Source organism: Medicago sativa, chromosome 2, assembly GCF_051527215.1.
Source record: "Medicago sativa cultivar Bolivia chromosome 2, Bolivia_mono, whole genome shotgun sequence".
NCBI classification, from domain to species: Eukaryota; Viridiplantae; Streptophyta; class Magnoliopsida; order Fabales; family Fabaceae; genus Medicago; species Medicago sativa.
This window is the reverse complement of record NC_140750.1, coordinates 39,234,410-39,306,498: the sequence shown is the minus strand read 5'-3', so window position 1 is coordinate 39,306,498 and position 72,089 is coordinate 39,234,410. Positions and strand designations below refer to the sequence as shown.

The 72,089-nt window shown below is 34.3% G+C and overlaps 3 protein-coding genes and 2 pseudogenes across 4 annotated transcripts in view; 4 read left to right on the top strand and 1 right to left on the bottom strand.

Moving 5' to 3' along the window:
* Positions 1–4,397: 4,397 nt before the first annotated feature.
* On the bottom strand, positions 4,398–6,198 carry LOC146946809 (uncharacterized; annotated as a pseudogene).
* A 1,392-nt stretch (positions 6,199–7,590) lies between these two features.
* On the top strand, positions 7,591–8,840 carry LOC146946808 (uncharacterized). The gene is made up of 2 exons (XM_085748314.1): positions 7,591–8,184; positions 8,238–8,840. Exons 1-2 carry the CDS (start codon positions 7,591–7,593, stop codon positions 8,838–8,840), a joined length of 1,197 nt encoding a protein of 398 aa, XP_085604440.1.
* A 33,225-nt stretch (positions 8,841–42,065) lies between these two features.
* On the top strand, positions 42,066–47,866 carry LOC146946807 (nucleoid-associated protein At4g30620, chloroplastic-like). The gene is made up of 7 exons (XM_085744686.1): positions 42,066–42,194; positions 42,381–42,535; positions 42,998–43,098; positions 43,999–44,038; positions 44,415–44,486; positions 47,172–47,228; positions 47,403–47,866. The coding sequence occupies exons 1-7, from the start codon at positions 42,128–42,130 to the stop codon at positions 47,475–47,477; spliced, it is 567 nt and encodes a 188-aa protein (XP_085600812.1). The 5' UTR covers positions 42,066–42,127; the 3' UTR covers positions 47,478–47,866.
* Positions 47,867–65,527: 17,661 nt separating this feature from the next.
* Positions 65,528–67,253, top strand: LOC146946806 (uncharacterized; annotated as a pseudogene).
* Positions 67,254–71,280: 4,027 nt separating this feature from the next.
* Positions 71,281–72,089, top strand: part of CNGC17 (cyclic nucleotide-gated channel 17) — a 6,100-nt gene continuing 5,291 nt past the window's right edge. For both annotated transcript variants that reach the window (XM_085744685.1, XM_085744684.1), the window contains exons 1-2: positions 71,281–71,490; positions 71,580–72,089. The exon at positions 71,580–72,089 is cut by the window's right edge. In XM_085744685.1, the coding sequence (XP_085600811.1) occupies positions 71,462–71,490; positions 71,580–72,089 (539 nt within the window). In that variant the 5' untranslated portion in view covers positions 71,281–71,461. The remainder of the gene's footprint in view (positions 71,491–71,579) is intronic.

Sequence of the window (72,089 nt, the reverse complement as noted above, 5' to 3'; positions counted from 1 at the left end):
AATCAAAAACACACCGCACAAAGACGGGAAATCAAAACAAACAGAGTCGTTCAGAGACGACGAAATCACAAACACAAACGAAAGAAAATAGAAAATATGTTAAATCACTTATTCAATTAGGATAGAAGGATAAACAATTCGGAGGGGTGATTTTTGGGTCAAAATTGACCCTAAATCACCCCTCTGAAAAGAAGAAGAATAAAGGGGTGACGACTAAGGTTTGAGAAGGAGAGAAGAGAGAGGAAGAAAGGGGAGGAGAAGAAGTTAATTGGTTAAGTTCTTGAAACAACTACTCCCTCTCCTTTCCTCCCCACACCACTTCTTCTCTTTGACCAATATTTCATTTCATTTTGAATGAAAGAATTCCTAATCAATGTCCTTTATAAGTGTGTCTGAAGCCATTAGTTTGGTTGTCTAGAGTTTAATGAATTGTCTAAAGAGAATTAAAGTCAATAATCTCCTTACCATGAATTGTTTAAAGACAATTAATCCTTGGCATGCATACAATTTATTGGGTTGACCCTTAATGATCATTACAAGATGTTAGTCCATTTTCAATCCTGTTGGAATATTGGTGTGAAGATGGAAAGAAATTGGAAGGTTGGAAGATTAAACGCCAAGTAACTAAACTTTGATCTGGTGTTGTGTGAATTGAAAAAATAGAGTGTGGGGGTCCCATATAAAATAGAACACACACATTAGTAGTGTTTAAATAGTGGTATTAAATTTTAAATACCTGATAATGATGAAAATAATAATTATTATTATTCTTTATTCATAGATATCACTTCCCATAATTTTAGGTTATGTTTGTTGTGATAAGATTGAGAATCCAACTGAATTTCTTATCTTTCCTTCATTAGTTTGTTTCAGCTAATCTTGTGGGTTTGTTTCTTTTTGAACTTATCCGATTAGTTTGTTACTTAAGCTGATCTGTGGGTTGCTTAATTTTTAAGTTTACTTAATTCTGAAGTTTCTCCAAATTAGTTACAAACTCTCCCTATAAAAGGAGAGCTCACCTAGTTCAAAAATCGCACCAAAGAGTTTCATTGAGTTGTCGAAAACTCTTTCTCTCTTCTCCCTTTCTTGACTTGTGTTGACTGAAGGTGAGAAAAACACAAGAAGGGGGAGTTGAATTGTGTTAGCTTTTTCTTCGTTTTCTCCTAAGCTGAAAGCACTGATCAGAAGCATATATAGTTCTACTTCTGAAGTGATGTTCAGGACTAACTTGCAGCAGATATAAACAGAGAGAGAGAAAGAAGAAAGACACAAAGCAATTATACAGGTTCCTTCCACAAACCGAAAGTAGTCCTGTCCCCTTTGCACTTCCAAGGAGAGTTCACTAAAATGTAATATCTGATTACAACTGCTCACTGCTAAACTTAGCAAGAGACTTCAAACTGCTCAAGCACAACTGCAAGAGACTTCCTATGCTCCTGAACACAATCAAGAGACTTCTAATGCTCAAGCACAACTGCAAGAGACTTCTATTCAAACAGAATTACAAAGAAAAATGTTTGAGGTTGAACACTTGATATACAATCAGTGGTGTTCACAATACAAATCAGATACAGACTCTTAAGACTCTAGAATTTCTAAGATATGAAAGTTGTTAAGAAATTCTAAGTGAACTTTTTGAATGCAAAACAATTTCAGCAGAGTTTTGGCATTTGTAAATTGTTGTTGAGTCCTTGCCAATCTCTAAGTCTTCACTCATTTATATAGAGGTGTGAAAGAGACGTCGTGAATTGCCAGCACATCAAAATAGAGTCGTTTGAATCTTTGATCAATCACCAATGATCTTTTGCCTGATATGGTTATTGTAATATGAAGGATCAATTTCAAATCCATTTCAATTGAGAGGAAACATCATTGTAGGCAGAGCTGTTTTTCTTGTCCTGTAGCTGAGACAAAAAGTAGAGTAGTGGAGGTAGTGGTTGTACACTTCGTACAATTGTACTTTGTCAACGCTCTTTAAAGAACAAGCATCCAATGACTTCAAATCCTATCAAAATAGTCACTGCTTCACTCTTCTGGTCTTCTGCAATGCTTAGACGAGATTAAATCCTTTGAACAGCCTTTGAAGCTTTAAGTCTTGCATCTCCTGATGAACTTCAGCTTCTGTTGATCTTCAGCTTCTGATGAGATGCTTGTGATGAACTTGCTTCTGATGACGTCATCACTTCAGGAGCACTATACTTCAGGAGCACTTCTCTTCAAATGCTTTAAGCTTCCTTTTTGTTGATTCCTTAGCTCTCTTTTGTTCTTCCAGAACCTATTTAAGAAATCAAATTTTTGCCTATGGTCCTGTACACTTGAACAAATATTAGCATATCCAATTGACAATTTTTAATACCTTGTTATCATCAAAACTCTCAAAGGGTAATGTTAAACACATTTTGTTCCAACAATCTCCCCCTTTTTGATGATGACAAACATTAGTATTTAAAATGTACAATTGTTGTTAATCTAATTAACAAGTTGACTATAAGGGTTTGAGGTTTTTAAGCTCCCCCTGAGTCTAATAGTACTTTAAGGTGAGGTTTGTAAGCTCCCCCTGAGTTCTATCCATGTTAATTAAATTTATCATTAAAAACGAAATAACACTCAGAATATTCTCACATTAATAGACTAAGAAATAAGAAGAAGTTCCTATTAATTTAACTTGATTAAAAATTAAATTAATGAGGCTCAGAGCCTATAAATACTATACATCTACTCCCCCTTTTGTCATCAACAAAAAGTATAAAAACTAAAGACAAGAAAAAAGAGTTAAGAAAAAGATAGTGAGAAAACATTAGTTCAGAAGCATAATAAATGATCAGTAGCGCAAAAACTTGTTCAGAAGCAAAATTAGATCAGATGCAAAATTAATTCAGAAGCACAATTTGTTCAGAACTAGTTAAACAAAGAAACTTAAGAGGAAACTAAACAAGCTAAAATAAGGTGTGCAACTAAGGGTTGGCTTATTTCTGAAGCAACTCTTGAATTAACTTGTTTGTAAGCTCAGGTTGCCTTCTCATTTCTTCCTTGAACTCATTGTTGCTTTTAATCAAGTTCTCTTCTCTAATTCTGGCTTCTTCATGCTTAGCTTCTGAAGCTGCCTTGTACTCAAGCACCAGCAATTTCTGATTAAGAAGCTCATTCTTCAGCTTCTTGTTTTCACTTTCTAATTCAGCATTCCTTTGCAGCAAGGCTAGTTCTGTAGAGACTGGATTGACATTCATCTTTGACAACCAGTTGATGTTCAGCTCTCTTGGGTGAATTCCTGTTGGAATGAAATCAGTAGCATTTCTTCCTCTTAAGCATAAAGGAGTTTGCACCCAAGTTCTCAGAACTTTCACTTCTTGCAACTTGCTTTCAACCCCTTTCAGCCACTCTTGAAGCTTATTTTGAACAGAGTCTTGAGCATCAAAGCATGATCTCTGAAGTTCTGTTAAGACAAAATCTACTCTCTCTTTCAATCTCTTCCACTGCTTCTCATAGCTGTCTTTATGCACCAGACTGTTCCTTGCTTGAACTAACTTGTTCAGCTCCTGAAATATGTTCTCACGCACATCTGCTAATATAGAAGATTCTAGAAACATGGTGGGTGGAGAAAGGACATATGTTTTAGCAGGGGCTCAAGGTTGAATGGCCAGGTTTGAAGATGAGGGTATATCTGTTGTATCAGTTGTTGTGGAAGTTGATGTGATTGTTTCAACAGCAGGAGTAGAGATGAAAACAAAAGGTGGATCATCAACACGTTATAATACAAATGGTAAGGCTAGATTAAGAGTTTCTCCAATATGAGTTGAGCTTGGTTCAGCTACCATTGTAATTTTTGGTTCAGGAACATGTTGAGTTTGATCCTCTGACACTTGAGTGATAGCATCAGATTCAGGTTGAATAGACTCTAGCTAAGTTTGGTTTGGAGATTGTGGCCTTTGTGTAGGTTGTTGTTGAGGGGGTTCTTCTAAAATAACTTCCATAGAAGCTATTTCAGAGGCCTTTTCTGAGTTAGGTTCAACACCTGGTAGTTCACCTGAATAGCGACTGACCAGATTCTCCAAAATAGATGGTTCTGTAGTAGGATGAGATGATGAGGACACATTATGGTTTGCAGACTCAGAACCTACTTGTTCACCTATTACATCTGCATCAGCAGGAACAAAGCTTAGAGGTTCAATCATAGGTGGTTGGAAAGGATGGTTAGCATGCAGTCTTTCACAAACTTTGAATCTCATTTGAGCCATATCATGTATTTTATCATCAATACTGGGATACATAGGCTCATAAGTCTCAACATTGGGCTTTTTATGATGCTTGGTAGATGATGATGGGGATAAGGATTTATGTAGTTTTTCATAGATTTTGTTCAAAGGAACATCATCCATGTATGAAGAGGTTGAGGAGTTTCACACAGAGGTTGAGTGGGAGTCTAAGGTAGTACTAGAATCTATTTCTATAACATTAGCAGTGTGTAGAGAAATAGTATTACCTTGATTACCTCCTGAAGCATCAGCTTCTGAACTAGTAGCTCTCTCCTCCTGGACTTCTTCAGTAGCATCCAACAGCTCACCAGCCACCATCAACTGTTGAAGATTTTCAGTGAGCTTAATTCCTATCTGAGCAGCTTCAACATTTGAATCCTTCAGGAGTTGTTCAGCAGGAACACGCATCTCTTGAGCAAGCTCATCAGCCTTCTGCAGTGAAGCTTGTTCTGCAGCTTTCTTGCTCTTGACTTCTCTTGTAACAAGTTTAGTTGCAGCTTCAATCTGCTCTTCATCCTCAGACACATACTCTGCTATCTTTAGCTTCGTGATAGTAGGTTTCTTCTTCTTTTGAGGTAATGATGGTTGAGGAGGTTGAGTTTGAGAAGTGTCAAATCTACTTCTTTTGTTTAGGACCGTATCAGCATCAAGGTCCTGAACTTCTTCTTGGATAGTTGGTATAGCAGGACCAACTATTTTATCCTGAACTGTATCTTTCTCCTTCTTAGCCTTCTTGGCCTTCTTCTTCTAAGGTTCTTCAGAAGCATCATCAAGATACTCTTCCTTTGTGAGAGCTTTCCTCTTGGTCTTTCTGCTTTTGGCCTAAGGCAAGGCACCACCATACATGGTGTCTAGAACATCACACAGCTTGATTGTCTCACCAGTATTTTCAAAATGATCCATAATGCAGTTCAACTGAACATCAAGAGGGTCTTGTTTGTATATTGGAGGAAACTCATCCATTAGAGTAGATACAACATTTGATTCTTTTAGATCTGTGCTAAGCTTCTTAAAAGCTCCCTTCTCTATCAGCTTCATCTTTCTGAGGGTCTGTCCATTGATCACTTTGCCTGTTTCAGTGCCAAGCTGATCATTAGTGAATATGTTGAGCTCCTTAAGTACTTTCAGAATTCCTCCTTGATGAAGAATCTCTGAAATTAACCTTCCAAAAGGAATCCAGCAGCTCCTGTTATCTTGACTTTCCCTGAGCTCTTTGATCATGTGCTTGAAGATATACTTAGGCACATTTGCACTCTCCTTCATGATGAAGTAATGAAGGAATACTCTGTGCTCCAGAGAAGGTTGATCTCCACCACCACCCATTGGTAGGAGATTTTCATTTTGTATCTTCAGGAGCAGCTTGTTTTCCATTTTCAAATCACAGTAAGCCCCTTTCTTCCTGCTATTGAACATTGACATGTTCACAACTTCATTCCAGGGACTATTCTTGCTATTGTCTATACCATCTGTGAAACTTCCTCCTGATGGTCTTTTGATTACAAACGCAATCACTTCCTAAGAGATGAAGACAATCACTTCCTGACCTAATTTCTATGACTGTGAAAGGTTCCAAACCCATTTCTTTCATTAATTTCCCAGCAAGAGTAGGATCAATCAGAAGTTTCTCTGTTTCTTCCAACTTAGCAGCTTTTTGGTCGTAAACTTGTGCTCTAACCCAGAAGTGCCTCACTAGGTTCTTGTAAGTTGGACCATTCAACATAGTGAAGTAATCCATCAGACCTTGAGCTTCATAGTAGTATCTGATGTCACAACCATGATATGCCAAGGAGATGAAATCTAATGGATTCTCAGTCTGAACGTTGAGTTCCCATTCCTCTTGGGACATAGTTCTTCCTCTGATTTCATACGCAGGAGTTTCTTGAGTAGTTGATTCTTGAACTACTTCTTGCATGTTTGATTCTGGAACGGAGCTTGAGGATGCCATTGTTGAGATTGAAAGTTTAGGGTTCTAGAGATTTGTTTGGAGAGGACGAGCTTACTTCGCAGAGAATCAGTGTGAAAAGAGGAAAGTGTAGGTTGTGAAGTGAGTAGTGTGTGATTTGTCTAAGTGTTTTGAGTAAAAACGTTTGCAATTCAGAAGGGGACAAACAAACACAGCATTAATGACATAGGGGGCGCGAGATAGTACATTCAAAGCTTAAAATCATCATTGCCCTCTTACGTTATACACCAGTACATATAAGCCACGTCAAAGTTTCTCAGAGTAACTGCCAAGTTAGTGGGACAGATGTTGTTGGATATTTGTATGTTGGCTTCACTTTTGCCTAAAACAAATATTCACTTCAAATGTGGAACACAATGTTCCAACATCCAGACCTGGTCTGTACGTTCTGTGCTTTGCCTATGTTTACGCACGCGCTTGCTTGATTGAAGGAATCCACACCAGCTTGAGTTGGTCTGAACCGTGTGGAATTATGAGGAGATCAGAACTTATGTGATTTCTTAAGGAAATGTTAAAATGACTTAGGAAAGTTTTTTAAGGAGATGATAATGTGACTTTTAATGAGCCTACTTTCTAGGAGTTTCCTTATCCAGCTATGTTGATTAAGCATTAAGTCACTGATCCGATCTAAAGCATGATTGAAGGAATGACACGCCTTGCTTCAGTATATAAAGGAGGCTGCAAGACCTGAAGAATTATTCAAGACATTTTTTTTACAAAATAGAGTTTTTGTTTAGGTTTTGAGTCTTATATCTTGTGAGCCTTTCGTGTATCATCTTGATGCATGTTTTGGACTGTACTTTGAGTTGTAATATTGTGCACTACTCCGAAGCTTTTAAGCAAGGAGTTAGGTAGATTGTGAACTGCTTCTAAGCTTTTAAGCAAGATTGCATGTTGTTATTTTTTAGGGTAACCTCATTTGATTTGAGTCTGTAATTTGGGAATCACAGGGGTTTTTGATCAGTTGTAAGGGAGTGAGATGGGATCTCATATCTAGGAGTTCCTAGGTTGAAGTCTAGTTGGGGTAGGTCCTAGGTCATAAGTGCAAACGTGGTTTGTTGTGAGCTTTTGAATACGGACTGCACTAGTGGATTTCCTTCCTGGCTTGGTAGCCCCCAGATGTAGGTGACGTTGCACCGAATTGGGTTAACAATTTCTCTGTGCCTCTTATTTTCTTTCTTGTCTGTTATCTTTGTCTTATTATGTTTGTTAGCTTAATGTTCTAAACATCGTTCACAACATCTGTTATCTGTGTTTCGTGTTGAAACATTTCTTAGAACATCGTAACACTAACGTGCCAGGATTTCAATTGGCATCAGAGCAGGCACCCTGCCTGTTATTGGGTGAGAACCAGAGGAGATCTATTCTGGCAATATGGAGAAAGAAGGAGGTTTTGTCAACAGACCACCGTTGCTGGACGGAACGAATTATGACTACTGGAAATCACGTATGAGTGCCTATCTCAAGTCTATTGACAGCAAGACTTGGAAGGTTGTGATGAAAGGTTGGGAACATCCAGTTGTTCTTGACAAAGATGGCAACAAAACCACGGTTTTGAAGCCAGAAGATGAGTGGACACTGCCAGAAGATGAACTATCTCTTGCAAACTCCAAGGCCCTAAATGCTCTTTTCAATGGAGTGGACAAAAATTTGTTCAGACTCATCAAAAAGTGTGATGTTGCCAAAGATGCTTGGGACATCCTGAAGACAGCTCATGAAGGTACCTCCAAGGTGAAGAGTTCAAGGATTCAACTCTTGACGACCAAGTTTAAAAGTCTGAGAATGCAGGAGGATGAGTCTATACAGGATTACTATATGAATGTCCTTGACATTGCTAATTCATTTGATTCTCTTGGAGAAAAACTGTCAGATGAGAAAGTGGCAAAGAAAATTCTCAGATCTCTGCCAAAGAGGTTTGACATGAAGGTCACAGCCATTGAGGAAGCCCAAGATGTATCCAACATGCAGGTGGAAGAGCTCATAGGTTCTCTTCAAAATTTTGAGCTTACTGTTGATAACAGATCTGGGAAGAAGGGAAAAGGCATGCCTTTATAGCAAACACAACTGATGATGAAGGATTGGAAGAGGGTATAAAAGATGAGAATCTGTCAGAAGACTTTGTTATGCTAGGGAGACAGTTCAACAAGATTCTCAAACAAGTAAGCAGCAGATCCAAAGGTAATGGGCGGAACATCAGATGGAACACTGACAGGCAACAAGGTAATCAAAGGTATGACAGAAATGAAGAGAAAAACAGCCGTTACAAAGGAGTACAATGCCATGAGTGTGAAGGTTATGGTCACATCAGAACTGAATGTGCAACTTTTCTCAAAAAGCAAAAGAAAGGGATGATTGTTTCCTGGTCAGATGATGAAGGAACAGATGGAGATGTTGAAAGTGATGCTACTAAACGTGTCAGTGCTATGACTGGGAGAGTGGAATTTGGGTCTGAAAATGAGGATTCTGACTATGAGAAAGTAACTTTGTCTTATGGTTATCAAGACATTCATGATGAAAGCACTTCCAGGCATGTGATGGAGCAGGAAGAAATCATTAATCATCTTCAGGAAGAAAGGATTGGTCATCTGGCTAAAATCTCTAAACAAAGAGGTAATATTACTTAATTCTAAACTTGATAATGTCCTTAAACAAGTTAGAATGATGACCACTGGAACAGATGTTCTAGATAGGATGATAGAAAGTCAAATGATAGGTAAACCAAATGGCATAGGCTTTACTCATGAACACCTGAAACAGGAACAACAAAACAGTAGCTATGTTCAGGCTTTAGAACACTATCAAAATGTCAGACCTTATGCCAAAAGTTATGTCACATTTGGGGATGGTATTAAAGGGAAGATTGTGGGGATTGGAGACTTAGTTAGTGAAGGATCACCAAGACTGAATAATGTCTTGTTTGTCAAAGGGCTGGCAGCCAATCTGATTAGTATTAGTCAACTATGTGATCAGGGGCTAAGTGTAAACTTTAGTAAAACTGAGTGCCAGATCCTTGATGAGATGGGTAAGGTGAGTATGAAGGGTACTAGGTCTAAGGACAATTGTTACTTATGGATATCTCAAGAACAAGCTCTCATATCTTCATGCATGCTAAGCAAAGATGAAGAGGTTAAACTGTGGCACCAAAAGCTAGGTCATTTGAACATGCAAGGAATTAAAAAAACCATTTCTGTGGAAGCAATCAGAGGCATACCCAGACTAGAAATCACTGAAAGGAGTATATGTGGAGAATGTCAGATTGGTAAACAGACTCGAATGTCCCATCCTAGGTTGGAACATCTGGGAACCTCTAAAGCTCTTGAACTTCTTCATATTGATTTAATGGGTCCCATGCTAGTGGCAAGCATTGGTGGAAAGAGGTATGTTCTGGTGGTTGTTGATGATTTTTCAAGATTCACCTGGGTGAACTTTATCAGAGAAAAATCTGACACCTTTGCAGCTCTCAAAGAACTTTGCATTCAACTTCAAAAAGAGAAAAATAGAGGTATTGTCAGAATAAGAAGTGATCATGGAACAGAATTTTAAAACTCTAGGTTTCAAGAATTTTGTGCAGATGAAGGAATGAGGCATGAATTTTCATCCCCCATAACACCTCAACAGAATGGAGTGGTGGAAAGGAAGAACAGGACTCTACAAGAATCAGTCAGGGTCATGTTACATGCTAAACACTTTCCCCTTTATTTCTGGGCTGAAGCTATGAATACAGCTTGTCATGTTCATAACAGAGTCACGTTGAGAACAGGTACTTCAACTACCTTGTATGAACTATGGAAAGAAAGAAAGCCTATTGTAAAATATTTCCATGTCTTTGGTAGCAAGTGTTACATCCTAGCAGATAGAGATTACAGAAGGAAAATGGATCCAAAGAGTGATGAGGGAATCTTTCTGGGCTACTCCACTAACAGCAGGGCATATAGAGTATTTAACAACAGAACTCAAGTTGTTATGGAATTCATCAATGTGGTAGTAGATGATGTGGTTAAAGAACCAACATTTGAAGTTGTACCAGGTGTTGAAGCATATCCTGAAACATCTGCTCAAGAAAATGTTATTCCTAAAGTTGTTGAAGAACCTGAAACTAATTCTGAGGACACTGAGCTGGAGCATGGAGAAACAAGAAAAGGACCTTCAACTAGAATTCAGAAGAATCATCCTCAAGAACTCATTATTGGAAATCCAGATCTTGGAATCAGAACCAGAAGTGCTAATGATGTTATCTCCAACTCATGTTTTGTATCCAAGTTAGAACCCAAGAACATGAAGGAAGCTCTCACTGATGATTTCTGGATTGAAGCCATGCAAGAAGAACTCAATCAGTTCAAAAGAAGTGAAGTATGGGATCTGGTGCCAAGACCAAATGACATAAATGTCATTGGTACGAAATGGATCTACAAAAACAAGTCAGATGAAAATGGCACTGTTACCAGAAATAAGACAAGACTGGTAGCACAAGGTTATACACAAGTAGAGGGATTAGAGTTTGATGAAACATTAGCACCTGTAGCCAGACTGGAATCTATTAGATTACTTTTGGGAGTGGCTTGTATCCTGAAGTTCAAATTGTTTCAGATGGATGTGAAGAGTGCTTTTTTAAATGGGTATCTCCATGAAGAAGTCTATGTTGAGCAACCAAAGGGATTTGTTGATCCAAACTTTCCTGATCATGTGTCCAAGCTGAAAAAGGCATTGTATGGGTTGAAGCAAGCACCTAGGGCTTGGTATGAAAGACTCACAGAATTTCTGACCCATCAAGGATACAAGAAGGGAGGAACAGACAAGACCTTGTTTGTTAAGAAGGACAAAGGGAGACTCATGATAGCACATATCTATGTTGATGACATTGTGTTTGGAGGAATGTCGAATCAAATGGTTCAACATTTTGTTCATCAGATGCAGGCTGAATTTGAGATGAGTCTTGTGGGAGAACTGACTTACTTTCTTGTTCTGCAAGTCAGGCAGATGGAAGACACATTATTCATCTCCCAGAGCAAGTATGCCAAGAATATTGTGAAGAAGTTTGGGCTAGACAATGCTAGTCATAAAAGAACACCAGCAGCCATTCACTTAAAGTTATCCAAAGATGAAAATGGTGTAGCTGTTGATCAAAGTCTGTACAGAAGCATGATTGGAAGTCTCTTGTATCTTACAGCAAGCAGACCTGACATAACTTTTGCTGTAGGGGTTTGTGCTAGATATCAAGCAGAGCCCAAAATGAGTCATCTTGTTAAAGTCAAGAGGATTCTGAAGTACATAAATGGCACCACAGACTATGGAATTCTCTACTCTCACAGTGGAAACTGCAGGTTGATTGGCTATTTTGATGCAGATTGGGCAAGTAGTGCAGATGACAGAAAGAGTACTTCAGGAGGTTGTTTCTTTCTTGGGAACAATCTAGTGTCTTGGTTCATCAAGAAACAAAATTATGTGTCTCTATCAACAGCAGAAGCAGAATATATTGCTGCATGAAGTAGCTGCTCTCAGTTAGTCTAGATGAAGCAAATGCTGGAAGAGTATGATGTTCAACAAAATGTTATAACATTATAATGTGATAATTTAAGTGCTATCAACATCTCCAAGAATCCTATACAACATAGCAAAACAAAGCACATTGACATTCGACATCACTTCATCAGGGATCTTGTTGAAGATAAGGTAGTAACTCTGGAGCATGTGACAACTGAAGAACAATTGGCTGACATCTTCACAAAAGCCTTGGATGTCAAGCAATTTGAGAAACTAAGGAGCAAGCTGGGTGTTTGCATTCATGAGGAATAGCAATCACTGCTCAGAGTGTCAGGTACTTTTAGCTATAATTTATGCTTTTATCAATTCTCAATTTGGCATATTTTATGGCTAAAAAGGGGGAGTAGATAATATCCATGCTGTATATTCCTGACTATGTGCCTACGGATGTTGAGACATCTGATTCTGGTCTTCTGGTGTTTTTACTTTTCTGGTATTCTTGTCTGTTCTTATTTATAAAAAAAAAAAAAATTTGCTAGTATTCAGGGGGAGTAAAAGATATCTGTTTGTGCTCCTTGAGGGGGAGTAAACTTCTGTGTCCCTGGATGTTCCTGTGGATGTTGGAACTTCCTGCTGGTTTGAGCTACTGAAGATTGTTTTCCTATTTCTCTAAGTAGCGTGTTGTGACAGTTGATTGTCTGTTAAGGATGTACAGGAATTTATTTTTCCTTATATGTCCTCTGCTGCAAGACTCTGATTTTCTCTCTGATACCGTCTAGTTTCTCTTGTCTGCTTTTTCCATGTGTTAATTGTTGTGAGAAAATATTGGAAGCAGAATCTGAGACCTGTAATATATTTCTTCCATGTCCTGAAGATTATGTGTGATGACTGAAGAACTATATTTTGGTATCTTTTATAAATCTGAGAATGTGAACCTTTCTTCAAGGAAGATTTTATTGTGAAGATTGAAGGAAAGGTTGCGTGTGCTATCTCTCTGTTTTAACAGGTGTGGGCTTAATTTGTTTTAGCCAAAAATTTGCCAAAGGGGGAGATTGTTGGATATTTGTATGTTGGCTTCACTTTTGCCTAAAACAAATATTCACTTCAGATGTGGAACACAATGTTCCAACATCCAGACCTGGTCTGTACGTTCTGTGCTTTGCCTATGTTTACGCACGCGCTTGCTTGATTGAAGGAATCCACACCAGCTTGAGTTGGTCCGAACCGTGTGCAATTATGAGGAGATCAGAACTTATGTGATTTCTTAAGGAAGTGTTAAAACGACTTAGGAAAGTTTTTTAAGGAGATGATAATGTGACTTTTAATGAGCCTACTTTCTAGGAGTTTCCTTATCCGGCTATGTTGATTAAGCATTATGTCACTGATCCGATCTGAAGCATGATTGAAGGAATGACATGCCTTGCTTCAGTATATAAAGGAGGATGCAATACCTGAAGAATTATTCAAGACATTGTTTTACAAAATAGAGTTTTTGTTTAGGTTTTGAGTCTTATATCTTGTAAGCCTTTCGTGTATCATCTTGATGCATGTTTAGGACTGTACTTTGAGTTGTAATATTGTGCACTACTCCGAAGCTTTTAAGCAAGGAGTTAGGTAGATTGTGAACTGCTTCTAAGCTTTTAAGCAAGGTTGCATGTTGTTATTTTTGAGGGTAACCTCATTTGATTTGAGTCTGTAATTTGGGAATCACAGGGGTTTGTGATCAGTTGTAAGGGAGTGAGATGGGATCTCAGATCTAGGAGTTCCTAGGTTGAAGTCTAGTTGGGGTAGGTCCTAGGTCATAAGTGCAAACGTGGTTTGCTGAGAGCTTTTTAATACGGACTGCACTAGTGGATTTCCTTCCTGACTTGGTAGCCCCCAGATGTAGGTGAGGTTGCACCAAACTGGGTTAACAATTTCTTTGTGCCTCTTATTTTCTTTCTTGTCTGTTATCCTTGTCTTATTATGTTTGTTAGCTTAATGTTCTAAACATCGTTCACAACATCTGTTATCCGTGTTTCGTGTTGAAACATTTCTTAGAACATCGTACGACTAACGTGCCAGAATTTCAGTTGTTACTAAAAAGTAACTTCCAACGTTTCCACTAACTCTGCTACTCAGGAGCAAAAAGTCCTTCTTCTAAAGTTAAAATGCTGACGTCATCTTCAGAAGCACATTTTCCTCAGAATCTCAGTCAAGAGCTTCTGATGGACCATTGCTTCTGAGTAGACTTCAGGACCTAACTTCTAGTTCAGGAGCAAGCAAATTTAATCAGACACAAAGTGCATGTTCAAATTTTTCTTTATAAAATCAAATCTTTCCACTGTTAAAGGCTTAGTAAATATATCAGCCCATTGATGTTCAGTATCAATGAATTGTATATGTAAAATTCCTTTTTGAACATAGTCTCTAATAAAGTGGTGTTTGATTTCAATATGCTTGGCTCTTGAATGTAGAATAAGATTCTTTGACAAACAAATAGCAGCAGTATTATCACAATAAATGGGAATACTGTTAGCATTAATCTGATAGTCTTCCAACTGATGTTTCATCCAAAGCAGTTGTGTACAACAACTTGCAGCTGAGATGTTTTCTGCTTCTGCTGTAGACATATCAATAGTTGCTTGTCTTTTGCTAGCCCAGGATATCAGATTATCACCTAGAAACTGGCAGTTGCCACTGGTTGATTTTCTTTCAATCCTATCACTAGCATAGTCAGCATCACAAAATCCAACCAACTAATAATCTAAGGATTTCCTATAAATGAGTCCAAGATTATTCCTTTCAAATACCTGAAGATTCTCTTAACAGTAGTTAAATGAGATTCTCTAGGATCTGATTGGAATCTTGCACACAAGCATACACTGAATAAAATATCTGGCCTAGATGCAGTGAGGTATAACAAAGAACCAATCATACCTCTATACAGCTTCTGGTCTACTGTTGATCCAGTATCTTATTTGCTTAAGGTGCAGGTTGGATGCATTGGAGTGTTCATCACTTTACAATCTTCCAGCTTGAACTTCTTCTGAAGCTCCTTGGTATATTTTTTTTGATGAACATATACTCCATCTTTCCTTTGATTGATTTGAATTCCAAGGAAGAACTTCAACTCTCCCATCATGCTCATTTCAAATTCATCCTGCATTAACTTAGAAAATTCCTTGCAAAGAGATGCATTAGTAGAACCAAATATTATATCATCAACATATATCTAAAAAACAAGAATGTTTTTCTCAAGAGTCATCCTGAAGAGTGTTGTGTCAACTTGACCTCTTTTAAAATCATTTTTTATAAAGAAATTACTTACTCTATCATACCAAGCTTTGGGAGCTTGTTTCAAGCCATATAGTGATTTCTTAAGTTTGTAAACATGATCAGGATGCTTAAGATCCTCAAAACCAGGAGGTTGCTTGACAAACACTTCTTCTTCAATGACTCCATTAAGAAATGCACTCTTGACATTTATTTGATATAATATTATGCCATGATTTACTACATAGGATAGAAGTAACCTGATTGCCTTCTTGTTGTCTGTAAATTTGTGCAACAAGTCTTGCTTTGTTTCTGACTACTTCACCTTGTTCATTCAACTTATTTCTGAATACCTATTTTGTTCCAATAATGTTCTTCTGTTGAGGTTTGGGTACCAGATCCCACACATCATTCCTTTGAAACTGATTAAGCTCTTCTTGCATAGCTAGTATCCAACCATCATCTGACAGTGCTTCATCAACTGTAGCAGGTTCAATCACTGATAACAGTCCTATCATAGACTCTTCTTGTCTGAAGTATGATCTTGTTCTTCTAGGAATCTCTTTGTTCCCAATGATTTGATCCTCAGGATGTGAAGACTTGTACTTGAATGTATTCTTGGATTGATTAGCTTGCTGAGAACCATCTTGAGCTTCATCAGAAGAAACTTCATCTTGTGCGTTTGAAGTTGGTTCAGCTTCTGGACTATCTTCAGATTTAACAATCTGATCAGGTTCTGGAGTGTCTTCAGGAACCTGTATATCTGCAAAACTTTCATCTTGCTCTGGAGTTTTATTTCCAGGCTCTTTGTCATCAAATTTAACGTGCATTGATTCTTCAACACAAAGTGTTTCTGAATTATACACTCTGTATGCCTTTGACCTTTCAGAGTATCCTAAAAAGATTGCTCTTTGGGCCTTGGCATCAAATTTCTTTAGGTAGAGCTTGTTATTTAGAAGGGTTAATAGTGTTTTACCCCCTGTAATATAGGTCATTTCCGGTTTTCCCCCTGTAAAATATTTTTTTTAAATTTCATCCTTGTAATTTGAAGATTTTTTGGTTTTGGACCTTCACGGAAAATTTCACCCCCTGTAATTTGAGCAAATTTAGGTTTACCCCCTTGTAATTTGAGCAAATTTCGGTTTACCCCCTGTTAATTTGAGCAAATTGTGGTTTACCCCCTGTCATATCTTCGATTTTGTACAGTCAAAATTCATGAAGGTCCAAAACCAAAAATCTTATAATTACAAGGACGAAATCCAAAAAAAATATTTTACAGGGGGTAAAACTGGAAATGACCTATATTACAGAGGGTAAAACACTATTAACCCTATTTAGAATGTAACAGGTACATCCAAATTGATGAAAGTAAGAGATATTGGGTCTTCTTCCCTTAAATAGTTCATATGTTGTTTTCTCCAAGATAGGTCTGATATAGATTCTATTTTGGACATAACATGCTGTATTCACTGCTTCTGTCCAGAAATGTTTAGCCAAATTATTTTCATGAATCATGGTTCTAGCCATTTCTTGTAAAGTTATATTCTTCCTCTCTACAACCTCATTTTGTTGTGGAGTTCTAGGAGAAGAGAATTCATGGACAATTCCATGTTTTTCACAAAAAGTTTCAAATGGCTCATTTTCAAATTCTCCATCATGATCACTTCTTACTTTTAAAATCTTCATTTCTTTTTCAGACTGTATTTGAGTGCAGAAGTTAATGAATACATCATAAGCATTATCCTTACTTTTCGGGAATTTTACCCAAGTCCATCTGCTATAATCTTCAACAATAACTAATCCATATTTACTTCCATATAGAGATGCAGTGCTAACTGGTCCAAATAAATCAATATGAAGTAATTCTAAGGGTCTGGAGGTTGAGACAATGTCTTTTGTTTTAAAAGATGATTTCACAATCTTCCCTTTCAGGCATGCACCACAAAGTGCATCTGAATGATAGTCAATGTCTGGTAGGCCTTTGACAAGTTGTAACTTACTAAGCTTAGAGATTAATCTCCAGTTAGCATGTCCCAACCTTCTGTGCCACATCCATTTCTTATCATTCACTGACAGAAGACAAATTACCTTCTGATCAACCATTTTAGTGAAGTTAATTTTAGAGACATTCTTTATCCTCTTTCCTTTGAATACTATGGACTTGTTATCTTTGTTGATTACTGTGCAGTTGGTCTTTTCAAACATCACATCATAACCATTGTCACAAAACTGACTGATACTCAAAAGGTTATGTTCAAGACCATCTACCAACCACACATTATTAATTGAGATAGAGGAGTTACCAATAATTCTTGTACCAATGATCTTGCCAGAATGGTTGCCTCCAAACTAAACTTCACACTTCCTCCTTCTTTCATTGAAAGGTTAGGAACATAGACTTCTCTCCTGTCATATGCCTTGACCAACCACTGTCTAGGTACCATGATTTTTGCTTTTCCTTTGCTCTTAGACATATCTGTAGCATTGACAATTTCAGATTTAAGTACCCATTGTGTTATGGGTCCTTTGAGGTTAGTATTGGAAGCTTTACTCTTCACTTCTTGTACCTTGTGATGTGAGTTTGATAGCTTTTGATTAATCATTGCCTTAGGTTTAACACCTTTTGGTTTTGATTCCCCAGAAGCAATAACTGTTTTTTTCTTCTGAACCTTAGACTTCAGGACTTCAGATTCAAGTTTCAACAGACTCTGAGGAACAGGTTCTGATTTCTTCAGAATCTTGATCTGTGAAGTCTTAGAATCAGATTTTATCATTCCCTTTGGCTTAGAGTTCTTTGGCTTTGAAGTAATCTTAGCCTTAGAGCTGAAAGCTTCAGGTTCTGACTGAACTACAATTTCAAACTTAGCACCTTCAGGTACAAAGAAGCTTTTCAATCCCTCCTTGATACATTCACAACATGCTTTAAGACTGATTTCATTAGGTTTACCTCCTGAAAATCCAATCCCTTTACCATTGTTTCTGTAAATGCTGTAAATCATTGAAGCAACTCTGCTTCTGTCAATACCAGATATAATAAAATCTTCAAGAGAAATTTCATGTTTACTTAAAGATTTTCTATTACACTTTTCTTGTAGCTTCTGACAAAAAAAACTTGAGCTTCTCTTCATAAGTTTTACAAATGAAGTCAAAGCCTATAAGTCCTTCTTCAGAAGCTTTCAGATCCAATAGAGTTGATTCTTGTTGTTTCATTAAATCAACATATTTTTCTTTTAAATCTTTCAACTCATTGGTTCTAAGTTAAAAGTGTGTAAGGAGTTCTTTAAGAGACTCAATAAGTTCTTCTCTGGGAATTTTAGAATATACCTCATTTTCATCTTCAAAGTCTGAGTAAGGTTTTGCTTCTGAAGTCACTGTAGCCACTAACCCCATAGCTACATTTGCTTCATCTCCAGTTTCTTCCTTTTCAGACCCAGATTCACTATCTAAATCTTCCCAGGTTGCCATTAAACTCTTCTTGGCTTTCTAAATTTCCTTGAGTTGAAACTTGACTTCTTTGACTTATCCTTTGATTTCTCCTTCTGAAGATCAGGGCAATCAGCAATGAAATGTCCAGGCTTCTTACAGTTGAAGCATCCCTTCTGATCTTCTTTCTTGGAGCTCTTGTAACCACTTCTCTTACTCATAAACTTCCTCTTCTTCCTTGCCAGATACTCAAGTTTGTTGGAGAGCATAGCCATCTTCTCAGTAGGATCTTCATCAGAGTCTCCATCAGGTGACTCTTCTTCAGATTCAATAACTTTAAGAGCTTTTGATGACTTCCCTTTAGATGGTAGAGCAAGAGATTTACTCTTCTTAGCAGGCTCATGTTCATTTAGACTTATCTCATGAACCTAGAAAGAGCTGACAAGATCTTCAACACTTAAAGTGTTTAAATCTTTAGCTTCCTCAATAGCAGTAACCTTAGGTCTCCATCTAGCAGGAAAGCTTCTTAGTATATTGCTCACATAATCAGAAGCAACATAACTCATCTTCAGTATTTCTGATTACAAATATTTCTTTCACACCTCTATATAAAGGAGTGAAGACTTAGACTTAAACAAATATTAGCATATCCAACATTGACGAGTCTTTCTTCTCTTCATCTCCTTTTTCTGTCCCTTCGAAATTAAGAGTGTTCTTACGACCATAGTCCCTTTTTCGGTTTAATGTCCCTTCAGACTTAAGAATGGTCTTAAAAACATAGTCCCTTCGATAATATAAGACCCTTCGAAATAAAGAGTACTATTAAGATCATAGTCCCTTTTTTGGAATAATAATGTCCTGTCGGAATTTAGAATGATTTTAAAGGTATATAAATATTCTTTCAATATTTTTCTAATTGAGAAGAAATTAAAAAGTGAAAATGGTAGTATCAACATATTTGATTGGTCATAGTGCCATATTGATATTTTGGAGAAATTAAAGTTAGAATGGTGGTAACACCATATCTGAGTGGTCTCAGCACCATAACATAGTGGTAACAATACCATATTAAAGTGGTTTCAGCATTAAAGAGTGGTCTTAGTACCATATTTGAGGGTGTAAATCTCGAACGTGGTTGATAGTCTGTCTTGCACAATTTTGGGCAGTGGCACAAAATGTTTTAAAGAGAGCGACCTGGTCGTGACTCAACCTAGTAACAACTTCGGTAGATAATAGAATTTGGAAATCCAAATACAACAGTTTGGAAATTCAAAAACAACAATTTTAAGACGTTTCGTTATGTCTACCGAAGAAGTTAGTTATTGAGGTTAAGTTGTCCCTAAATACATTAAGGATAAATCAAGCTATAGAAATACATCTTTCGACTGAAACGATGAAGTGCTTGTTATTTAAAACAACAACACTATGAAATTCACATATCTTTTTTTGGTAAAAATGTGGAGTAAATTGTGGGTATTTATATTTGTCCCTGGACACCAACGTGGTAAAGTCCCAAAAAATTCCTAAGCCCTTATGATGTTGCTGGCAATGATAATTGGGCAGTATTATTTTAAAAGTATTGTTAACCAGTGCTCCCGGGGTACTCTTTAAGTTACTATTTTATGTCTTGTTAACGAGTGCTCCCGGGCAGTATTATTTTCCAATGCACTGATTACATACATTTTTATAAAAAAAGTTATTATTTCATGTCCTTAACCAGTGCCCCTGGAACACTAGTTAACATTTCCCTTATTTTAAATAAGCATATGGTTTTAATTTTGGTTATCTTGGTTCATATGTACTGTTTCGTACTTGAAGTGTAAATTAAAACTATGGAAAAATTGCAGCCATTTCACTTGAAAAACAATAACAAGAAAATTATGCTTCTAACAATATTGAGAGTTCAAGGCTCCAAGATAAGTGCAGCAACATTGTTAGAATATTGGGTACCAGCAATGAACCATAGACCCATCGAGCCAAAAAACTCCAAATCTATAATTGTGCAATAAAGGAAAATAAATGGAATTGTGAAATTCTACTTTATGTCTAAGAAAGAATCTGTATTTCAGATTTCTATTGAATAAAACTGAGTTAACTCAGACTTAAAGAGAGACTTGTGTAGCATGCATTCTTGTGGAAAAGACCGCGCATTTGATGGTATGTTCAAAATTAAATTCTCCTTCTATTTTATAAGTTGTGTGATTTTAATATTTGACATATCAAAATTTATCCTAAGAACAAGTGTTTAATTTTAAACTTGAGTAACTTGGACTTAATTCCAACGTTATATGATTAGACAATTTTATTTATTGCAGTCAAGAAATATGAACCAAAAGTTCATATAAATCAGAATTTAGAGAATATGAATCTCTAAACATAACAAATTATGATATGTGTGAACTTGATGACACATAAACTAGAAATGACAAAATGATATTTTTTTCATATTTATTGATGACCGTGAATTTTGAAAAGTAAAATTGATATGCCTGATATGTTCAATTTCTATAAAGAAAATTGAAATTTATGTTGGAAAGAGTACCCAAGTCTAAGAACAAAAAAATTCTAATTAAGAAATTTTTGAAGAAAAGAAAATCCAACTTGTCTTAGTTTTGAACTTGGGATTGTGTGGACTATATTTGGATTCTGGACCCTAAGAGAGTTGAACTCACTAGCAGAGCCTATGTGTATTCATTAGGTATATTATAAATAGCGAAACATATAGGTTTTATGACCTACATGCTAAAGTGACCATAGAATAAAACGATGTTGATTTCTATGTAAATATTTACCCCTTTAAATAAAGAATAGTGGGGGCATTAGCGGAGGCGCTAGCGGGAACACGACATTAGTGGGGGAAAAATTACTTTTTAAAAAAAAATAAGAACTTGTGGGGGCACTATATCTGATCACATTTTAGTAATCAGAAATAGTTATGAAAACTTCGTACAAGATGTTATAGAACCTCGAAAAGGTAAGAAAGTAAGAATTGCTAAAGAGTATGGACCTTATGGTTTATACATTGGAAGAAGATCCATCAAGCAAGATATATCTTCATTGGATGCTGAATTATGGCAAGAAGCAATAAACAATGAAATGGATTTTCTAGAGTCTAACAAAACATGACACTTGGTTGACTTGCCTCATAGTTGCAAAATCAATCGGTTGTATTCGTATTTTGGAAAAGGAAACTAAAACCTGATGGGACGGTTGATGAATACAAGGCTCTCCTTGTAATCAAAGGTTTTAAACAGAGAAAAATATATAGACTTCTTCGACACTCATTCACCAGTCACTAGAATCATACCCATAAGAGTACTAGTCCCTTTAGTCGTTGTTCATAACTCGATAGTACTCCAAATGGATGTGAAAGCTGCTTTTTAAATGGTGACGTAGAAGAAGAAATCTATATGGAACAACCTGAAAGTTTTGTGATTCATGGACAAGAAAATAAGGTCAGTAAGTTAGATAATTATTTGTATGGTCTAAAATAAACTCCTGAGAAATGGCATGAAAAATTGACATTCTAATGTTATCGAATGAGTATAAAGTGAATGAAAGTGACAAATAATATTTGCACGATCATATGTCTCTATGAAGACGAATTGCTTATATTTGATTTAAAGATTCATGTTATGAATTATGTGAAATCATTATTTATCAACAACATTGATAAGAAAGACCTAGACAAAGTTGAAGTAATTCTTGGTTTCAAGATTACTAGATCAGAAAAGAGAACTTTTTTGATAAATCTCACAAAGTTGAGAAGATCTTAAGGAAATGTTATTATTTGAGTGTAAACTTGCAAGCATATATTATAATCCAAGTGTAAGAACACTTGAGATGAAGTTAAACAAACAGAATATGCGAGCATCATTGGCAGTCCTTAGGTAAGCCACTGAATGTATTAGACCCGACGTTGCTGATGTCGTGAAACTCTTGTGCAAGTTTATTAGTAGACAAATGAGAAGCATTGTCATGCTATTGAAAGAGTCATGAGGTGCCTTAAGAAGACTATGACTCTAAGATTAAATTATGAGGAGTAACCTATTGTACTTGAATGGTACAAGATACAAAATAGAACATCCATCAGATGAGTCTTAAAGCGACCAGTGACTGCACATTGAGCATCACAGTAGGAGTTGTTTGTTGAAACAAACGATATTGACTCAGTCCATTATGGAATGAATATGAGATGAGAACACTAGAGAAAACTAGTGATGAAGCAAGTTGATAAGATGCTTGCTAGTTGAGAACCCTTAGTGGGTAAAACCGTTTCCAAACGTGTTAATTCATTGTGATAGTACTGCATCTATTACAAAAATTAAGAATCGTTAGTACAATAGAAAGAGACGATAATTAAGGCACGAACACATAAAGGGTTAGAGAGCTAGCTACTCTCAAAAGGAACGGTTAAATTAGATCATGTACATACTGATAAAGAATTAGTCAATCATTTGACGAAAGGAATTACTAGAAAGAAAGTCCTAAACACATCCAATAGGATGGGACTAATGCCCAAGGGTCACAAGTGATGGTAACCCGACCTACATGTCTGGAGATCCCAAGAAATAGGCTCAATGGGTAATAACAAGTCATGAGTGATAGAACATGCTATGAGAAAATTAAGAAAACATGAATCATGCAGCGACAGAAGGATGAGAGAATAGAAACTCTTAGGCTCTGTTTGGTAAAAATAGCGGATAGCTGATAAGCTAGCTGATAGCTTATAGCTTATAGCTTATGACTGATAGCTGATAGCTGATAGCTTATAGCTGATGACTGATGACTAGTAGCTGATAAGCTAATTGAAGTGTTTGGGAAATCAGCGGTTCAACTAGCTTGTAAATGTAAAATGACATAAAAGGACATTTTTAATCATAATAAGTATTAATAACTTAGCAATTTAAATTTATTAATTTAATATCCTCTAAAAAAATATATTAATATAATATATTCTTTTATATATAACTAAATTAATTTTTATTTGCTAAAATTTTTTGCTCTATTTGTTTTGATTTAAGTGTTTATACTTACAAAAACTAAACATGACAATGGAATGTATTATTTAATTTTTTTTTTAAAAATGAAATGTATTATCATCTATATGTATTTTTTTAACGATCTGTATGTATTTTTTTTTTTAAAGATTAACCATCTATATGTATTTTTATATACCAAAATTATATATGTATTTGTTTCGGAAAAAAAAAACTACATATGTTTATCTATGCTTCTTTAAAAAAGATGTATTATCTATACTTGAATAAAAAAAACGTTCTACGATTATACACTTTTTTCTAAGGATTGTACATTATTTTTTAGAGGTGGACGATTATACGTATAAAAAACGATGGAGTCCACTTTAAAATAAAAAACGATGGTCAGTTATAAAAAGAATGATGCATGGTTATCGTAAAAAAAGGGATAATTATTGAATTATTATATTTATTTTGAATCATTATCAGTGCATTCAAATGTCAAAAAAAAAAAGACTGCATTTATAACATACGCAGTTTATTTTAAATTAAAATAAAGTATAAAGGGTAAATATTGATTTCAAATAAAATAATGAGGGTAAAATTGGAAGAAAAAACAAAAAACTATAAGCTATAAACTCAAACGCTACTTGAAATAGCTTCTGAAAAATAAGCTTATAAGCTGGCAAAAAAGCTATAAGCTCTTGATAAAAAAACAGTTACCAAACAGGACTTTTTTAGTCCTACGAGCTTATAAGCTATAAGCTATAAGCTCGTTTTCTAGTCTTATCAAACAGACCCTTAATGAGATCTATACTCTATGTGGAGTGGAGTACATAGCTACATGAGTGCTCTTGATAGACTCACCTATACGAATGTGGAACTAAGGTCGGTTCCTATGGAATTCAGGGCAGAATACCTAGAGCGTTCGTTAAAACTAGGATATACGTGCAGGGCCATAAACGCACGGGCTTTTAGAATACACCTTAGGAAAAGGTTTGTGTGCGGATTCTATGTCTGAGATAGAGTTCAATGCTTTAAACAACTCTTGTAAATTAGAATATTATCCGTTATGCAAAGGTTCAAGTTGTAGGCGACACCTTTGTTTATTAGCAACCTTATAGAAACGTTTTGACGTTATTATTGAAACCATTTTTTAAATTCAAGTGGGGGATTGTTGGAACATTGGTGTGAAGATGGAAAGAAATTGGAAGGTTGGAAGATTAAACACCAAGTAACTAAACTTTGATCTAGTGTTGTGTAAATTGAAAAAATAGAGTGTGGGGATCCCACATAAAATAGAACACACACATTAGTAGTGTTTAAATAGTGGTATTTAATTTTAAATACCTAATAATGATGAAAATAATAATTATTATTATTCTTTATTCATGGATATCACTTCCCATAATTTTAGGTTATGTTTGTTGTGATAAGATTGAGAATCCAACTGAATTTCCTATCTTTCCTTCATTAGTTTGTTTCAGCTAATCTTGTGGGTTTGTTTCTTTTTGAACTTATCTGATTAGTTTGTTACTTAAGCTGATCTGTGGGTTGCTTAATTTTTAAGTTTTCTTAATTCTTAATTTTCTCCAAATTAGTTACAAACTCTCCCTATAAAAAGGAGAGCTCACCTAGTTTAAAAATCACACCAAAGAGTTTCATTGAGTTGTCGGGAACTCTTTCTCTCTTCTCCCTTTCTTGACTTGTGTTGACGAGTCTTTCTTCTCTTCATCTCCTTTTTCTGTCCCTTCGGAATTAAGAGTGTTCTTAAGACCATAGTTCTTTTTTCGGTTTAATGTCCCTTCAGAATTAAGAATGGTCTATTTTTTTTTAAGCAAAAGAGAGGATAGTGCAGCAAAGCACCACACTACCCGAAATATATTAGAAAAAAAGAGAAAGGAACAACAAGCAAGAACAAAGGAGGGTACTAGGTCAAAACCTCCTTAAGAATGGTTTTAAAAACATAGTCCCTTCGATAATATAAGTCCCTTCGGAATAAAGAGTACTATTAAGATCATAGTCTCTTTTTTGGAATAATAATGTCCCGTCGGAATTAAGAATGATCTTAAAGATATATAAATATTCTTTCAATATTTTTCTAATTGAGGAGAAATTAAAAAGTGGAAATGGTGGTATCACCATATTTGATTGGTCGTAGTGCTATATTGATATTTTGGAGAAATTAAAGTTAGAATGGTGGTAACACCATATTTGAGTGGTCTCAGCACCATAACAGAGTGGTAACAATACCATATTAAAGTGGTTTCAGCATTAAAGAGTGGTCTTAGTACCATATTTGAGGGTGTAAATCTCGAACGGTTTTCTACAGTGCAGTAGTTAACCGCACAGTTGAAGTTGTACTTGTTTTATCTTGGTGGCGGCGTGGTTGATAGTTTGTCTTACACAATTTTGGGCAGTGCCACGAAACGTGTTAAAGAGAGCGACCTGGTCATGACTCAACCTAGTAACAATTTCGGTAGATAATAGAATTTGGAAATTCAAATACAACAGTTTAGAAATTCAAAAACAACAAATCCACTTTACTGCCATGCCTTGAATGAGATTAAAACAGTGTTGAAATCTCTCTTGCATGTGCGCTAGCTCCTCTCCATTTTCTCTAATTCATTCATTTTATTTCCCGGTTCAATCTTTCTCTCTACAAAAAGAAAAATGGCCAAGTCTTAATGTCCTTTTCCAAGCCACATGACCCATACATATTTCCCTCTTAAGTTTACAAAGTTTAATTGTTAATAAGAAAATAAAAACCACTTCAATCATCACACCTTGTTCATCTTCAGTAAGCTTGTATCCAACACATTTCAAATTCCATGAAGTAGTTCTCTAACACCATCTTGTTCGGCAATTTTTGACACACTAAAGCTTTCATTCTCTTTTGAAATTTTTGTGGACCTTATTGTTTCTATAACTAGCAAGAAGAGCACCTAAGGTAAGGGCAGTTATCCGCCATACAAGTTACTATTCATAGATTAGTTGTATAGAATAATTATGTGATGATGATGCATGTTCGTCTATGTGAAAGTTTAGAAATTTTATGTTATTATATGATTTGATTTTCAAATGGTTTTGTATGAAACATATGTGATATCTTTGTGAATAATAAATGCATAGTGTTTTGAAATGTTATGTTTTGTTGGAAAGTGATTTTGTATTTTGGTATGCATATAATGAATATCTTTCTATGATGGTTAAAGTTGTGCATTTACATGACATATGACATGTACTTTTGGTGAATTTTTAGCCACTGGACGTAAGGGCTCCGTTTTAGCCCGTCGACATTTTAGCCATTCAATGTAAGGGTTCTGTTTTATTAGCCAGTTGACGTAAGGGTTCCGTTTTAGTCAGTCGACGTAAGGGCTCCGTTATTTTTCCATTGGTATGGGCAATTCTCTTATCCGGATCATTTAGAATAGGATCATGCATTCTCACTCATTTGATCTTTTGATATTTTTATATACACTATGTATTGCTATTATCTTATTATTTGATGTTTTGCTGTATTCTGATTCATGCCTTTATTTTATACCTCTAATATATGTTTAGTCTCATGATATGGGTGTGGGGATATTTATGCTGCCCCTTACAACCAACATTTTAGGTACTGATGATTGTTTTGAAGCAAGTGTGATGAAGTTGATTGAACGTGCGCGGGAGAAAAGAAAATGGGTTTTTATTGAAAATTAAATTGTAATTTAAAATCTCTTGAAGTATATTATATTTTTATATTTAACTCATTAGACAATCCAGATGTGGATTTCTTCCATTTGACAATAATTAATTTTAAAAAAAAAATCTGTTAGTTTATTTTAAAAATATATTTCCTATTATTTTTTTTAATATTTCATTAATAAAAAAAATAAATAGTCTCGTATTTTCTGAAGAATAAATATTTTTAAGCAAGGTCTTGGATTAAAAATCCAGAGCGTTACAGTATCATATCAAATCACATTTACAAGAAATCATCTACATCAACGATTTATATAATTCAAATTGTCAGAGTATAAATGATATCATATCAAATGATCTAGTATGAACAATGTTACATCAATATATTTAACATAACCCATCAAGATAAAACAATAATCTAACTCACCATATTCAACCAAATATCTCACAATTCAAACGGTTCACCATACCATATTGGTTTTATCATCATTGATAAGCCGAAAGGGGAAATATCATGATGGTTATCATCATCGATAAGTCAGGATGGAGGAATTTCATGGTAGTCTTACCATCATTGTTAAGTCGGGTGGGTGAATATCATGGTTGTGATCTTATCATAATTGATAAGCCGGAGTAGGAAAATATCATGGTGGTCTTATTGTCTTTGATAAGCCGGGAAGGGGAAATATCAAATAATCTCCAATTCAATACTCCTAACATCTATTCTCTCCCCTCATTGGCCTAAGATACTCCTAAGGAGCACAATCCACAACACAAGTTGGAGCTATAATTAGTAACATCACTATCATTAATACTTCTCACATCAAACAAGTCATTGAGTATATCCATATATGAATTACATCTTGTAACTTCTGGTATATCAAGCATCTTATATTTAAGTATTTAAACAGCACCAACCACATAATGACACAAATAGTCAATCAACAAAATCAAAGTAGTTAAGTAATCACAACAATTCAGTAGCAGCAAAACGACTAATTCACAACAACATTAATTACACAAATTTATACAATATAAATCAATAAGGAACTTAATAATGTATCTCATTCTTATTTTATCTCACAATTCCATATTTAAACATAGTTTATAGTCTCTCAAAGGGATACAACCATTCACATACAAGCCACATATGAACTTTTGGGAATTAAGTATTTTCCCATTCATATCACTTATTTTAGTCATGTAATCGAACTCACTCTCACTTTGTACCTTATTCTTACGTTTCTGATGCTAATCCAAGTTCACGAGCGAAAATCTTCTGTTTCTTTGACTCCTTATTCTCCTATATGTCCAAATCGACAATTATGGTAAGTTTAAAAAATGAAACATGAGAATACAATAAAAAAAAGGTAGATTTTGAAATTGGGCCAAAGAAATTTATCTTGAACCAGAAAATGATTTGGTGGACATAATAGCTATCATTTAGCCGGTCGTTTTGGTGTTATTTCACTTAAAATTGGAATTAGGGCAACGAAGAATGAAACAAAATAGTGTTTTATATCAATGGAGAAATTAGTGTTTTGAAACAGATAATGGAATGACTAAAAATAAAAACAAAGTAATACGTTAAACTTACGATGATTGTTATCGGGGATCAATTTTCTCTTGATTCTTATATGATGCTGCCGGACTACTGCTACATGCTTCTATTTCTTTGAACTTGTTGTATTTTTATATAATTATTTTTCAAAAGTATTACAATTGATACTTTTTTCAACTATTCAATTTTACCACATGTTAATTGTGTTTTACTTGGTCCATGACCTACTATGAGTAAGTGGAATGACGTTGAGCCTATCTTTGCCTTTTTCACGTGTTAAGATTATAACATCTATTTACATTATTTTAGCTGAGTTTGTTTCACAAGTAACGATTTAATTTTTTTTCCTATATAAAACCTTTTCAAGGCTACAAAAATGAGTTACGTTCTTTTCTTTTTACTTGCCTCAAAACAATTCTCTTCTTCCAAAAACACATTGCCTCACACTTGAATTTATTTTATGTTGTAAACAACATACATACTTACAAAGAAAATTCACACTCACAACATATACGTCTCTAGGTTTCATCTTCCTGAATAAACAATATTCTTGCTAGTTTCTATATCCTTGATTACCATCACGACGAGTATGTTAAATCCTACGGGAATACCATATTATACGCGGAAAATCCTTGAGGGCAGCACGTCTCATACTATCTCACCAATTTTTTTTTTTTGCAGGTATTTGTAGTTGTTTCAACAACAATTTCATGGAATTTTTATGGCTGCTCGGAGAAATATGGTGCAAAACAAAGTTGCAACGAAACAAAGAGTCTGATCAAAATAATCATTAAATTGATTTTGTCCATGATGTTGCTAACCCCAATTTTAAAAGAAAAGGTATGTCTTACCTTAGTGGAAAGTCTGTTCATGAAATCAGAAATGACAATCCTCTGAATGTTAAAGTAAATTTAACTGAAAGTTAAATGGCAATCCTCTCTATTACATTGTTAAATTTCATTTAGAGATAATTGAGTTTATTTTAAACTTTCGTTCTGCACTTCAGGTATGCAATAATCCCTTTCATTTGTTTTTACTCTTCTATGACAAATATGCTTCTAACATTCTTTATCTCAGGTGTTTTTCAAGATTAATATGATGGACATTATGTAAACTGGTATTTGGGTGCATCATTTCAGGTTTGTAAGCCGAATTTTTCTATTCTTTCAAATTTGTGTCTATTCATATTAACTAATGCCTCTTATTTACTTTTTCTTAGAATCTATTTCTTTTCTATAAAGCATCGCTGCTGTTTGGTATTGTTCAAGTATAATCAAGTTGGAGATTTTGCTACTGTCACGTATAAGGGCATATCATATTGGAGGTGTAATGTCAAAGATATAGAAATCTGAGAAAATAATATACAAGTTTGAAGATGTATGCATAATTGTGTTGTATTCTCTAGGCTTTTATGTTTGGTAGCATTGTCTGAGTCCTTAGGCTTTATATTTTGTACCACTACGATAGATCATATTGTAATTATCATATCAAACTCATTTGAGTATCATAAATAAATGAAGATTTTATTCTACTGTCTGTGCATATGATGAGCAAAAAGATATTTTGCATACATTACAACTACACTCTTATGCATCCTAATTTCTAAATGAATGATAGGCACAATTAATTTCTAAATGAATGATAGGCACGATTAATTTCTAAATGAATGATAGGTGTTGAGGCAAAATCCCTAATTCCTTGGTATTTAACTTGTGCTCTTGAGTGTTTTACTAAGACAGGAACAAGGTTTAAATCATACAAAGATTCAAGAAATCAAAGGACATTTGAATTCATGATCTAACACTGAGGTCAGAAAGTTAAATCAGAATGTTGCTCAGAGATCAGAATGTTCAAGCAGAGATCAGAAGGTTGTTCTTACACAAGCCAAGAATCTCAAGAACATTGATCAAAGACATGCAAGGCACATGTGACATGGATAAATGTCCAGGAAAGTACATTTGCATGGATCAATCAAGCAATAAAGGCATATACAAGGATTATGTCAAAAAGGATACTCAATGTTCATTTAAGACTATGAACATTGAAGTACTAGGAATATTCCAAAAGGGAATATCATCCTAGATGTTAAAATCACTGCTCTTCATTGTTGTTTCACTATTAGGATTTGATTACATCAAATGGTAGTCTTACAAATCATCCTAAGTGAAACAAAATGAACATTCTGATGGTCAGAATGTTCAGCTCTGCAGATGCTTACTTTATGAACAGTACAGTAGGTGAAAAAGCAAAAAGCAAAAGCAAAGCAAATTTGTCTTGCTTCATCAGAGATAGACACACATGGGAGTTGGTACAGTACATGGACCACACAATCTCTCAAAGCATGGGAATGAAGATGCAGAATCCCACTTTATCTCTCCTGCACCAGTCCCTAGGCAAATTTGGGAAAGTAACTTTCTGATGTATGTAGAAAAGCCCATACTTTGGTTATTGCCTAGAAATTCATATGAAAAGCATATTACACGCCCAGAAATTCATGTGTTCATTCATACATGATGAACCCAGATGAATATCATGATGAACCCAGATGAAGATCATCAAGAACACAACAACATTCTGAAGTTCATCCTTGATCAGAATGTTCACCCAGAATTTCAAGTAAAAGCTTGTGGGACCCAAGACACATGGCATAACACCATTGGACACCCTACAACGGCTATATGAGCCCAATAACTCTATAAATAGAGATCAAAGGCTCAGCATTACTTGCACCATTGCAAAGCATACAAGAAAACATTTGAAACATGTTTGAAGGTTTTGCAATTTGAATTGATCATCATTGAAGACTCTTTCTATCTTCTTTGTAGTGTAAATCAATTCTTTCTGTTATCTCCTTTAGAGATAACTTCTTCTTCCTCCTCTTCTGTTTGATTCACAAACATTCAACCTCCATACAAATTGTAAACAAAGTCTCATCTAGCTTTAGGGGTACTAAAGTGTTAGTTTGAGCAAGAGTTGTAAAAGTCTAAGTGGTTAACTTAGCAAGAACGTGCAAGTCTGCTGAGGCTTAGAGAATACAGAGTTGTAAGTTTTCAGGTGAACAAAGATTGTAAGGTGCAGGACTTGAGATGTTATCTCAAGCATCATAGTGGAAACTCTCACAAGATTGTGATGAGTGGACTAGCCACATTGGGTGAACCACTATAACTCTCTGTGTGTTCTTCTCTCTTCTCTATACTCTTTAATTACAGTATACACAACACACACTTGCACATTTAATTTATTAAACAGTTTTTGTTTATGAACGTCAGAACGTTCTGAAGTCAGAAAGTTAACTTAACTATTCCAAGTAAACTACTTGAGAATCACTTTTAAGTTTCAGGATAATTTTTAAAGGGTCACAATTCAAACCCCTCCTTCCTTGTGACTATTTTATCTACTTCAATAGGAACGATACTTATACAGTCAAAATATTTATATACAATCTTATCATTTTACAACTACAGTCAAAGTAACAATACCAAACTACACAATAAAGAAATGATTATGTGTATGGTGAAATCTCTTTGTGACACTGGATTAATGAGCGATTTATGCATCCATCTATGTTATTATGGAAAATGTATATGCTTATTTTTTTGTGATGTGTGAGTATGAGTTTGTGTAGCATGTTTATGCCTTCGATTCCACTTTTTTAAAATTAGATTATGAACATGTGACCATTAAATTGTAGTTTCCATAAAATTACGATTTAGAAATGTTTGTTCTCTTTTAATGACTTACTAGTTTAGAAACCCGGCGTTGCCCGGGTTAGATATTAAATAAGTTTTATAAGGTTGTGTGCACGAATACACGTGTCAGTATATTATATTGAATTTATTTAAATTTATAATTATAATAATTTCATAAAAATAAATATAAATGATGATATGAATGTCGAATGCAAGAATAAAAAGTGTAACAAAATCAATAATGAATTAGTCCAAGTGGTAAGAGTTTTGAGTCCTTTTAAACATGTGATCATGGGTTTGTTTCGTGTCCCATGCGTATAAGAGAGAAAAATCGATTGAAAGGGAAGAAAGTGGTTGAAATATATATATATATATATATATATATATATATATATATATACACCAAAGTATATGTATGAGAAATAATAAAATTGGTGTTTGGCAAACCTAAAATTGGTGCTCAAAATATGTAAATATGTGATTAACGAAAATTTATTTATTTATAGTTAACATTTGCATTAGAATATGCTGCTAAAAGATAAAATAATAACTAATCGAACCTTCTTTCAAAAACAAAAAAACTAATCGAACCTTTTTTTTATCAAAAAAAAAAACTAATCGAACCTTTTTTTCTTCAAACATAAAAACTAATTGAATGATATAATACTAAAAGATTAGTAATAACTAAGTGAAGCTTCTTTTCCTAAAAACAAATAAACAAATTGGAGTCTTTTAATCATAAAACTAGTTTAGAGACCCGGCGTTGCCCGGGTTAGATATTAAATAAGTTTTATAAGTTTGTATGCACGAATACACGTGTCAGTATATTAGATTGAATTTATTTAAATTTACAATTATAATAATATCATAAAAATAAATATAAATGATGAGATGAATGTCCAATGCAAGAATAAAAAGTGTAACAAAATCAATAATGAATTAGTCCAAGTTGTAAGAGTTTTGGGTCCCTTTAAACATGTGGTCATGAGTTTGTTTCGTGGCCCATGCGTATGAGAGAGAAAAATCGAATGAAAAGGAAGAAAGTGGTTGAAATATTATATATATATATATATCAAAGTATATGTATGAGAAATAATAAAAGTGGTGTTTGGCAAACCTGAAGAAGGAAAAATGTTAGATGAAAAGAAGGTTTGAGGATTCTGCTTGTGCTCAAAATATGTAAATATGTGATTGACGAAAATTTATTTATTTATAATTAACATTTGCATTAGAATATGCTGCTAAAAGATAACATAATAACTAATCGAACCTTTTTTTTATCAAAAAAAACTAATCGAACCTTTTTTTCCGTCAAACATAAAAACTAATTGAATGATATAGTGCTAAAAGATTAGTAATAACTAATTGAAGCTTCTTTTCCAAAAAACAAATAAACAAATTGGAGTCTTTTAATCATAAAATAAGATCGTATATGCAAACTTTGTTGAAAGTATTATATGTAGTTTGTTGAGATATTTCCGCTACATAAAATATTAGAAATTCAATAAAAATTTAAAGAAAATATTGAGTAGATAAGATCAAAATGTTGTTGAGATATTTATGTTAAATAAAATAGGTTTAATTAAGTTTTTAGTCCCTATAAATATTCACAATTTTGTTTTTAGTCCCTATAAAATAAAATCAAATTTTTTAGTACATGTGACATTTTCCTTAAGCATTTTAGGGACCAAAAATGTTGATGGAAATTTTTTATAGGGACTAAAAATGCTAATGAAAATTTTTTATAGGGACTAAAAATGCTGATGGCAAATTTTATACGGACTAAAAAGTGTGATTTTATTTTATAGGGACTAAAAACAAAATTTTGAATATTTACAGGGACCATTTACTTAATTAACCCAATAAAATATTGGTTTTTAAAAATAGAAAAATAATAAAAATATTGAGTCCCTATAAAATATTGACTTTTGTCGTAAACAACATACATATTTACTTAGAATGGTTTTCTAAGTATGGACTAAACTTACAAGGTCGCTATTTTATAGGGACTAGAAACATAATTAACCCTGTTTAAAAATAGAAAAAATAATAAAAATATTGAGAATGAATGTGGAAGTGACACGTGGCATAAAAAATCTTACTTTATATATATACTATTGATTGATTGATTGATTGATGTGTAGTTTGCTGAGATATTTCTGCTACATAAAATATTAGAAATTCAATAAAAATTAAAAAATTTATATATATACTATTGATTGATTGATTGATGTGTAGTTTGCTGAGATATTTCTGCTACATAAAATATTAGAAATTCAATAAAAATTAAAAAAAAATACTGAGTGCATAAGATCAAATGTTTGTTGAGATATTTATGTTAAATAAAATATTGGTTTTTAAAAATAGAAAAAATAATAAAAATATTGAGAATGAATGTGGAAGTGACACGTGACATAAAAAACCTTACTTTATATATATACTATTGATTGATTGATTGATATCAGGTCCTGAAATATTATTATTAAAATCAAAATGCTACTGATTAATAATATTAAAACGAAAAGGATCTGAAAAAATAGTATAGGCGATAATAGTATAGGTGATTAATAATATTAAAACGCTACTGTTGAAACGAAAAGGAAAAAAAATAGCATAGGTGTTAGTTCAAGGACTTGAAACAGAAACAGTAGTACAGGTGTTAGTTCAAGGACCTGAAACTCGTAGGTGTTTGTAATGGATGTCAGCAGCAATAGTTCAAGGACCTGAAAGAAAAAAAGAAATAAAAAACAATCGGTAAACTCACTCGTAGGTGTTAGTTCCCTCTCAAATTATATATAAAAATAAAAATCTAAGCATAAGTAAAAGAAACAATAGTATAGGTGTTTGTCAAACCTGGAGAAAGAAAAAGCTTAGATCAAAGGAAGGTTTGAGTTTCAGTTTCTGCTCAAAATATGTGTTTACGCGATTAAAAAATTCTCCTTTATTTATAGTTAAAAAAAAACAAATCGAAGCCTTTTTTTCCTCAATGAAAAAAACTAATTGAAACTTCTTTTCCTAAAAAAAAGAAAGAAAAAAATAAAGGAAGATTTAATGGATAGTATTGAAAGTATTATATATAGTTTGTTGAGTTATACAAACCTTAATTAGACCAATCGGTTCTAGAGAGAGGTTCTCTGCCTTCTCTCTAGAATCTCCACCGCCTTAGCCAAAAGTAACAGATCCGATATCCTTCTCTTCTCCCTCTAATCCAAAGTTTCCCACAAGATGTAGCTGGGCTCCTGGTGGTGCGACGCCTCTCTTGGCCGTACCACCGTCGTCTTGCTTCCGGCGTGGTCCCTCCCGCTGGAGTTCTTGTTGGAGTTTTTGTGCCTTTTCCCTCCCGACGGCCGGTCTTTCCTGTGCGGCCTCATCTGTCCTTCGTCGACGTTTACGCCGCCGTTTTACAGTAAGGTTTGTGTTGGTCTGATTTGGTTCCTTATTGGATGGTGGTTTATGCTTTCATTCTTCTGGATCGCTGATTCTCGACCTTTTGGTTGGTGTTTGGGAGGTTCCGTTCCAGGCCCGTTTGTTCCTCGACGTCGGAGGATGGGTTTTGTTTTTCTTGTGTTTATGTTTGTTTTTTGTGTTTTTGTTTTTGTATTTTGTGTTTTGTGGTTGTGTTGTTTGTTTGTTCAGAGCTGATGTGGTTGCAGATTTGGCATTTGGTCTGGTTGTAAACCCGTAAGGGCTGTTCGCTTGCCAACGCTTTGGACTCGAGATCCGGGTTCAATCGCGTTCTGGAGTATTCGGTGATGTTGGTGTTCTTTGCTTGATTCTCTGATTTATCCAGGTCTGTTGAGATCTGCAGGTCTCGATGCATTAAGTTCGCCTCAATCAGGTGCCGCCTTTGTCCGTCGCAGTCCTTGTGATTGTTCTCGGAGTGTTGCTCGAAAGAGCTTTATACCTGCTGCTTTGTTCAGGGGGTTGCTGGTACGTGGATCTTGTTACCGTGTTGGCGTTCGATCCATTCGCCTACCTAAAACCCTTTTTTATCCTTAGGACGCTCTCCCGTCATTTTTTTTGTAACTTGGTTTCGAGCTTGTACGCAGGTTCGCTGGGTTGCGCTCGTGAGGGGAGTTCGTTTTGTTAGGATTGATTAGGGTTGTTTCGTTTTATTGTTGTATCACGATGTATCCCCGCTTGGGTTAATTCTGGGTCAGGTCCTATGCCCCCCAGCTCTGTTCCTTTTTTCCTTTTTTGTTAATATATTTTCCGTTTGCTTAAAAAAAAATTATATATAGTTTGTTGAGATATTTTGGCTACACAAAATATTAGGAATTAAATATAAAATTAAATACAATATTTAGTGGATAAGATCAAAAGTTTGCTGAAATTTTTATGTCAAATAAGATGTAAAATAAAATATAGAAAAAAATATAAAAATATTGAGAATAAACTTGGAAGCGACACGTGGCATAAAAAACCTTACTTTATCTATATACTATTGATATTGATTGATTGATATATACTATTGATTGATTGATTGATGTGTAGTTTGTTAAAATATTTCTGCTACATAAAATATTAAAAATTCAATAAAAATTAAAAAAAATAATGAGTGCATAAGATCAAAAGCTTGTTGAGATATTTATGTTAAATAAAATATTGATTTTTAAAAATAGAAAAAATAATAAAAATATTGAGAATGAATGTGGAAGTGACACGTGGCATAAAAAACCTTACTTTATATATATACTATTGACTATTGATTGATTGATTGATGTGTAGTTTGTTGAGATATTTCTGCTACATAAAATATTAGAAATTCAATAAAAATTAAAAAAAAAAATACTGAGTGCATAAGATCAAATGTTTGTTGAGATATTTATGTTAAATAAAATATTGGTTTTTAAAAATAGAAAATATAATAAATATATTGAGAATGAATGTGGAAGTGACACGTGGCATAAAAAACCTTACTTTATATATATATACTATTGATTGATAAGATCGTATATGTAAATTTTGTTGAAAGTATTATGTGTAGTTTGTCGAGATATTTCTGCTACATAAAATATTAGAAATTCAATAAAAATTTCAAGAAAATATTGAGTGGATAAAATCAAAATGTTGTTGAGATATTTATGTTAAATAAAATATTGGTTTTTAAAAATAGGAAAAATAATAAATATATTGAGAATGAATGTGGAAGTGACACGTGGCATAAAAAACCTTACTTTATATATATACTATTGATTGATTGATTGATTGATTGATGTGTGGTTTATTGAGATATTTCTGCTACATAAAATATTAGAAATTCAATAAAAATTAAAAAAAATATTGAGTGCATAAGATTAAAAATTTGTTGAGATATTTATGTTAAATAAAATATTGGTTTTTGGAAATATAAAAAATAATAAAAATATTGAGAATGAATGTAGAAGTGACACGTGGCATAAAAAACATTACTTTATATATATACTATTGATTAGTGATGTGGTCATATGAGGTTAATTGCATAATCAAATCATCAACGTTCAAATATTGATCATGTAAATCCAACTTTACATATGCAATTCTTTTTATTTTTTAATGTATTAAATTATTTTATGAAATGATGTTAATTCCTTTCTATGGATACACATGAAATGATGATGGTTCGGTCACAAGGCCAACCGCACGAGGACACGTGGCCGGACTTGCACCGCCTTAAGGCTCCACACTCAAAGGAGCACGCCAGCTTGTGTGCACCATGCCACACAAGAGCGTGCCTTTTTGCAAGGATCGACCTACATGTGTCCTGATCCATCCCTAATCACACGCCGCATAACCCGGATGTAACATCCCGATTTTCGCTAGATTTAATTTAATTGTTTTAATGTGTGTTTATTTATGCTCGTATGTGATTAATTGCTTATGTGTGTATTTTTGGTTGGGATTATTAGAATTCGGTGTTAGAAGGGTATTTTAGTCATTTTGGACTCAGGGTTATTTTGGTCATTTGTGAGTAAGGGTAATTTAGTAATTTTGATGAGGATTATTTTTAGTGTTTAGTGAGAACTATTATTATTTTACTAAGTTACTAGGGGGTTGTAGTAATTTATTTTATAACCGATAAGTGATCGTTATTATTATTTTTACCGTTAAATGAGTAGAAACATTTTGAATAAGTTTATGAGTGAGTTGAGCCCATTAAGACATTAAGGGTTAAGCCCAATAGTAGTGAGCCTATTTAAGCCTTAGTCTTTAAGAGAATTAGGGTTCACAAATCATTTTACAATATTTTGAGAAGAGATAGAGAGAGAAAGAGCAAGAGAAGAAAATGGTTTTGAAGAGGGAAGAGCTAGGAGAGCTAGAGGAGGGTAGAGATTCAAGGGATTGGAGCTAAAGTGAAGCCCTAGCTTAGATTTGTGAAGAATTAAGGTAAGGGGGTTAGATTTCAATCATAATCTCTTAGTTTAATTTCTTCCCTAATTCTATGCATAAGTGTTTATTTGATATAAGTGATTATTGTGAACTTAGTTGTTGAAATTTGTGCTCTTGTTATGATTTTAAGTTTGAGTATATGAAATTGATGATAATTGAATTGTTGTTGATGAAATTGCATGTTCATAATATGTGAAAATGAGTATATTGTGAATTGTGCTCTAATTGTTGAATTGTGCTATGTTGTAGTTGCTTGGTGGTGGGATTCATGTTTAATTGATGTTGTTGTTGTTATGAGATATTGTTGTTGATGATTCATAACTTGGGTGTTCATAATCATGGGTTTGTGAGGTGAATTAAGTTGTTATTGATGGTTTTGTGAAAATGGGTTGATTTGGTGAATCATGTTGAAATGGCATTTGTTTTCATGTTTAATGTTGTTTTGAAAGCCCTTTCTGGAACTTGGTCGCTTAAGCGAACGAGCCCAGTTTCAGCAACTTTTAGTTTTTGTTCCGGGCATTCGGAGGTCAATCCGAGCTTTGTAAAATGCTCCTTTCAACTTGTTTAATTATTGTTTATACTCTTAAACCTACTGGAACATCTCATAGATGGGATTGGGGTTGATTTTGTGATTTTGAACTTAACTTTTGAAAATTGTCCTAGAACGTCGTTTTTTTCCGAAACTTGTTTTTCTCAAGGAAATGGAGTAGGGTTAAGGTTATATACTAATTCTATGATTTCTAAAAATGGTTGTGATTGGTTCATTGAGTTTTAACTTAGTTTGCTTTGAAAATGGAATTCTTTTGGAAAAGTGATAAAGAGAGACTAACCTGGTGATTCTCATGATTTTGTCGTATTTAGCCGGTGAAACGTACATGCATACTCAACTGCACTTATATGTGATCTAAGTGTATGCATAGTTGAGGCATTAGAATTTATTTACTTGGTTTTGGTTCAATTGCTTCAATCATTTTAAAGTTGTAAAATGATAGACGAACCTTGTTGAAAATAGTCTTTAAGATCAAATACTTGGCAAATATTTTGTTGATAGTTTGATATGATTATATGAAGATGTATGAATGATTGCTAGGTGTTGAAAATGATATTTATCCTATTATGATGCATTTTCTTCTTTACTTGGATTGTGAGGAATTGCATGGAGTTGTGGAACTATGTGATATAGTTGATGTTGATTATAGCCGTTGATTATAGCTGTTGATTATAGCCGTTGAATTATTGTGAACATATGGATGGTGGATTGAGTCATATGTTCATGCATCATATGTTGTGTCGGATGTTATATCCATATAGCCGTTGATTATAGCCGTTGATAATGATGTTTTTGTTGCATCACGAGATGATGACCTTGGAGAAGTATGGTACCACATGCATATAGGAGTCGTGTCTAGGCTCATAGCATAATTTGGCATGAGTCCTAATTGCTTATGTGCTTGATGATGATTGAGCTGGTGATGAGTATGATTGATGAATTGCTTATTTGTGGTGAATGGAATTATTGTGTTAATAAATAATATTGAAGTTGAATGTCCTTGTTCACCATTTAAAGTTTAATTTGATTGCAATATTCCCAATTGTTTATTTTGATTATGTTTGATGTGAAGCTAACCCCCAGTGGTTTTGACCGCCTACCTGTTTGTATGAATGGATAGACGGAGTGCAGGAGTAGTTTGCTTTTTGGTGAGTGCTTGGATAGGGGGAGCTAATCTCCATTATCCTTTCTTGGAGTCTTAGATTAGGCTCTGATTAGGACGTCGGTCTTTATGTTTCGTTGGATTTATTTGTTATGGAGATGTTGCCCATTTGTCGGGTTTTAGAGATTTTATTTTTGGATGTGTGTTGATCTTATGACATGTATACTTGGGTGATGTATGATTTATATCCGCTGCGACTGTTGAGAATTTTGTTATAAATGCATGTTGTTCGACATTTGTTGCAGACGTAGCGTCTATTTCTTGAATAAATGTTTTATTCGCATGTTTTATCGCTTTAATAGAAATAGGGTGTTACACCGGAGACGATTATGGCCAACGCACGCCTATATAATGGTCAACTTGCTTCACCCTCGAGGTACACATCACTTTTCACAACATTTCTTACACATTCTTTCTCAGTTCCTATATTGACTTGAGCGTCAGAGTCCTAATGTGCCTGCAGGCGCCTTTCGTTCCACTGAGAAGACTCATCGCCGCCGTGCCGGAAGTCGTTCCCGTCACACCGGAGCATTATCTTCCGCCGTTGCTACTCAATCATTCTCATCGGACAGATCATTTTGGCGCTAGAAGGAGGGGATCGTTCGCTAACCGCCACAGTCCAACGATTCTTCACCGTAACCGTTTTCAGCTAAACGTTCCTCCACCGCTACGATTAATAGTTACCGCTCCATCCTCCGAAGTAATGGCTGGAACTCGCAGAAGAACCGCCGCGAGTCGTTCCTCCACTTCTCAAGCACCGCGATCAACGATCCAAATTCTTCAAAATCGAACGGTTCCGATTCTCGAACTGGTGAATCATGAAGGAGACGACGTTATCCTCGGTACCGCGACTAACGCTCGCGCTACTCACGCTACAACCGTGTTGAACGCAATGACGCAACCTCCGTCTCCACCGCTTTCGAAGGGCGTTCGTCCTCCGCCTCCGTCTTCTCAAGCTCCACCACCTCCGGAGGCGAACGAAGTCCTAACGAACCTGGGGGACTTGGTCCGCCAGCAGAACGACATGAAATAGCAAAAAAAAAGTCAATTACCCATGTGACGTGGCACAATATCAGTCCACATGGAGGTGCCACATGTATCGTTAACTGCCAAGTCATAGGGGTTAACAACAAAAACAAAGGGAGGGGATAATTAATTAACATTTGACAATTTCATGGAGGGTTTTGAAGTTTCTTAAAAGTCATGGGTTTGTTGACGAAAGTTACAATTTCAGTGGATTTTTGCCTATTCTCTCATATATTTCATTTTAACTTCTTAAAAAAGATCACTGATATATTTATAATAATTTGTTGGAAAAAAATTATAATGTTTTTTTTTTTCAAAAAAATATTTTTTTTTTAAAATAAAAATAATAATTATAATGTTGTGATTTTTTTTTTTTTTACAAAATTATAATGTTATTGCAATTAAATAATTAATTGACCTAAGAACACTTAGATGAGATGAAACGGGTCTCTTCTAACTTAACCAAGGTCCTGGGTTCGAATCCAGCCTTGGTAATGCAGCAGTGTTAAAAACTCTTAGGGAGAGCTTGCTGCCTATTTGGGTCCCACAATGCTCGAAAGATTAGTCTCCGCAGTTGCGCGCGGAGGATACCCTGCTTATACCCAAAAAAATTAAATAATTAATTATATTATATTATATCCCTTTCCCTTGTGTAACCAAAAAATATATCCCTTCCCTTGCGAAAGCAAAGGGTGTGTGTTGAGTTCTTCTAGGTGCTTGTGGAAGACAATGGCGTCCATGGTCTCTCTCTCAAACGCAATCGGATTATGTCATACCAAAAATACCCTTTCTCTCCGTAAGTCTTCTCTTCTCTCTCTTCCGAATGTTGGGTTATGAGTTTGCTTCCACAAATCTTCCCCTTTTTCTTTGTATTTAATTTTGAAATTATTTATTTATTTTCAACTTACACAAAAACCACACGATTCAAAAATCGACCTTCCAAAAGCCAAGAAAAGTTTGAATTGTTTGTTTATGTATGCAGGTAAACTGAACTCCAATTCAAATATAGTTGACACGAAGATATTTTCCGGTCGTCGTCACGGTTGTAAAAAAGTTGGAGATGAACGAAGATGTTTTCGATTATATGGCCTATTCGGAGGGAAAAAAGATGAGAAAAGTGATGATGCACCTTCTAAGGTTAGCTAACTTAACGTGTATATATAGGATTAGGATTAGGATTACACATTTTCGATTAGTTGATTACACTGACAGCCTATGGCTGGCTACATCGAAGAAGAAGACTACATTGTACTCCCTCCGTCCCTTAATGTAGTCACCCATTGCCTTTTTCACATTTCTTAAAAAAAGTTGTCAGTGTAATTAATGTGCCTGTTTTGTGTGTTAATATTACCAAATTGTCCTTTATTTATATGTGTATAAAATTTGACTTTTCATATTTCAAGATAAGTTAGTAGTGTTAATTAGGGGTATGTTTAGGAAAAAATAATAAATGCATCTAGTAATTTGAAAAAGGGTTTACATTTAGGGACAAAAATAAAGTCAAATGGGTGCTTAAATATAGGGACGGAGGGGGTATATTGTTGGTTGGTTTTGTGCGTTTTGCTGACTTGTATGATATTGATAATTGGATCATTTTAGGCAGGAATTCTTGGAAACATGCAAAACCTGTTTGAGACTGTGAAGAAGGCACAAATGGTTGTCCAAGTTGAAGCAGTGAGGGTGCAGAAAGAACTTGCAGCGTATGGTTGTCTCTTTATTAAGCCATTACAGCTTTTCCATTTTTTTTTCCTGAATACACAATGTTAGGATATGACTAGTTAAGAAGGTATATTTGAGAATAAGTAAATAAAAATATGAATAGGGAGAAAACTGACACGACTGTAACTAACTGACTAACTAACATAAGGGTCAAGATTTGGAGTTTAGGGAGTTGTTGAAGAAGTGAATTGGTAGAAACCAATAGATCTGAAGGCTAAACAACTGTAACACAACAAAATAAAAAACGAGAACATATGTTAATTGAATGAAATAGGGTGCTTTATTGATATGAATGAAATTAGTAAAATAGTAGAAGATAGAGTTTCTCTAACTACGTGCAAAGCTCCGACACAACTCAGAGAGGAATCCTACTCTGGCCCTGAACAGAAAACTCAATCTGTCATGCCTTCTAAAATACTATTACTCATACGTAAATACTACTAAAGGGATAAGCCTACTACTAAGGAATAAGTGCGGATAACATCTTTCTAGAAGATATTATTCAGAGAGTATCGTTATTAAATAATACTAATAAAATATTCCTTCTTAGACACCCTATAGTTTAATAAGACACCTCAGTAGTAACTTCAGCCACTAGTCTTCTTGTCTTTCCTTTCATAACCCTCCATATCTTGGGTCTTCCCATAATGTCCTCCTTATTATTAGCGTTCCCATCATGAATTCTGTTTGGGATTGTTGAGGTACTCTTGAATTAGCCCTAGAGCACGGTGCATTATTCATTGATCATGTGACCTTTAGCGGATGTTTTTAACGAAAATTCCCGTTTTCATTGTTTCTGCAAGTTGTTCTATTTCCTTTCTAATTCAACTATATCGTACAAGTTGTTCTGAATGAGATATTGGTCTGGTTCTATAATGCAGGGCTGAGTTTGATGGTTATTGTGAGGGTGAGTTAGTAAAGGTATGATTTTTGTGATGTATGTTATTGTGCCCATTTTATTATGTTTATTCCAGCAGAATTGGTTAACCTTTGGCTTTTCTTTAGTTTTACATTTTAAAGTTAAAAGGGGGAACTTTATTTGTATACTCATGGATATTTTGTATACTTGATGGGGTTTATAAATTATAACAGAATCATGTCACTTTGGTAAAAAAAAAAAAAAACTGAATGATTTCACTGTTTAGTTGCCCTTAATGTGAAAATGTTTGCCAACTCTTTGGGTTTTCTATATGTATTTATTATCGCAATTTAGTGAATTACATTATCAATATTAGTCTAATAATTGGTAAGGGTGGTTTTGTTTGTTATCTTATTTATAATAATGTATGATTCTTAGGTAACTCTGTCTGGAAACCAGCAACCTTTACGAACAGAAATTACTGAGGCAGCTATGGAATTGGGATCAGAAGTAAGTAAACAATTGAACTGATCTTGTGATACTGATTATATATACTTTACCCTGTCATATTATATATTTATAGCACAAACTGTTAGACCGAAAGGGATTGGATGTTTAATATAACAATAATAAACACATATTAACTTAGAGATAGCAGATACAGATTCTTGATTATTTCTTTTCTTTTATCGTAAGACGAGTATATAATAAAGACCATGTCAAAGTTCCTTGAATGTAATAAAGAACATTATGGTTGTTGTTTTATTTCTTTTCTTTTGGTTGTTTTTTTTTTTTCTTAACATAAAAAGAAACCATTTTATTAAGAAGCCGAAAAAAGAGAACAATGGGAACTAGACCGATCACACTAGATGAAGGACGAGGAGTACCCTAGAAGCATCTAATAAAAAATCAAAGCTACCTGTGGATACAATCCATTGGATCAATTAGCCATTTGTAAAAAGGAAGGAGCCCCCTCTTTTTACCTAGCAACCATTGCCAAGACAATGTTTTGATCGAGTAAACCACCTCGAGAACCGTCACCAATGACCCCTTGAAAATAAGTTCCTCGCCTTCCAAATCAACCATAAAACAGAGTGCCAAACAAGCAATAAACATTTTCCCCCCTTTGTCCCACCAATAAGGGAGCAAAAAACTTTGAAGAAGGGACAAGTGGTCACCCGGAAGAGCCGTGGAGAAACCAAACCACTTATGAATCTCATACCAAATCGAGGAAGCAAAAGGGCATTTGACAAAAAGATGATCCTCACTTTCTGTGGAAGGCGAACGCCAACCTCTCAAGGGCTCATGATCAACAACCAAGACACCAAGGGAAGCCAGATTAAGTCTAGTAGGAAGGCGCCCCCTAAGAAGTTGCCAAGAGTAAGTTACCACTTGAGGGAGCAAAACTTTTCCACAACCTTCCCATCCACCTTCCGTTTGCCTCCTCCAAAAAAGAATGGGAGTTAAGGAGATTGTTCAAATAAATATAAATACACTTGACCGCAAAACTCCCACCAATGCCAACGGAGCTAACCACGAATCCTACATATCCACCAAAGACACCGGAAGAACAATTGACAACAACCCGTCTCTTGCACACTAGGTTCCACCGCTGCACCGGGTAACTCCCTCCCAACTCCCCATGTCGGAAATATAACAATCTGGATTTTAGGATATTAAGAAAGACCTTGGAAAAACAACACAAAGAGGGTGACTCCCAATCCACTTGTCTAACCAAAACCGTGTTGCCCCCCGTCACCCAACTTCTTCACAATTACACCCTCTGTTGTCAATAGCGGTCTAACGCGGCGCGGAGCGGCTGAAAACAGCCTAGCGCGTCAGAACGCGACCGAGTCGCGCGTTAGGCAAAAGCGGAACAAAAGCGGGCCAACGCGGGCAAAAAGCGGGTCAATGCGGGTCAACGCGGGCAAAAAGCGGGTCAACAAAAAAAATCACATCAGAAACCACAAAATCTCATCTCTGTTCTCTGTTAATCATCCTTTTTTTTACAGTCAAAATGAAGAAGAAAGGGAAGAAGTGAAAGATTGATTAGAGATCTAGAGATCTAGGAATTAATATGATCAAGATGAAGTCTAAATGTGAATGCAAAATAAAATTTTCTCATCTATATTAATACTAAATATATTTTTTTCATACTTTTTTAGTCCTTAATTAATAATATAATATTTAGTTTTAGTGTCCGCGTCATGTAAAAGCGCCCGCGTCGCGCCCGCTTACCGTGCCGCGTCAATTTTTGGGGTGGCCGCGCCGCGCCGCGTTTCCGCTTTGACAACTATGATTACACCAATCACTCTCAACTCCCCCCTTTCTCCCCAACCATACATGTCCTTCCACCAAAGAGAAGAGGAAGAAGAAGCACTAGAAAGACTGGGATTAAGCAAAATACCTTTCCCATATTTGGCACTCAAAACCGATGACCATTTAAGATAAATAAGGTAATTCGTCCATCGGTTATGGCTGCTCAAAAACTAATATTCAGTCTAAGAAACCAAAATTTTGAATTTTTATAAAAGGGACCAATTAGAAAGCCTAAGATTTCCAGTTTCTGTCATTTGCCCATCAGTTATGGCTGCTCACCAGTTGGGGGCAAGAGACACACTTTAAGATAAACAAAGTCTATTGGCCTCGTAGGGTGTGGTTTTGTTAAATTTCTCCGCCCCTGCACTTCACTGGTCCTTTGAGTTGATGGTTAACTTTTTATGTCGCTTAGATTCGGGAATGAACATTGAATGTCGTATAACTCCGGAAGTCCATGAATATTATTTACCATACACTGGGAGTTCAGCCTTACAAAGAACACATGCATTTTGAAAATTAGAATGAAAATACTCGAGACTTCAGTGAGAAACAGCGACCAAGAACTTGAGCTTCATAATGACCCCCTGCCATGAAGAACTGTGAAAGCCTTAAAAATCATCCAAGTTTAAATAGTCTATTATTAGACACAATTTATGGTAGGGTACTTCAAAATTATCTGATCTATGATTCACTCGTCGCTTGCCCATAGTGTATTCTTATATTGTCCTCTAACTTTTTCTGCAATGATCTTTTCCTTTTCTCCACTGCCTTATTTCTATTCTCCCATGTGCCCTATCAAAATTATAGCCGTATAAACTATAAACCATGCTCAGCCAAGGTAAACTATTTATGTATTGTCAAATATCTGTGTTGCAGAAACTTTCGCTTTTAATCACCGAAGCTTACACGGAAGCACACCAGAGGAGTGTCCAGGTAAACATCTCTTTTTTTGACAATAAAATATGCTTCATTCAGATGTTCAGTTAAACATCTCTATTTTCAATAGGAAAGGATAAATTTAATTTGCTTTTGTGGTTATTGAATGGAAAAAACATGCTATGCTTTTGTGGTTATTGAATTGAAAAAACATGCTACTTTTGTTATTAGGGTATGAAGGAAAGGATGAATGATCTTGCACAGAGCTTAGGAATGCCACCTGGGCTTGGTGAAGGATTGAAGTGATGATATTTTTAACAGAGATTGCGACATGACACAGGCCTCAATATTGCATGCACAATATGCCTGATGGATAGGCTTACATTCTTCATTTATTTTTCATATTGATATTTTAGCCTGGAGTTATTTGAAATGGTGAAGGAGGATCTTCTTTACCTACCTGTTATTCTAGTTTTTGTGTTTTGATTGGAGGAATGTGATGAAATGGAAGAGAATAGAGTGAAATGTGATGAGATTTTATTGTTTGGTAGGATTGCTCAAGAATACCTTTTTGTATAGGGTTTCAAGACTTCCCTTGATGAAGGATTAGGGATCCAGTTTATATGGTAGAAGAAAATTATATGGGTTGATATTTTTAATATATTTTTATCAATAATGATTAAGATACATTTTTATATTGTTTCTTGTGTTAGAACATGGTGAAAAATATTTTTAGTGAAATCTTTGAAAACAAATCAAGGTAATAGAACATTTTCTCACGGCCAAGAGGAATTAGGTTATCTGGATCTTTTGTAGTTCTCATTTTGATTGATCTTTTAGTCTAATATTTTTGTTTCATTTTTATTTTACTGTATTTTTATAGTATCAATGAATTATTAACTGATTTTATATTGTATTTTCTAGGGAAAATTATATTTAGCATAAGCACACTTATGGCCAACAAAGGTGCACAGATGGTATATATGTACCATGTGTTGTATTTTTCCATGTTTTAGTTTATTTAAATAAAAAAAGTGGTAATTATCCACTATGTGCACCTGGTGGTAATTACCCGTTATTCATAAAATGGTCTTTATTATTTCACTTAAATTTAGTAACTATCCATGCTGAGTGAGTGGATGAGTAGTTTTATTTTGCATCTTCATTAACTTCATGATGGATATAAGTTATATATAGAATTCTGCTCTTTACCCAAACAGTTTTGCTCACTCCCAAAGTAAAAGTCCAAAATGCTCCTACGCAACTTAACTTGCGCTAGTGCATTCTATACTTATGTTAAGTCATGCTACGTGACTTAACATGCGCTAGGGTATTTTTTACGTGAGTTAAAACACGCTACGTGAGCTAACTCACGCTAGTGTTAATTTACAAATATTATATCGTGACTTAAGTCACGTTGATGTTTTTCACTGCAATTTTCCTTCTCTTATTCTCCTTCTTTCTTCAACAATCGGTTCCGATTCCAATTGTGAAAATGCAACGCAGGTATGTAATTCTTTAAATAATGATCAACGCTCACCAACCGTCAACAAAATTCCAACTTTCTACTAAATTCCATCTGACTAAATTCCAATCGGTTCCAATTTCTGTTGGTAATTTTCAATCCATTGTAATCCATATGGTTTTTTTCACGTTGGTTTTCAATCTGTTGGAAATTGGATTTACTCATCCATGACAGCCACAAATCCAATTTCACGTTGGTTTTCATGACAGCCACAAATCCAATTTCACGTTGGTTTTCATGACAGCCACAAATCCAATTTCACAAAATTTTCTTTAATTAACAAATTCATAAAACTTGTTTTAATCCTTGAATCACAATTCCAATTGGTAGTGAAAATGGTATATGAGGAAGAAGAGAAGAGATTCTGATTGTTGAAGAAAGAAGAAAAAGAAAACGAGAAGGAAAATTGCAGTGGAAAACCAACGTTTATCAATTAAGGGGAGAAAAGGGTAATAGAATTCTTCAAAAGGGTAATAGAATTGTATTGCTCAGAATCAATCAGAATTGTTGAAGAAAGAAGGAGAATAAGAGAAGGAAAATTGCAGTGAAAAACATCAACGTGACTTAAGTCACGCTATAGTATTTGTAAATTAACCCTGGCGTGAGTTAACTCACGTAGCGTGTTTTAACTCAAGTAAAAAATACACTAGCGCATGCATAAGTACAGAATGCACTAGCGCAAGTTAAGTTGCGTAGGGGCATTTTGGACTTTTACTTTGGGAGTGAGCAAAACTGTTTGGGTAAAGAGCAAGATTCTTATATATAAGTGGTAGTTCATTGTTTTGGTTCTCTAAGGTAAAAGTCTCTATTCAGTAAACTTGCACCATCAAATGAGACTCTGGAGGTCCTACTCAAATATAAAAAATGGACCCCTAATAAAAAATCACAATTTTTTTAAAAGAATGATTAAATATGTTTTTAGTCTGTAAATATGTTAGCTTTTCGTTTTAGTTTCTTTAAAAAATTTCTTCACTTTTGGTCCCTCGTTTCTAGTAAACTGATGTAAAATTTATATTTTTGAATAAAATGTTGTAGAAAAATTTATAATATTATAAAAATTTCTCAAAAAAATAGAATTTTTTAACAAAACATAAATTAATATGAATTTTTATATGCTTGGCGGTTAAAAATTCATATTTAATTTATGTTTGTTAAAAAATTCTAATTTTTTTTTTGGAGTAATTTTTACAATATTCTGCACAACGTAATTAAAAAAAAAATATAAAAATTGACTTAAAAATAAGGACCAAAAGTAGTGATTGAAAATTTTAGGGTTAATTAAGTTTTTGGTCCCTATAAATATCTGCAATTTTGTTTTTAGTCCCTATAAAAATAAATCACACATTTTAGTCCCTACAAAATTTTCCGTTAGTGTTTTTAGTCCTTGTTAATTAAAAATTTGTTAATTTAAAATTTGTTTAATTAAGCTTAAAATTTTAAATTTTTTAATGATTTTTTATATACTTGTTTAAAACATTATAAAACGTCCGCCGCAATAAGTTAGCTCAAAATTTTAATTTTAGATCCAAATTTTCATTAGTTTTATCTTGAATTTTTGGCGTTTTAAAAAAATTATATTTAATTCATTACATGTTAAAAAATTCTAATTTTTTATAAAAGAGATTATTATAATGTTCTTAACATGACTGTTAAAAATCATTTAAAAATATAAAAGTTTAAGTATAATTAAACAAATTTTAATTAGGGACCAACACATACTTTTAGTCCTTGTAAAATTAAAATTTGCTTAATTGTGCTTAAACTTTTAAATTTTTAACATATTTTTTACATACTTATTTAGAACATTATACAAAGTTCCTCCGCAAAAAAAATAACTTGAAATTTTATTATTACGTCCAAATTTTCATTAATATAATCTTGAAATTTTGACTTTTAGAAAAATTCATATTTAATTCATTACATGTTAAAAAACTAAAAGATTTTATAAAAGAGTGTCTTACGATGTTATGACCATGTCTGTAAAAAATCTTTCAAAAATTTAGAAGTTTAAGCATAATTAAACAAATTTTAATTTAACAGGGACTAAAAACATTAACAGAAAATTTTGTAGGGACTAAAAAGTGTGATTTGTTTTATAGGGACTAAAAACAAAACTGTAGATATTTATAGGGACCAAAAACTTAATTAACCCAAAATTTTATAGGCACTACAAGTTGAAGGAAAATTTTAGAGGGACTAAAACAAAAATTTGATATATTTATAGGGACCGAAAACATATTTAACTCTTAAAAGAATTATCCTTTGTTTAAATAGTAAATGACATTAATAAGATAAATAATAGTCATTCTCGTAGAATAAGTAAAAGTGACCTTGAATGGAAGTAACTAACTTAAGGTATGCCTTGATCTTTTAGTAGAATTTTGTTTGGTTCATGATTTTGTGATAAAATTCTTGATTTTGGTGTTTTTTTTATTTTATTTTTTAGGGTTAAATATGTTTTGGTCCCTGTAAATATACCAACTTTTCGTTTTAATCCCTCTAAAATTTTTCTTCAACTTTTAGTCCTCCAAAAATTTTCCATCTTCACTTTTGGTCCCTCTTTTAAAATAAACTCATATGTAGAATTCATATTTTTGAATAAAATTTTTCAGAAAAATTCATAATATTATAAGAATCTCTCCCAAAAAAATTTAGAATTTTTTAACAAAACATAAATTTAATATGAATTTTTATATTTTTGATGGTTAAAAATTCATATTAAATTTCTGTTTTGTTAAAAAATTCTAATTTTTTTTTGGGAAATATTTTTATAATATTCTACACATTTCTGCACAATTTCATTAAAAAAATACTAAAATTAACTTAAAAATAGGGATCAAAAGTAGTAATTGAAATTTTTATAGGGACTAAAAGTTGAACGAAAATTTTAGAGGGACTAAAACGAAAAGTTGGTATATTTATAGGGACCAAAAACATATTTAACCCTATTTTTTATTTTTATGGAAAGGTCAGGAGAAAGGGCATGCATCAGGAGGAAACCACGACATCCCAACTAGGTTGGCACGCCGGAGAGACCTCCATCCTATACCGCCAATCTCAGAAAATATTGGCAAGAGAGGAGACCAAACCAAAACCCTCAACGAAGAAGAAAAAGAAGAAACAGTCTAAGGGAATCCAAAATTAGGCAAACCAAATATGTCCCTAAAGAAGTCAACACGAAGATCGGTAGGTAGCTCCTCAGACCAAATCGAGCCTTGAATCGAATGATCAATATTGGCAAGCTTATCAGCACAATAGTTGCCTTCACGGAATATGTGAGACAAAATAATTTGTATTCCCAAGTGAATAAAATTATGCCACCTGTTACGAAGATGCATGGGCACAAGAGTAGCATTTTAAAAAACCAATAAAGCGCTGGAAGACTCACTTCTTAACCAGACATTTTTCCAACCATTCATGGCCATATATACTCCATGGCACAAATGTAACCAAGGATTTCTGAATTGGAAACAGAGAAATTACACAAGTTACAAGCTAAAGATCCCAAATAAGTTCCCAAATGATCACGGAAAATACACTTGCAAGATGCATTGTCCCCGATCATGCCGAGCCACCAGAAAAGAATCAAGAAACAGAGAATCAGATGGAATACAATTGTTGTTGGACAAAGTACCACTCTAGTCACTGAGTAATCAATTTTCACCTTGGCAGCATGCACATTTGCCTTATTTGAGCTAAACCAAAGAGTATTACGTGCCATCCATATAGAGTGAAGAGTATGGACAATAGCAGCAACAAACATATCAGCTATCTGAGAGGAACACCTGATATGAATACAAGAAAGAAGAGTGTGAAGCGAAGTAGTATCGACCACATAGTGTAACTTGGAACCAAGCCATTGCCAAAGAGCCATCGCAAACGGACATTGGAGAAATAAATGATCAGAGGATTCTGCCAAACTCATACACATGATACAAACCGATACAATCATGCACCCACAGGCCTGAAGATTCTCGTCAGTGGGAATTTTGCGATGCATAAACCTGCAAGAAAAAAAAGGGAAGGCGGGATAGAAGGTTTCCAAATCAGAGTCGCCCACTGTAGGGAGATAGGAGCTGGATTCAAGAATAAAAATGCTTGCTTGGTAGTCAATAATCCATCAGCAGAGTGCATCCAAACAAGAGAGTCAGGGAGAGGTGAAGTAGGCACGATAACAGAAACCAACCGAGTAGTGACATCTGGAATAGCCATCAACGTAGAAGGTAAATCCCAAGATCCGTTGTGAATCACAAAAGCAACAGAACCATGAGATCTATCATGATATCGAGGATCAATATGCAGCAGATCAACCAAAGGCTCACCAATCAAGTTATCTTTCCAAAAATGAATATTTTCTCCGGAACCCACAATAAATATCGAATTTGCAATAATCGTACCAATATGAGCTTTGATGGCCAAATAGATGATTTTAAGTAACGAGTACGAGGCCTCCCTCCCTTCAAGTATCTTTGCTTTAATATATTGGACCACTGTGAATCGTCTGAGAACATATGCTAAGCCAACTTCAACATAAGAGATTCATCAACGAAGCGCGTACAGGGGCGGATCTAGACATGACTCATATTGGTGTGGCAAATATACAAATCAACTATATTTATTAACAAAGTAAGTTATTGATGACTTAAACCATATAGTGCAATGGTATTGGAGGAAGCATTTTACCATGGTGTTACAGGTTCGATTCCCCGCATACCATGGTGTTACAGGTTCGATTCCCCGCAACACCCTTTTTTATATTAATAAACAGGTTCGATTCCCCGCAACACCCTTTTTTATATTAATAACTTATAAAAAATTTGTTCAAAAGCACACCTCAACAAGAGTTGAAATTTGTTCAAAAGCACACCTCAGGAGGAAGCATTTTACCATGGTGTTACAGGTTCGATTCCCCGCAACACCCTTTTTTATATTAATAACTTATAAAAAATTTGTTCAAAAGCACACCTCAACAAGAGTTAAGATTTGTTCAAAAGCACACCTCAACAAGAGTTGAACGAAGCATTTTACCATGGTGTTACAGGTTCGATTCCCCGCAACACCCTTTTTTATATTAATAACTTATAAAAAATTTGTTCAAAAGCACACCTCAACAAGAGTTGAGATTTGTTCAAAAGCACACCTCAACAAGAGTTGAACACTGGACATGCATATCATTCACACAACACACATACCACTATACCACTCGGCCAACTACAGAACTGTGATATATCAACAACTTATACAATATATATGAAAAAAAATCTGGGGAAAAATCTGGTATGGCAACTGCCACACCATGTTTCATGCTAGATCCGCCCATGAGCGCGTAGGCTTAAGATCAAGTCCACCAGCATCCCACGGTAAACATATAGTCTTCTAAGCAACCGTGCAAACCTTGCGCTAATTAGCGCCTGTTTGGTTCACTTTTGCTTTTTAGTTTTTTAACACTATTTTATAAATTTGTTTTTGAAAACTGTTTTTTTGGAAGTAAATAAAAAAAAAAAATCTGTTTGGTAGTTCTATTTTTAAAAACTGTTGTTGAAAAGAGAAAACAAAAAAACTTGTTTGGTGGATTTTTGTTTTTACAAATATCCGTAACCAAAACACACATTTGTTTAATACATTATCTTTTTTTACAAATATGTCACATACATATTTTTTTAGTTGGTGCATTTTGATTGTGATGCAGTTGAAAGTGGAGGCTAGCAAGCGTTAAACCTGGATTGAAAAAGAATAAGTTTGTATGCGACAAACTTGTGAAAATAGGGTTCCAGAATCCACCAAAAATTGAGAAAACTCTAAGATATTATTGATTGAATAAAAATTGTCTCTTATGCTACAACTGTTAAGGTTAAATAAGGAAATAACAAAACTCTAATTGGTCGAAAATCTAAAATAGAAAATAAAACATAAATTATTAAAATTGGGCTAGAATAAAAAGGGTTAAATATGTTTTTGATCCTTATAATTATACTAAATTTTCGTTTTAGTCCATCTAAAATTTTCCTTCAACTTTCAGTCCCTATAAAATTTTCAATCACTACTTTTGGTCCTTATTTTTAAGTAAATTTTTGTATTTTTTAATGAAATCGTGCAGGAATATGTAGAATATTGTAAAAAAAATTCCCAAAATAAATTAGAAATTTTTAACAAAACCCAAATTAAATGTGAATTTTTAACCATCAAAAATATAAAAATTCATATTAAATTCATGTTTTGTTAAAAAAAATCAATTTTTTTTAGGGTGGGATTCTTATAATATTATGATTTTTTTCTGCAAAATTTTATTCAAAAATATGATTTCTACATATGAGTTTATTTTAAAGCAGAGACCAAAAGTGAAGATGGAAAAATTTTTAAGGACTAAAAGTTGAAGAATTTTTTTTAGAGGGACAAAAACGAAAAGTTAACATATTTATAGGGACTAAAAACATATTTAATCCAAATAAAAATTACTAAGTAACCCTACTACATCAGATTGTCATATGCAGATTCAATTCATTTGTTTAATACATTATTTTTTTAAAAATATGTTTAATACAAATTTAATAATTTTATTTGAATATTTAAAAATGGTAAAGCAATTCATTGAAAAGTTAAAGTTGTAAAGGTTTAAAAAGCAATAAGCAAAAAACTTGAAAAATGTTGGTCTCAAATGTGTGTCATGAATGTGTAATGAGTAGGCACAATAATCCCTTAATATATCGAAAATATAAAATAGTCCTTAATTGTACACTTATATGAATTAATATGGACAATAAATAAATATAGGGACTGATATGACAACAATTAAGTACTTATATAATTAACATGACAATAAGTAAATATATTGAAAGACAAATATGACAATATTAACAGAGTATTTTAGCGTTAAAAAATATTTTACTAACATTTAACACAATTAGACATTATTTTAGAATTTCAATACATTGAAAAATTATCATGGTTACTCGTTACGCAGCAAAAACCACTATTATTCCTATTTTTTAGAGAAATATATGCCTTGTTAAAAACAAAACAAAAATGCATGCCTTAATTTTTTTTAGAGCATACTTATCCTTCACGATAACTAATGTAAAATATAAAGCGCAAATTAAAAATAAATAAAATGTTATTATAACTGCCAAAGTTGCCATTAATGAAAATGTTACAGTGGTCCGCCTTTTTCAACTTTTCAAAAACTAAAACTAAAAACCAAAACTACCTTTTACTGTTCTGCTTTTATAGTTCTCAAAAATAAAAAACTCAAACTAGTTTTCAAAATTACAATTTGCAAATTAGTTTTATCAAACAAATTTTGTAGTTTTTAGTTTTTAAAATCTAAAAAACTGTTTTTGAGAAGTAAATCAAATAGGCCCTTAATATCCCCACTCCAACGACATTTTTATGTTATAGAGGTCACATATATTTCAACCCGGTTAAACCGACCCATTTTGAAGTTGAAGATGAACGATTAAAAAAAGTTTAATTAAACCATAAATGGTCATGCTAATTAACTTGTTCCTTTAGCACACATGTTAAGCATCCCAAAAAGAACACCTTTGTATGTGAAAATATAATATGTCAACTTTTAAGAAATTGAATGCACGATTTTTTATACATATATTTCTATAATAAGGTCCTTAACATGTGCCCTTGAGAGCTAAGTTATCATTTACCAAACATAGGCAAATTTTGTGAACAATCAATGTTGAACCCACAACCTCAAGCATGCATTATCATAACTCAACCGTTGAGACTCTCTTTTGTTAAATTATAGCACTAGTTTTGTATTTAACATTTATTACCGTTTCAATGTTTCAACAATTTTTTTATTTTGAAGAAGTCAAATTAGTCCACTAAAATTTGTACTAGAGGGAATCAAACATGATACTTTGAGAAGAGCACACTCCAAAGTCTTATGCCATCACTACAAGGTCAACCCAAGTGGATTTCAATGCTTAAACAGTTAATGCATGGTTTATCTAAACGCCTTAATTTGAGTGCGGTTCGCATTCAGTTATCATTTTATTGAGAAATGATAAATTGACACAAAAACAGACACAAATAAGACACCGTCGTATTTTACTGTTCACTTGTAATCTAATATTTTTTTCCCTCCTCTCAGACTCTCACATACAACACTCCTCTCTCTCATTTACAAACAATCTCCTATTCCTATTCTCTCTCTCTCTCTCTCTCTTTCTCTCTCTCTCTCTCTCCCCCCCTCCCTCCCCTCCCTCACCGATGAGTCCACCCTCCGGCGACCATTGGCCGGTGTCGCCCTACTAATCTCATGGGCGATCTCTCTTTCTCATTGTTTTCTCACGCGCGCATTCGCTCAGATCCGTTCTTTGGTTGTAGATCTATGAGTTTCAACAGGCGGTGATCGCAGAGGACGAAACAATGGTGGTTGTAGTCGAAGAATACAGAGACGGTGGTTGTAGGATGGAACAGAAATTGTAGAATCTTTGCCAAAAAAATTATGGAGAGCACCCTTTGGAGATTCAATATCAATTTCAATTTGTTTCTTTCTTTTTCCGTTTTAGATGACTAGACAATTGTTTTCTAGGCAATATTTCAAGCAATCAAAGAGATGAAACAATAGTACCTGGATGTTGATTTTTAACTTCAACTTAAATTCTTATCAATTTGTTCCGAAAGTCTTCGAGCACATGGCACTAAATCAAACTTGTTGTTCCTGAAAAGTGAAAATCATAAAATTAGCATCTTATAAATAAATAAATAAATAAACTTGTTGATTTCTGAGAAGTGAAAATTCGTATGACTATTATTGAATAATAAATAAATTGTTTGGCAATTGCAATTGACACCTACTCATATCTTATGAAGTTATGACTTATGATCAAATGGCATACGATACTTATGCTTTTGGCAATTGTTTGTTGTTGTAATATTGTGTTAACAGTTGCAGAATTGAGATGAAACGGAGAGATGTTTTTTGTTTACAAATTGAGATGGAGAAATTGGACATAGAGAATAAGAACTACAAAGAAACGTGTTAACAGTTGCAGAATTGAGATGAAATGGAGAGATGTTTTTTGTTTACAAATTGAGATGGAGAGATTGGACATAGAGAATGAGAACTACAAAGAAAAGAAACTCGTAAACTAGGTAAAATATTGTAACTTTTGATTGTTAATATGGAAAAGCAAAAAATCTATCTCGTTATTATTCATAAAACTCCATATCATTATTTCAATTTAAGTGCTCCAATTAGAAGAAAGGAACATTTCTTCTAATATATTAGGATTTTATTCTTGTATTCTTTATCAAAAATGAACAGAGAAAACATAATAAAGAATACAAGAATAAAATCCTAATATGACCGATTTATCACTAAAAGAAGTATAAGAAATTATTTGAATTTTTTAAATAAGGTTATTTTTTTATTTTTTGATATTATAAGAGTGCACCGCAAAAAAAAAAAAAAAAAAAAAAGAGTGCACCGAATAAAAAAAAGAAGAAGAAAGGAACATTTTTTTTGACGGATGAAGAAGAAAGGAACATATTATGCCATAAGTCTCGGATGACCATGGGTGAATGCTAAGTCAAAGGAGAAATGAACGAGAAAACAAATTGTGTGGTTGCGTCATAACGTTGAAAGTACATTATATAAAGGAAAGCTAGATAGCACATAAGACATATTAACCTAATAGTATACAAAATGACACAAACCACAATTTACATAATGTTGCGTGCTTCCCTCATTACTTTCCTGTTATTGTCCCTTTGTTTGCCAAGTTCCTCCGTTAATGTGGAAAATGAGAAGAAAGGCTTAGATCATTCAAAAACAAGATCACTTCTTAATCACCAATTTCATTTATTAGAGAACAAGAAAAGGCTATTATTGGAAGATAACAACCTCCCTTTTCATGGTAGAAAACTTAAGAAGAAGAAGAAAAAGAAACATGGGAAATCATCGGCGAATCAAACTGGAATGTCCATATTCCGAGCTACCTCAATATTTTGCATTTCACTTTTCGTTTCTTTCCTCCTAGTTTAATTAATTAACTATATCATTACTCATTTTGCTTTTGCTTTTTTGTTTTCTTTGTTTTGAAATATCACATGAATAATTTTTGTTGGTATCGTGCATGCTGCACAAATTTTATGAATAATGTTTTGTTGAATTTTGTATCTGGGATTCGATTGTAACAGATTCTTTTATAATGAATATATAGTTTTAGCTTCAATAGTTTTATGAATAATGTTTTGCTTAATGTCGTTTAACTGTACACTACGAGCGCTATGGTTTTATGGTTTAATAAAATTATTCCCTATTCTAATTTTATGGTTTAATACTTTTATTTAATTTTTACTACTGATGCACTTAAAAGGAAAAGTACAGGTTTTAATTACAAAGTAATAAATTAGAAAACTGGAGTACAATTTCATCTGATGTATCATCTAAAATTGTAACTATTCATAAACATATGAACAAACATATAGAGGTTGTACAAACAAAGATCATTAGCATGACAATAGTATGTAGAATATAGCAAACCATGCAGTAGTTGAACAATTGTAGTGATGTGGAACTCGTGTATCATCTATTCATTCTTCAGAGCTTTAACCTGCATTTTCTAGTAAACTAAAGTGTTTTTTATTTCCAATTGCTTGAGAGATCAAGTTTCTTGTTCTTCTCAAGAGCTCTCCATTCGTTGTTTCCTTCCACTCTTGTATCCATATTTTTGAACCTATTGTTCCTCATATTGAAGAAATAGTATCTCCTATACTTGAAAGAGTTGATATATGCAAACATAATTAGCCAAAACCAAATTGAAGGAGATGGATTCACCATCCTCCATGTGGAAGAGCTCGTGTTGTTGAATGAGAGTATTAATTTTAGATTGCTTAACGGTTTCCTTGTGAACAGTTTCCAACACGTCCCACATAGCATTAGCGGTTTTACAGTGAGAGACGAAATGATACTCATTCACCCCAAGAGAAGATATGAGTATGTTTCGCGCCTTCAAATCGTATTGGAACTTGTTTTTGTCATCGTCACTCCAATCAGCTTTTGGTTTGTCTTGTGAGACACCGTTAGCAACAACTTGCGGTTGGAACCGCCTGTTGGTTACGGCATCCCACACATCCATGTCCACCGATTGGATATGAACGCTCATGCATTCTTTCCAATAGTTGTAGTTTTCGCCGTCAAAAATTGCTGCCCTATTATACGCCCCCTTAGGCTTCTTACTTGCTTGACTATTCCGATGATCAACCGTTAGCGAAGAGACCAGGCTCTTGATGTCACTTGTTGATTGATAATGGCTTAAACCTAGATCACACTCAATCTCATCACTAACAATTTATCAAGATTCAAATACATAATTAATCAAAATTAAAGAGGATATATAGAGAAGAGAGAAGACAATGGGATTTATAGTGGTTCTCTCTTTCATCCTCACTTAAGGCTACCTCCACTCTTCTTGATGGAAAACGTCTCCATCAAGCACTTCCACTAGAATAATGATTGTTTTATTACAATGTGATTACAAGAATTCCTTAAAACTACCCTAGTTCTTCAATTCCTATGCTATCACTACCATAATATTTAAATAATCTTTGAAATTGGTATTTCATGATGTCTTCGAATCTTCAATCATCCGTGCAACCCTTGAATTTCTTCACTCGAACTCTTTGATGCTCTGTCCGACAATTAGATCCCCCTTGAACACAAGAACTTTAGAAAGAACCCCCAAGACCTTTGGAGGTGAAATGAGATTATTCACTTCACTTTAGAACCTTGATTTACCCAATCAATTTCATTGAATGAACCAACTTACAATCCCTATAGCACCTTAGCAATTGATGACTCAAAGAACAAAGTGATTCTAAGAAAAAGTGTTTAATCTTGAAGAATGTATGAACAATGAGGTTTGGAGACTCTATAGATAATAGATGCAACTGATTCAATACTTTGGGTGTTATGAGGAAGTGACTATATATAGAAAAGGGTGCCAAGGCAAAAATTTCGGCCAAAAACAACATGGTGAATCGATTCAGACAGCTAAAAGACAAGCCTGGAGGTTATGAAGATGCTATGAAGATTGAAATGCATCAGACCAAAATTGGATTGATTCAAGAGACCTAGGATGAAGGTTGAAACGATTCAAACTAATTTGAATCGATTCACTCATAAGTCAGATAGTTTCTTTGATATAATTCAAACAAATTTGAATCGATTTAGTCATGATAAGATTCAAAAATTCATGAAACGATTCACTCCAAGTCATAGACTTCTGGTGATATGATTCAAATTTGTGTGAATCGATTCAAAGGCTTGGAATTGGGTTTTACATGCAAAAATGGTATGCAAGACACAAGGAATACATGAGACATAATGAGACATGGATTCCTGAGTGCTTTAACAAGATTTTATGCTATATTGCACCATCAAATAAAACTATTAATAAACATAATCTCGGAACTATAAACTGCTATAAACTAACATCATCAAAACATGAACCTAAATCAATGCAAGCTTCAGTGATTATGCCCAATGGTTTCTATGACCTGGAAATTCTACCACTCTTTCAATGTCACCGCTGTTGACAGTTGTAACTCGTGTATGGTTTTTCCGGTGATGTTCATCTCACCTGAGAACTCTGTGTTTCAGTAATTAGTTAATTCTTCTCACTAGCTCAACTTAATTAACTGTAATTGAATATAATTGAAGTTCAATTTTCGAATGCCATTGTTAATTTTCATCAATTTTGAAACTGGAATGGCTTCCGAATTTCGTGGAAGATTCATACCAGGCCCAAGAAGAATTGAAAGCTTTGCAGCTTCTACCATGCGTAGGTGTCGAACAATTTCCAAACACACTATCCAATGCATGTGGTGTGAGGTTTAAGTCCGATAGGAAGGTTTCGGAGTACCGACCGGCGACGAGTCCAACTTTTGTATGGGTAAAGCATTCGTATATCACAACCAGGCTCGTTCTTTTGGGGAATGCAAACAGCTCAACTGAGTTGAGCCTACCAAAGGGATGGGCCTCAAGAAAAAAGAGTATTGCCCAATATCCACCCCTACTTAAAGAAATAAAATAAAAACATGTTCCATGTTTCTATTTCTAAGTAAAAAAAAAAGTGTTCCTTTGTAAAAATAATTGCTAATTTTGATTTCGGTGGCTAATAATCATTATACGGATGTTATTTTTAATTTAAATAGAAGATTGTTCTTTTAATAAAAATTGTGTTTTTTTTATTAGGGGTCTACTTTGACTATAAGAGTCGAGCCTCCAATTTCATAAGAACGACCCTGATCACAACATGAAATGCAAAGATCATCACATCATCAGCATCATTAGAAAGAGATATTAAAACCCCATTATTCTGTGCTATTAACAAAATGAATGAATCCTTTAAAAAAAAAAACAAAATAAATGAAATTGACCAAAATGTCATTTATCTAAAACTAACTCAAAGAAGTATAAATGGTTTTTTTGTCAAAAGCAAATGAGAGTAGGCTTACTAACTTACTCCTTCATGTTTTTAGGTGGGAGTAAATTAGCAACATATATATATATATATATATATATATATATATATATATATATATATATATAGACACACACACCCACACATGAGAAAAGAAAAGAGAAAATATGATAAAGAAAACAAGAATAAAATCTTAATATGACCGATAGCCCCAAAAGAAGTATAAGAAATGATTTGAATTTTTTAAATAAGTATTTTTTTTTGTTAGTATAAGAGTGCACCGAATAAAAAAGAAGAAGAAGAAAGGAACATATTATGCCATAAGTCTCGATGACCATGGGTGAATACTAAGTCAAAGGAGAAACATACGAGAAAACAAATTGTGTGGTTGCATCAAATGTTGAAAGTACATATAAAGGAAAGCTAGCTAGCACATAAGACATATTGACCTAATAGCATACAAAATGACACAAACCACAATTTACATAATGTTACGTGCTTCCATCATTACTTTCCTGTTATTGTCCCTTTGTTTGCCAAGTTCCTCCACTAACGTCGAAAATGAGAAGAAAGGCTTAGAACATACAAAGACAAGAGCACTTCTTAATCACCAATTTTTATTAGAGAACAAGAAAAGGCTATTATTGGAAGACAACAACCTCCCTCTTCATGGTAGAAAACTTGGATTTGAAATTAACAAGAAAAAAAAGAAGAAGAAGAAGAAAAACAAACATGGGAAATCATCGGCGAATCAAACTGGAATGTCCATGTTCCGAGCTACCTCAATATTTTGCATTTCGCTTTTCGTTTCTCTCCTCCTAGTCTAATTAATTAACTATATCATTACTCATTCTGCACTAATTTTATGAATAATATTTTGTTGAATTTTGTATCTGGGATTCGATTGTAACAGATTCTTTTATAATGAATATATAGTTTTAGCTTCAATAGTTTTATGAATAATGTTTTGTTGAACGTCGTTTAACTGTACACTACGGGCGCTTTGGTAGATAAAGTTATTCTTTTCTTTTTTTTGAGGAAAAAGTTATTCCCTATTCTACTTTTATCGTTTAATACTTTTATTTTATTTTTACCATTGATGCACTTAAAAGGAAAAGTACAAGTTTTAGTTACAAATTGTAATAAATTAGAAAAGTGGAGTACAATTTCACCTGATGTATCATCTAAAATTGTCACTATTTATAAACATATGAACAAACATATAGAGGCTGTAAAAACAAAGATCATTAGCTTGCAATAGTATATAGAATATAACAAACCATGCAGTAGTTGAACAATTGTAGTGATGTGGAACTCGTGTATCATCTATTCAATCTTCAGAGCTTCAACCTGCATTTTCTAGTAAATGAAAGTGTTTTTTATTTCCAATGACGTAATTGCTTGAGAGATCAAGTTTCTTGTTCTTTTCAAGAGCTCTCCATTTGTTGTTTCATTCCACTATTTGCATCCATATTTTTGAACCTATAGTTCATCCTATTGAAGAAATAGTATCTCCTATCCATGAAAGAGTTCATATATGCAAACATAATTAGCCAAAACCGAATTGAATTAACCCAACCATTTTTTTTTGTTGATTTCCCCCACATGAAAACAACACAGAAACATTTCATGGGACATATAAAAATTGATTTTTTAAGTTTTCTTCCTTGCAATTGAATGTCTAATACACAAGTTCATCATGAAATTTCAAAAAACGTATAAAAGATTAAAGGAGTCAAACAACACTAGGAAAATTTTAAATGGGTAATGGAATAAATGAATTTTTTTATAAGACAATGTTTATAAAGGATAAATTTAAAGGTTAAAAGAAAATTTGGTATGCTAACAAATGATCTTAGAGCATTGAATTCAACAATTTTTTAACTTTTAAGAATTTAAATTTATCACTTTTCATCATTTTTCAATATAATATTTCGATTTTTGTACATCAAATTCTTGAGTTCCAAGAAGTGGGTGTTTACTGGTGTTTTTGATAAACAAGAAGGGTTGGTTTTGGTTATTACAAGAAGTATCAAACCAGAAATCCTAGGACATGTTGTGCAATGTTTTTCCAGAAAAAGAGTGAACGTTCATCAAATTGATAGGTTGCTTATGAACAAGACGAATCCGTATGGCGTCTTTCGACAAGAAAAAAGTATAAAACAAAAGAAAACGCAGTAAATGCAAGTAAAAGACTAAAAGTTTAAAACGCATAAACTTAAAGAAAATGTAAATAGCATTGGATTAAAGTAAAGGTGGTTCGACAAATCAGATTACATACATTATGTATAACTCTTTTCACTCGTGCCGGTACTTCGAGTGTTTTAGAATTTCTATAAGTGATTTGCGACCCATTTTCCATATGGAAAACTACTACTTATACATAGTAAAATAACTGAAAAAAGGCTAACTCCACGATCAACACTTCTTCGCACCAGACAACCACTTGTCCCCCACGTCTTCCACTAAGGGAAACCGCTTCTTGTTGGATTCAAATTCTTCCCGCCTCGACAGTAACTGCTTGACTTTAACAACTATTGCTATGTCTACAGCAGAAGCAGAATACATCTCAGCTGCAAGTTGTTGTACACAACTACTTTGGATGAAACATCAGTTGGAAGACTATCATATTACTGCTAACAGTATTCCCATTTATTGTGATAATAATGCTGCTATTTGTTTGTCAAAGAATCCAATTCTACATTCAAGAGCCAAGCATATTGAAATCAAACATCACATTATTATAGACTATGTTCAAAAAGGAATTTTAGATATACAATTCATTGATACTGAGCATCAATGGGCTGATATATTTACTAAGCCTTTAACTGTGGAAAGATTTGATTTTATAAAGAAAAATTTGAACATGCACTTTGTGTCTGACTAAAATTTGCTTGCTCCTGAATAGGAATTTAGGTCCTGAAGTTTGTCCAAAAGCAATGGTCCATCAGAAGCTCTTTATTGAGGTTCTGAGGAAAATGTGCTTTTGAAGATGACATCAGCATCTGAAGTCCAGAAGCTGGATTTCGTACTCCTGAATAGCAGAGTTAGTGGAAACGCTGGAAGTTACTTTTTAGTAACACCTGTCCCACTAACTTGACAGTTACTCTGAGAACTTCTGACGTGGCTTATGTGTACTGGTGTATAACGTAAGAGGGCAATGATGATTTTAGCTTTGAATATACTATCACGCGCCCCCTATGTCATTAATGCTGTGTTTGTTTGTCCCCTTTCTGAATTGCAATCGTTTTACTAAAAACACTTAGACAATTCACACACTAGTCACTTCACAACAAACACTTTCTTCTTTCAACCGTTCTCTGCGAAGTAAACACATTCTTCTCAATCAAACTTAGAACCCTAAAAAGCTTTCTTCATCATCAATGGCGTCATCAAGTTCCATTCCAGAATCATCATCAAGCATGCAAGAAGAAGTTCCAGAATCAACTACACAAGATGCTCCTGCTTACGAAATTAAAGGAATGACTATGTCCTTAGAAGAATGGGAACTGAGGATTCAAACAGAGAATCCGGTGAATTTTGATTCTCTAGCATATCATGGGTGCAATATCAGAAGCTACTATGAAGCACAAGGCTTAATGGATTATTTCAATATGTTGAATGGACCAACATACAAGACCTTGATAAGGCACTTCTGGGCGAGAGCCTCTGTGTACGACAGAGCTGCTTCTAAGATGGAAGAAACAAAGAAGATTCTGCTTGACCCTACTTTGGAAGGGAAGATAAGAGAGGAAATGGGTTTGCAACCATTCAGATGCACAGAGATAAGATCCAATCAAAAAGTTGAAGTAAAAAAAATATTCTGTGTTCAGAAAAGAAAAAAAAAAGAAACCAACAATTACCATTTTTTTCATACTAAAGACCTATTTCGTTCTAATGATTATTCTGAAAGAATGAATTGAGTTCGTATAGGCATTTTGGATGCCGCTATTGAAATAGCCTTTCTAGCTATATTTTCTGGGACCCCTCCCATTTCATCATGGGCATCCCTGTATTCATCTCTGAAGAGGCCATTGCCTTTGTAGTCAGAAGAGATGCATCTGGAAAATACGCAAGGGAGATATCTAATCCCAAGACTAGCCCATGGAATGAGATTGTAAACCAATCCATGTTCAATACCAAGAAGAAAGGAACTTATTTTGATTTGAGCATGGAGAAGAAGATGCTCATGAAGATCCAAAATGAAAACCTGCTACTAAAAGGTGGTGGCAATGATCAACCATCTTTGGGGCACAAGGTGTTCCTTCACTTCTTCATCAGGAAGGACAAAGTCAATGTGCCTAAGTATATCTTCAAGCACATGATTAAGGAGCTCAGGGAAAGTCAGCAGAGCAAGAGGTGATGGGTTCCCTATGGAAGACTCATATTAGAGATCATTCATCAAGGAGGGATTCTGAGATCTCTCAGCAGTGTCAACATCTTCACAGATGAGCAGCTTGGCACTGAAACTGGAAAGGTTATTAATGCGAAGACACTCAAGCATATGAAGCTGATTGAGAAAGTCACAAAGCTCAATACTGACTTGAGTGAATCAGTGCAAAGTCAAACATGATGGAAGACTTTCCTCCTATTTGTAAAAAGGACCCTCTTGAAGTCCAGATGAACTTTATCAAAGATCATTTTGCAACATCTGGTAAAGTCATCAGACTTGAAGATGTTCCTGAGGAAATGTATGGTGGTGTTTTGCCTGTGGCAAGAAGCAAAAAGTCCAAGAGGAAAGAAACCTCCAAAGAAGAGTACTTGGCAGCTGAGCAACCTTCCAAGAAGGCAAAGAAAGAAAAAGCCTCTGATAAGCTGAAGATTGGTGGTTCTGGCTTACCAACAATTCAAGAGAAGGTTTAGGACCTGAATACTAATGTGGTTCTGAACAAGAGAACCAGGAGTAGGAAAGCTGCTGCTTCTTCTTAGACTGCTCCTGAACAGCCTCCAGTCCCAAAGAAGAAGAGGAAGGCTGCTATCAGGAAGTTGAAGGAGTCAGCCTATGTTGCTGAAGAGGAAGATACTGTGGCCACTACTGAGCTGGTCACAAGGGAAATTAAGAAGAAGAAGGCTGAGGATGCTGCAACATTAGCCAAGATCACTTGCTAAGGGTATAAAAGTTCCTGCTTCAAGTATAGCAAAGGAAGATGCTGGTGTTGTGGCACAACAATTGGTGCAAGCTACATAAGATTTACAGGAATTGGCAACATCAGAAGCTGGGAACATGCTGATGGTTGTGAATGCTGGTGGAGATACTCAGGAGGATGAAGCTGCTGGCTCAGAAGTTGGTGGTCCAGAAGCTGTTACAGGTAATCCTAATTCTTCACATACTCATATTGTTATAGAAGTAGAATCAGACTCTACCCAATCCACATCCTCCCAATCTACCTCCTCCTCATCATCTATAGACTTAGATAATATACCTTTAGGTCAGCTTTACCAAACCAAAAGCCATAAAAAGCCTTCCCAGAACATTCCATTTGAGCCAATGATTCCTATAGTCAATGAAAGGATATGTTATATGTCTGAGATGAGAAACAAAGTCTGTGAAAGACTACCTTTTAACCACCCTTTTCAACCACCAATGATTCAACCACTCAATATGGTTCCTGCTGATATGAATGTTCAATCATCATCATCTCAACCCACAACCTCACAAACTGTTGAAACTTCTGTGATAGATAATTTGGTCAGTCACTACTTAGGTGAACTACCAGAAGTTAGGCCAAACCTACAAAAAGCCTTTGAAGTAACTACTATGGAAGTTACTTTAGAAAGCCCCCCTCATCAAACACCAAACCTATATATGGCCTCAACAACCAGCCCTGAACATGTTTCTACACCTGAACATGTTGTTTCTGAACATATTGTTCCTGAACAACTTGTTCCTGATCCAACTTTATCACCTGCCATCCCTGAAACCGTCAGTGGATCTGACTTCATGATCACATCAGATGCTCCTGATGTTGAGATTGATCAATTATCCTCAACTGTGATTGAAAAGTCTTTTCCTGATCAACCCTCAACCAGCAATCCAACTCCAACCTTCATAAACAGCCAACTTTCATCATCATCATCCTTAGGTATTCAACTTACTACTCATGCCAAACCTACAAAAGTACCCTCACGACCAACCATCTTTCTAGATTCTACTCTATTAACAGATGTGTGTGAGAAGATTTTCCAGGAGCTGAACAAGCTCATTCAAGCTAGGAATGACTTGGTTCACAAAGACAGCTATGAGAAGCAGTGGAGCAGATTGAAAGAAAGAGTTGACTACATCTTGACTGCACTTCAAAGTACTTGTATTGATGCTCAAGATATAGCTCAACAGAAGCTTCAAGACTGGCTGAAAGGAGTGAATAGCAGTCTGCAGGAAGTCAAGATCCTGAAAACTTGGGTGCAGAATCCTCCAAGTATCAAAGGAAGAGAGATCACTGATTTCATCCCTTCTGGTGTACATCCAAGGGAATTAGACTTGACCTTCCTAAACAATATCATTTTCAAGACAGCCACTACTAGCTTGGATCTGATACAAAGGAATGCTGTTTTGGAAAAGGAAAATAAGAAGCTTTAGAAGGAACTATTAGAGCAGAAACTACTCTTGCTTGAGTACAAGACTACCACTGAAGCTAAACTGGAAGAAGCCAGAGTCAAAGAGGAAAACTTGATCAAGAGCAATGAGGACTTCAAGAATGAGATGAAGCAAAAGCAAGAAGCAATGCAGAAGCAACAAGAAGAGACCAACTTAATGCTGAAACAAAAGATGGACATGCTCAACAAACAAGCCAAACCTTAGTTGCACACCATTTTTTTTGCTTGTTTAGTCTTTTGTCTTAAGTTTCTTTATTTAGCATCTTCTTACATGTTTTGTGCTTCTGACTTCAATTCATGCTTCTGAACATATTTTTGCGCTTCTGATCAATATCAATGCTTCTGAACTCAGTTGTTTTGCTCTGATATACCTCTAATTATGTGGTTTTGCTCTTATATATACATGTTTTATGTTCTGATTAAAGAATTTTTTTTTACTAACTTTTTCTTATCTCTTTCTTTTTGTCTTTAGTTTTTAAACTTTTCGTTGATGACAAAAGGGGGAGTATATGTATAGTATTTATAGGCTCTGAGTCCCAATAATTTAATTTTTAATGAATTTAAATTAATAGGACCAACTTCTTATCTCTTAGTCTATTAATGTGAGATTATTCTGAGTGTTATTGCGCTTTTAAATGATGAATTTAATTAACATGGATAGAACTCAGGGGGAGCTTACAAACCTCACCTTAAGTACTATTCGACTCAGCGGGAGCTTGCAAACCTCAAACCCTTACAGTCAACTTGTTAATTAGATTAACAACAATTGCACATTTTAAATACTATTGTTTGTCATCATCAAAAAGGGGGAGATTGTTGGAACAAAATGTGTTTAACAATAAACCTTTGAGAGTTTTGATGATAACAAGGTATTAAAAAATTGTCAATTGGATAAGCTAATATTTGTTCAAGTGTACAGGACCATAGACAAAATTTGACATCTTAAATAGGTTCTGGATGAACAAAAGAGAGCTAAGGAATCAACAAAAAGGAAGATTAATGCGTCTGAAGAGAAGTGCTCATGAAGACAAAGTGTTCCTGAAGTGATGACGTCATCAGAAGCAAGTTCATCAGAAGCATCTCATCGGAAGCAAGTTCATCACCAGAAGCTGAAGTTCATCAGGAGATGCAAGACTAAAAGCTTCAAGAGTTGTTCATTGGATTTTAACTCGTCCAAGCATTGCAGAAGACTGGAAGAGTAAAGCAACAGTCATTTTGAAAGGATTTGAAGGCATTAGATGCTTGTTCTTTAAAAAACGTTGACAAAGTACAATTGTACGAAGTGTACAACCACTACCTCCACTAGTCTGTGTTTGTCTCTGCTACAAGACAAGAAAAACAGCTCTGCCTGCAACGATGTTCCTTCACAATGGGAATGGATTTGAAATTGATCCTTCATAGGACAACAACCATATCAGGCAAAAGATCATTGGTGATTGATCAAAGCTTCAAACGACTGTTTGTGATGTGCTGACAATTTCACAACGTCTCTTACACACCTCTATATAAAGGAGTGAATACTTAGAGATTGATGTGGACTCAACAACAATTTACAAGTGCCAAAACTCTGCTGAAATTGTTCTGCATTCAAAAGTTCACTTAGAATTTCTTATCAACTTTCATATCTTAGAAATTCTAGAGTCTTAAGAGTCTGTATCTGATTTGTATTGTGAACACCACTGATTGTATATCAAGTGTTCAACCTCAAACATTTTTCTTTGTAATTCTGTTTGATTAGAAGTCTCTTGCTGTTGTGCTTGAGCAATAGAAGTCTCTTGATTGTGTTCAGGAGCATAGGAAGTCTCTTGCAGTTGTGCTTAAGCAGTTTGAAGTCTTTTGCTAGTTGTAGCAGTGAGCAGTTGTAATCAGATATTACATTATAGTGAACTCTCCTTGGAAGTGCAAGGGGGACAGGACTACTTCCGGTTTGTGGAAGGAACCTGTATAATTGCTTTGTGTCTTTCTTCTTTCTCTCTCTCTCTCTCTTTGTCTTTATCCGCTACAAGTTAACATCACTTCAGAAGCAGAACTCTATTTGCTTCTGGTCAGTGTTTTCAGCTTAGGAGAAAACGAAGAAAAAGCTATCACAATTCAACCCCTCATTCTTGTGTTTTTCTCACCTTTAGAGTTTAAATCTAACATTAAAAATGATACAGTGTTAAATTTTTTGAAAATAAGTTTTATCATCTATCCCGATTCAAGATTTTTTTTTGTGGTGGACGGGGTTTGAACCCCAAACATTACATATATTATGCATTGTCCTTACCAAGACTCCCGATTTGAGAATTAATACATGTAGTTGAGTGAAGAAATATACAATTAAAAAACATATTTAACTTCACAATTATTAAAAATAAAAAATAAAAACATATTTACACAACATAGAAAAACCTTTAAAAAAAAAAAAAAAAAGACCAGGCAAAGAAACGGGGCTAACAAAAGAAAAAGAGTTTTCTTAAATTAAAAAGGAAATTAGTGTTAAAGTCAACAAAAGTTGACTTGTTTGTATCATCTATAATGAAATGCGGTGTGAGGTTTGGACAGAATTCCATTCCATTTGATTCGATTTCATTCCTCGGTGAAAGGGAAAGTGAAAGATCCCTTCTCTAGTTCTCTCTCCGTTTGAACTCTGTTTCTGAATCCAAACAATTATCAATATCTCTATCTGATTCCATTTTAGGGTTTTAAATAAATGACCCAATTATTTTCACTTTCAGTTTGACATGGAGTTCAAAAAGGCCAAACTTGTAAGGTATGTATGTATTCCATAAACATTAACATTCATCATCATCATCATTTTCATCCAGTGAATTTGAATTTGATTGTGATGTTGTTGTGTAGATTCTACTCGGATGTGAAAAAGGTTAAAGAAGAAGGAACAAAGGTATCAAAATCATACAAAGTATTCCCAGAGGAGCATGAACCATGGCGAAAAAGAATACTTGACCCTGGTAGCCAGATTGTGTTAAAATGGAATCGTTTCTTTATAGTTTCTTGCTTGTTAGCTCTTTTTGTTGATCCATTGTACTTTTATCTGCCTATTGTCCAAACAACAGGAGGAGGAAAAGGACCCTCTTCTTCCTGTCTTAAGACTGACCTAACATTACAGATTCTAGTCACCTTTCTTCGCACGATTGCCGATGTCTTTTATCTATTGCATCTCATTATTAAGTTTAGGACCGCATATGTCGCGCCCAGCTCTCGGGTATTTGGAAGGGGTGAACTTGTTATGGACCCAGCTAAAATTGCTAGGAGATATATCAGATCTCACTTCTTTATTGATTTTATTGCAACGCTACCTCTACCGCAGATGCTCATCTGGTTTATCATACCTGCTACACGGACACCTCA

Excerpts from the sequence above, each read along its gene's own strand:
- LOC146946807 (XM_085744686.1), top strand. The coding sequence starts at position 42,128 with ATGGCGTCCATGGTCTCTCTCTCAAACGCAATCGGATTATGTCATACC. Across the intron at positions 44,039-44,414 it reads GTGAGGGTGAGTTAGTAAAG|GTAACTCTGTCTGGAAACCA; the intron begins GTATGATTTTTG and ends TATGATTCTTAG. Across the intron at positions 44,487-47,171 it reads CTATGGAATTGGGATCAGAA|AAACTTTCGCTTTTAATCAC; the intron begins GTAAGTAAACAA and ends TCTGTGTTGCAG.
- LOC146946808 (XM_085748314.1), top strand. The coding sequence starts at position 7,591 with ATGGAGAAAGAAGGAGGTTTTGTCAACAGACCACCGTTGCTGGACGGA. Across the intron at positions 8,185-8,237 it reads AAGATGTATCCAACATGCAG|ATCTGGGAAGAAGGGAAAAG; the intron begins GTGGAAGAGCTC and ends TGTTGATAACAG.